Genomic DNA, 72,089 nt, shown 5'->3' with positions numbered 1-72,089 from the left:
TACCATAGAGGTCCTCCTAAAAGTGATCGCACATCGGTCACTTCTCCAGTGAAGAAGACAGTACAATATTCGTATTGGATACCTTAATAGCACATCCTATGAAGTGCAATTAAAATCAGTGATGCAACTTCTTAATTTAGCAATTGCAATGGAGACTCATCTCACTGATAAAATGATGAGGAAGGCTGAATACCAAAAGCTCTGAAAATGTGTGGTAAAGAAATGGAAACAGTCTATTTTGTGTTATGATTCTTATTAAAGTATCTTTCTGGCTTGAAGTCAATATATTGTTTGGATTACTATATAGGATAAGAAATACTGATTTGCAAGGAACAGTCAGTCAACGAGCAAGTGCATGTATGTTCAATCAGGTGTGAAACTGTACAGAATTACAGAAGTATCCAGGGTTCAAAAGTGAGTTTCAGCTTTTGAACACCACTGTGCCAGCTGTATTTGGATCCAGGTTTTGGCATGTATTCATTACAAAAGTGGGAACTATTTCCAAAATGCATAACCTGATCTAGTGCAAGACCACAAACTTCCCCCCTTCCCCCCCCACACCCTAGGCCAGACATAGGGGGAGTTTTTTGAATCCAACATTTGGTCTGAAACGCTCTCTCTCTAGCACATTGCCTCTGTAAAGTAGACAAAGAAAGAGCAATATTCTAATGGATAAGAAGCTGCGGGTTTAGCGCTGGAGGAAGTCTCTTCCTCATAGCTCAATGGCAGGTGGAGAGTTTACCATCTTCAGGTATTTAGCCCAAATAATGGGAAGAGTGATGTTTAATAAAATTAGGTTTGAGAAAGAACTGGTTGTTTACCATGGCTTGACCAGAGTTAAAATCTGAGTTGCCACATTGTGGTCTATGCAGACATCAGGAATCAGTTTCTCTAAGTACCAGAGGCTGTACAGTCAATAGTAACATGGCATTTCAATTGTATTAAGTACCTTTTTTGATAGACAGTATAACAAAATACATTCTATGATTGCTTTCTGTATGATCAAATCATAGTAGTTTCTTCGCTACTTTAACAAATAAGGGAGCTGGAATGTGAGAGTTGTCATTGGTCATGCCTGTGGAGTTTAGCATGTCTGGAAAAAAATGAAAGATGTCTGAAAAATATTCGTATCATTATAGCCACAATGCCATATCCCTCAACAGACAAAGCTTGCATTTCTGTTCTCAGCAATGAAGTCCCTGTTAGGAATATAAATACTGAGACACTAGAGTGAGAAAGGATAGAAGTTTTTCAGCGCGGTTAAGTTATGCTTTAAACTGATTGATGTACAAAGACATGATTCATGTGGCTTATCTGATCCCTGGAGAAACCATTTGCAAATTAACTAATGAAATATTGTATTGCTTGCAGCCTATTAAGGAGAGGTAGTGAAAAGTAGGAGGACATAAATACAAAGCCTGGCATGTAGATTTCAAAATTTAAAAAAAAAAAAAAAAAAAAAAAAAATTACTGGCATAGGTCCATAATCTTTAGTGCACTGATGTCAGGGAGTGGCAGAAAAGGGACTCACCTTCATATTAAAAAAGTAAAAAGATTCTACAGCTATGTAATTGTGGGATTAATGGGCAGAATAAGGCAGCTTTGCTCTACTACGTATTTACTTTTCCAGAGCAATTTATGAAAATCCTCACATGGAAAAGCTCAGTAATTGAGAGTGAAATTCAGAAACAACATGCTTCCAAGTTGAGGGACTTAGATGTAACTACTTGAGAGTAAACAGAAGGAACTGGTTAAACTTTTCAACAGTGTTAAAAGATTATTCCCAGTCAAAGCAAAAGGAATAGAGGTTTTTCAGTAAGATGTGGCAGCTCTTTAAACTATAATTTGCGATCACAATCGTTCTTCCTGAAAAAAGGCTCCCTGTTACTGGATATCCAGGAAATAGTTTACAGGTCTCAAGTCTTCTACATCACATGTTGTTGGTTTGTTTCTTTGACATCAGCATAGTCTGCACTTCTGTGGAAATGTACATTGAAGGGGAAGGACATCATGCAAGGAAATTGGGTTGTGGTTGGAGTGTCATATTGCAGGAGAAATACTGGAGACTAGGAAAAGCTATTGGAAGAAGACAGGTCATATCAAATGGTTTCTCAGATTGCAATAGTTTGAAGATGTTAGGATCACTGGAAGTTTTTCTCATCTGAAGAAAGGCATTGACTTGCTGGTGGTGTAAATAAGTCTGAGTATAGTGAGAGAAGTGTCATAAAAACATCTGGAAGGCAACTGAATAAAAAAGAGAAGACAATGGGAATGCAGTATTGATAGACCACACAAATACCGGAGCTTTGTCCTTATGTGTTGTATGGAACAGACTATGAAGGCAGCTAAAGAAAAGGAAACCAGCAAATTCAGAAAGACTCACACTTAGAGGGAAGAAAAAAAATCTTCATATGGCACAAGAACTAGCTAGGTCAGCTTAAAAATTCCCAGAAGATCTACCCTTTCATCTCCAGAAACATCACTAACTGGTACAGTGGGCGATCTATTTGGATATGTTTCCAGGAAGGGGAAATTCAGAATAAAATAGAAAGCTATTACAGGGCATCAAAGTGGAAGTGCTTTTGCTTGGAACACACTGCTCCTGTGCTAAAGGCCAACTACAAATGACCTTCTTTGGGGCAACAGTTGTATGTTTTGGACATACAATATGTAGCAGACCTTGGTCTGCTTTTCTAATCCACTCAACCAAATTCTAAAGGATGGTAATGCAATAGAAATTTTACTATCATGCATCTGGCAGGTCTGAACACTTACAAGCAGTTCTCCTGGAAATACTTCCATTTTATGTGCAAAGGGATGGCTGTTAAAAGTTGTTTGAAAGCTAGGAAAAGGATCATTGGTTTTGACATCTCTCATCTTAATGGAGCTGACTGTACCCTCTGCCTACGTACTCACATCTACTCACCCTTGCACAACTTCCTTCCTGCCCTAAGGACACGCAAAGTGACACCCTTAACATAGCCTTTCGGAATGTACCTGCCAAAATGCATTGAGATTGCAAGAGAGCAAACACCTTTTCATTAGGTTTCTCACTATACTGTAAACCAATTTTTTTTTTTTAGTTTTGTCACCATATTGATTAAAATTTAGGCGGATGCCCATTTTCAGCCCATTACTGACCCTGTTCACCCTCTGGGAAATATGGGGAGTGGAAAATATAATTCAAAATGAGAACAACGCCAGATGTTCTCAAGATTTATGATTCAGGGGAGATGCTAAAGATCACGTGACATCCACAGGGACTCATTTAGCAACTAGGTCTCCTAACCCTTCAGTTTAGAAATAGACATTAAGTTACTACATTCTCTTTTTCGTAATAACAGTATTCTCATCTCAATAACATGAATACAAAAAGTCAAAGCCTTTTCTTCATGAAGCACCTGCATGTGTATTCCTGCCATATTAATGTTTTAGAGGCAGCTCTCCCTAAGTTTAACAAAGGGTGAACAAAGCTATACACCTTGTGCAGTGAGTTTTGTAGTAGCTCATGTATCCTCCACATTGTATTTGGTTTTAGCTGGTACACTTTGTTTGATAGAGATGTGCAGATGAGGCATGCAGTATGTTGTTTGTTCTAGAGATTAGCCAAAGGCCACTGCACCAGCTCAGCACTCACATTTTCAATAAACTGGGCTTCTAACCAAAACCTAAACACATTGCACTGAAGCGGCGTCTCAGTGCTCTCAGAACTAGTACATCTGTCACATAAAGGACCACTGAAGTGCTGAACACATTCTTGCTTTAAGCAATTCAAAGAACAAATTATTTTAATTTTTTTTTAATCACACAGGAGCTGCCCCTGTAAATACCATGAGTAGGCACATGTGAAATACTGTGAACACAAATGACACATTCTGAAAACGTCAGCCCCTGTCCTTCCACCTCTGCCTCCCACATGGAACTCCTGTACATTTGATATCACAAGCACTCAGTGTTAGGGTTTAGGAGGGGGCAGAGTGGGGAGGTAGCTTCTGTTCAAAGATGACTGCTGAGCAGTTAGTAATAAACCGTTATGTTTGGGTTAAGCCATACTGTCCCACTCAGTAACATGGCCCATGATGAGATAGGATGCTATGCAGCAGACTGGGAACTACAACATCCAGTAATGTGCCAATCCTTTACAGAAGCAACATGAAACAGAGCAATTTTGGGTGTTCCTTTTTAGTTTTGCAAAACTGAACATTATACACAGTCCTTGTTCTCCTGCTCCCTAGAATTCAGTGCAGAAAACCAGGAGCATCACCTTTTAAAAGAAAAAATAATGGAATTCAATTTTTATCTGGAAATGTATTACTCCCCGCTTCCTCCCAAAAAAGCAATCCCCTATACTTTTGCTAGGCCACTTTAACCTTTCAGCTTATTTTCTAGCAACTATTTCACCCACTATAGAAGCAGCTTGGAGGATCTCTTTCCTTCACTTACTTCTTATGAGGGTCACTTGCCTTATAACACTCAGGAGAAATCTCAGTTCTATATTCAATCCTATCTTTAATAAGTTGATTTTGCTAATGAGAGAGAGATAGACTATAACTGTACTTACGCTTATAGGAAAAAGGCTTTAAAGGGTGAATATAATAATTGATTGCTGGATTCATTTGAATTAAACTTGCCTTAATTTTTTCTGTTTGGCAAAGATTCTCCTGTAGCTTTAGAGATCATCATAGGATCTGATAAACCCAAATACTGTATCTTCCTTCTCAGTATAAATCCTGTGATATAGATATACATTCTTGCCTCACCACGTTATTACCTTGCAGACAATTTCAATTCAGTTCCAATAAGAGGAGCATCTTTCCTACCCGAAAACTAAAGGTCACACCTTGAGAAAATTAACCTTTTGAGAATGCCTGGAAATAAGTGGGAGTGTGGGGGTATGCTATTATGCTTTGTTTACCGGCTGTGGAAAATAGCTTTCCTTGTCAGCCAAAATATTAGGTTTTTCATTGATATCAAAGGCTCCAGGTGAGCTCTCCAGCTCAAGGCACTCAGCAGACCCTCTCTCCTGGATTTTGTACACTGTTCTCTCCTATTGTGAAAATTATGTTCGATTTTGGTTACTTTCCCGCTCCCCCATTAATTTCCCACTAAATAATACTGCAGCTGTATCTCTTGCAGCTCTTTTATAAACCATCCAGCATCAAAGCAACCCTAGCCAGAAGCCAACAGTTGCAGAACAACCCTTTCTTCAGAGCTTCATGCACATAATTTGTAATGTATTAATTTATACATACTTAAAACTGCACAGGACAGAGGATTTTAAACACTTACATTTATGGAGAGCTTTCCACAGGGAAACCTCCTCACTCATCCCTTCCCAAGCATGGAAACTCTTTCCCCTCCCTTTGAGATGACAGAACTTCCTTGTGGCAAACATACAGGGAGAAGGGTTGGGTCTATTTCAAGTTTATTGATGCAGTGCATAGTTGACAGCTGCTTCATGAATAGGCTAGCCTTGCCTTTATTTCACTCTTTGGTCCAAAAAGCTGCTCCTGGAATACACCAACTAAGTGTGGAGGGGTGAAGGGATCTCAAAATGAGTAGCAGGGCTCACTCACACCTTGAGGGACTAAGACACCACACACTGCCTAAGAACAGGCTGGAAAGTGGGAGTCAAAAGAATCAGCTCTCAAATTCATACCTGAAGGTTTTGGGGGTGACAAAGGTAAGTGGAGGCACATTAGGCCTCCCCTTATACATCTTCTCTACTGATTCTAAAAAGAAAAAATATATGAGATGCTCATCAAAACACTCTGTACAGAGGTAGTTATGATATGTCCTGGCTTGTAAGCAGAATGTTTATTATGTTAATTGTCATTGCTTTAAATTACAAAAGGGCAGGCAATCTAGTTATAACCTCTTCTTTATAAGGACAGGTGGCAGATATTGCAACCCCACTGAATCATGAAGGTAGTAAACCCCACCAGAGAGGTACCACATCTTGTGGATGGCTGCATATACTGGGATTTCCAGATGCCAACTGACCAAAGGTGCAAAAAGGCTACATTTAAACTGATTTAGGACCTTGAGTTTGGAGCCAATGAGTAGACAGGACATTCTATTCAAGAGCCTTGCAAAAAGCATGGAAAGCATTATGTTTGCTAAGGGCCCATAAGACCAATGGGTTACTTTGGCAACCTTTCAGCAAATGTATAGGAATGATTATGGGTGCTTTGTAGGATTTCTCTGAGCTGCTTTTAGCCTAAGAATAAATGCGTTTGCTTAGAAAGAGCTGTGTGGTAACTTGTAATTACTGGCAATGCACTCTTCACAGCCCTCAGAAAGAAAGCAACACAAAGAGTCTGAATGAGCCAGATTGGCTTGTAAGGATTTCACAGCTGAAGGCAGGGAGTTATGCTGCCTTAAACCCACTGTCAGGAGGCAGAGTGAGACAGGTCACCATCCAAAAATAGTAACAGCAGGAACCATAATGGGTGCTTTCAAAGGGCCATGAGGTTGAAATTGGCGCAGTCGCCCTAAAGCCATGAGTTTATTACACTTTCCGCTTTCGCCCTGGTTTCATTGTCTCTCTGCCATCTCTCCTGTTCCACAATCACATGCTCTTCTGTCAGCTGGTCAACTTCTTCTCTCCCCCTACACATACTTTCCCTTCCACTGTGCTTCCCTTCTCTCCTGCTAACCTGGGACTTGCTCCCCAGCCAGCTTCAGTGCATAGTAGAACTAGATAGACTAACAAGGGCCAAACTCAGGAAGTCTGCAGGCTTTGTGTCAACGGATCTTGTAAGCAGGGTCAAGCTCCATCTCCTGCAGGTCACATGAGTCTCTTTGGAATCCAATGACTACATTTTGGGGACCACTGTTTTAGAAGAAAACATCCTAATGATGATATTCTAATGACTATTTTTGCTTGATGAGTTTGAGGTTTTCTGCAGCAAGGATTAAGGAGACAAATTCTCTTAACACATTGAATTCCTTCTTACAAAGATCAGAACAAGATATGAGAGAGAGACAGAGAGAGACTGACTGTGTGCATGAGTTGTAGACATCATAAGACTCTGGTGTAAGAGTGGATTCCTTGTTTCCAATCATGTCTTTGGCTCAGTCTCAACCAGAGAGGCCAAGGTCTAAATGAACTTGAAGGCTCAATTAATTCCTCACTTGCAGAGAAGATGTCTCCTGGTTAGCCTTGAGGAACACTGGAAGGGCAAGTGAGAAGACTGTCGGTGTCTTGCAGTACTGGTATTTCTGTGGATGAAAGAGGTTTTAAGTCTCTAGGGCTCTCAATCTGGCACCTTTCATAGCTTTAAAAAGTTCCTTGTAAAAAACAAAACACATACGGGTGGTGGAGGTGGCAGAGAGTGCATATCAATCAAAGTCCAGATAACTGAGTCTCTGGAGCAAGAAAGTAGGTTAGGAAATTTGTTTGATGAAAAACATAAGGCTTGTAGAATACATCTAGTATCTTGTGCTTTAACATCCCTTTAATAACACACAGTATATTTCCTACAAAATCAAAATGTGTGGGATGATGGCTAGCAACCAAAAGTTACACTGTCATGATGCACATACAGAAAGGCATACCATTAGCAAAAAATTCACACACAATTTGTCATTATTTATATTCCCAGATAACTGCAATAGTCTTTTGTAAAAAGTTTGATTACAACAAAAATTAGCTAAATGTGTCAGAAATGGACCAAATTTTCTGCGGATATACATAACATTTTAAGATATTCTAAAAAGAAAAATAAATACAATGGAATTAGCTATCCAGGCAAGAAAGGGAGGAATATTCAGGCTACAGTTATTCTATATAAAACCTAATTCGTTTTATGTGATTGTATTCCTTTGTCATCAGGATGGGTATCCCATTTTAGCCCTCCCCCACTAACCAATATAGGAAATGAGGGTTACTCATCCTTTAAGGTGACTAATGGACTGTCTCCAAATTGCACAATGCATTGTTTTACTACACAGCAGAGTAGTTTAACCCTAAAATTACCAGTATTAAGTTCTCAATGACACATTTTTAAGTACTACATAGCTTGATCCAGTTCAACCAGAATTTTTAGGACTTCTTTTTAAAAAATTATTCTATAGTCAAATGTTTGGCAACCCACTGGCCTGTAAATTGGGCATAATTTATCACAAGATGGCTGATCCAGATACAGAACAGGTAGATGCCGGTCTTGATAATCATGCCAAAAGAGTATGGATTTTCCACTGCTGGCCCTACAATGGTGGGGGCTGAGGAGGATCAAGGAGGCTAACTAGAATGACTGACCCAATCTTCGTCCCTGAAGAATACACTTTTATCCTTGTCAGCACACATTCAGACACAATCAGGTTGTGGCATGAGCACTCTGTGATCCTAGCTAGGTCCCTCCCCCCCCTCCCTCCCTTATGGAAGAGAACTGAATTCTTATATAATTTAATAGGGATTAAACCATTAAGTCTCTGTATTCTAAGAAATTAGAGAATTTAATGAACAGTTATACTCTCTCTATAGGTTTCTTGATGTATCGAAGAGAATTTTGCAACCAATAACATTTTCAGTTCTATAGAATAGTGAAAATATAAAGGGATGGAAGGCACAAAGAAACCCATCTTAGAGGACAAATGCTGTCCTTGTTGAACAACTGTGCCATGCCAGCTCTGGAAAACTCTGTAACAGACTCATCCAGCCACATAAAGAAGGATTCTCCCCACCACAGGGAATTATCAGGTGATGCAGACACACTATAGGAGCGCCTCCTGAGGTGGGAGTAACATGGGTGGCAGTAGGCCCGGTCAGAGCATCCCTGCAACAATGGTTTTTGAAGCTATAGATATCCTGCACAAATTTAGAGCAGCCTTCAGCCTTCTCTCTCTTAGGCCATGTCTACACTAGCCCAAAACTTCAAAATTGCCATGCAAATGGCCATTTCGAAGTTTACTAATGAAGCACTAAAATACATATTCAGAGCTTCATTAGCATGTGGGTGGCCGCGGCACTTTGAAATTGACTCAGCTTGCCGCTGCGCAGCTCATCCAGACGGGGCTCCTTTTCAAAAGGACCCCGCCTACTTTGAAGTCCCCTTATTCCTATGAGCAGATGGAAATAAAGGGACTTCAAAGTAGGCAGGGTCCTTTCGAAAAGGAGCCCCGTCTGGATGAGCCGCGCAGTGGTAAGCTGCGTCAATTTCAAAGTGCCACGGCCGCCTGCATGCTAATGAAGCGCTGAATATGTATTTCAGTGCTTCATTAGTAAACTTCGAAATGGCCATTTGCATGGCCATTTCGAAGTTTTGGGCCAGTTTAGACACAGCCTTACTGTAAGGAGCTAGGCCACACAGAGCAGCTCCAGGACTGGCAAAATGGACAGCATGCCCACCTTCATACCACCCTAGCTTCAGATGCATAGAATGGCTTTGGGTTGTAGAAGAAGATCCAGCCCCGAAGAGTTATTTTATTTTATATTCTGTAGGCCTCTCCCCTTGGACACAGGAGTTCTGACACCAGCATGCATTCATAGTCACCAAGAAAAGAAAATGCCACTCTTTTCCATTTCTCATACTTTACAGCAAAGAGGATGAGTGAAGAAGCACAGAAATAAATTGCTTGAGTTTAAAGGTTATTTATAAGCACAGAAAGCCTTGCCTCTTACAAACAATAGTTAATGTAACTGATAGTGCAGAAAGCACACTCAATAAGTACAATAGCTTTTCCCTGTGGACTAAGGAAAGCTGTTAGCTTGAAGGGGAGAATCTGTTCTTTGAATGAGACAAATGAAACTCCTCCTGTATTTTGAAGATCTCCAGTGAATTTAGTGAATTTCTAATTTTAACAGTAAAACAGCAAAAAAGGAATAATCCTCTTTCAGTAAAGTGATAAGTGTCAGGCTGTATTCTCCAGCACATAGGATGGCACCTTTAAAACCTTTGCTTTTCATTCTGTTCCTCTGACACTTTTCTTCTCACCTCAGGTTTCGCATTACTTTTCCGCCCTGTGGTCACTGATCAGTGGCCTGGCCCTTGACCTATTCACTCCTGCAATCACAAACCAGAATGCTGAACAGAGCACCTTGATGACTAACCATTTTATTTATTAGGTAATGAGCTTTCATGGGAAAGACCCACTTCTTCAGATGAAGAACGTGGGTTGAAAAGCTTGGATCTTCCTGTCTTATCATTCTCACAAGGATGATAAAACTGGGAGGGGAAGGGAGAAAATGGAATGAGCTCCTACTGATAAAACAGCCAGACTACCTGGGATCTAAACGCAGCTCAGTCACTGATGTCATGTGACCCAGAACATTCCCTTCCCCTCTCCATGTCCAATGGGAAGATTATGAACACTTTAGGGCAGGGGCTAGTTTGTGTGATACCCTTGTACAGTGTCTAGCACAAAGGTTAGCAGCCTCTGGCACAGGTGCCAAGAGTGTCACGCAAGTCAATATTCTTCAGCAAACAAGGCTGCAGCTTATCCCCACCCCTTCTTCCCCATGCAGGCGGGAGCTTTCTCAAAGCCATACTGCCTGCAGGTTAACAAAGACCAGCTAATGCTCCCAACCACCACCGAAACAGTAAAGCTCTGCATCTTTACTTATTAATGAAGCTGTTGTAAGCAGGACTACTAGTGACTTTAAAAAGTATCACCAGCACTCAGACTGTACATAAAGGTCAAAAGGTCAAATTTTAGCACTCTGCCTCAAAGTTTGCTGACCCCTGGCGAGTACAACAGGGCCATTAGACACCATGGCAGGACAAACAACAGTGTAACCACCCAGCCTTAGGGCAAGGTGAGTTGCCTTGGGCCACACACCTTCAGGACCCAGCCCTCCAACTGACTATAGCATCCACTGTGTACCAGCTGGAGCCCACTGTCAGCATGCCACCTGGGGCCCTGCATGACCTCACAGCACACACAAATGCTATCAACATTTCCTCTGCTGAACATGTACATCATTACTACAAATGCAGAAATGGCTCTAAGCGGAGACTGAGCCATGACGCCCACTTCATCACAGCTAAGCCATTGGGAAGCGGTGTGACTATTGCAGTAGGTCAACCTGAGAAACCAGAGTAATGCTAGTGAACCCCAGTAAAAACCCAATTTCCCATCCATCCTCCTCCAGACACCAACTCTTTTCAAGACCATGTCAAGTTGCTGGAGACAAGAAAGTAACTAAAGAATCTGGAGCCGAGAGAAGAAGGGGAACTTGCGCTTCTACCCATAACTTCAGTGACAGTTCTATCCCACACCTTCTGCTTGCTAGTCAGAGAATTAAACTGTTTCAGGACTGGATACTGAGAAGTTGAACAATGCTTAGCATCAAGGGCCTTAGATGATCAGAAGCTTAATGAACTGAAGCATTCGTGACTGACAGAGTGATACTTTTATGAAGAAGGGGTTGTTCTGCCAAACTGCAACCACTTTTATTAAGGAATTTGGGGTAACTCCCAAGTTTGGTTCTTTATTTCATTTCAGTTAAGCACAGTGCCCCGTTGGACTTATTTGGTTTGCAGAAGAGAAGACTGAGGGGTGATTTAATAGCAGCCTTCAACTTTCTGAATGGGGGCTCTAAAGGGGTTGGAGAGAGACTGTTCTCCGTGGTGACAGATGGCAGAACATGGAGCAATGGTCTGAAGTTACAGACAGAGAGGTGTAGGTTGCATACTAGGAAATACTATTTCACCAGGAGGGTGGTGAAGCACTGGAATGCATTATCAAGAGAGGTCATGGAATCTCCATCCCTAGAGGTTTTTAAGTCCTGGCTTGACATAGTCATGGCTGGGATGATTTAGTTGGGTTGATCCTGCTTTGGGTGTGGGGGAGGGCTGGACTAGATTACCTCCTGAGGCCCCTTCCAGCCCTAGAATTCTATGACATAATAACAAATAGAACCCAGAAGCCAAAGGGGAAGAGTTCCACACAGTTCCACCCTGCTCCCCACAGTATTTCTTCTGCCCCCAGACACTTGCTGAATATTCACCACCACCAAACATTCTTCATTGGAAGAAGAGCGAGTCCATACATGGGGACCCAAAGACCAACAAATCTGGACTCCAGAAAACCAATGCAAAAAGCTAATTCCACTGGTTGAGACACCCTCACAAAAAACACCCTGCCTTTAAGTCTCTATCAAAATTAACCCAATGGACAGCTAGCTTGAGAAGCAGAAGCCAAGTCCAAGCCACACTCATGTCACAGCAGCACCCTCACAAGTTTTGTTTTGTTTTGAAATAAAAAACTCACATCCCTAAAAAAACAGCCACTCTCAGTTTCTCTCTGTATTTTGCCCAAGCAGAGATGTGTGTTTGCCTGAGTATGTGGCTGTGGGAGGAAAACCTTGTGTTTTGTTCTGAGGATTGTGAAATCTGCTGGAAGCACTGCTACTCCTAATCCACCCACAGAGCTGTCACCAGCCACTTGTGTTCCTTGGGTAGACACCTCATTAAAAGTTAAAGAGAAGATACTCTGTTGCTGTCCTGTAGCCATTTTTCACTCACTCATTTACTCTGACCCCTTTCAATAGCCTGCAACATACAGTGCCCCATATATTTTTGATCACTCGCTGTGCCTGTGCCACATTCTGCATGCAAGTAGCAACTTCTTTACAAACATATATGGCCTGAAGGGATACCTATCCCTGGTGTTGGAAGTGCGCTGCTTGAATCTGGCATGTAATTAGAGCTCTGTGTTGAAGTGAAATTAGAATCTGGCAGGCAGACATCATGTTCTCTTACAAACCTGAAACTTGTGCCAGATTCATAAGGTTCCCCTCCTACGGGGGCTAATTTCCAGGTTCCAGGGAAGATTTTACTGTTGGAAGTGGGAAGTGTGTAAAACACAGTCATTTGGGTCGAGTCAGGTGAGCTCAGTTGTTTTGGTGGAGTTCCGTATACAGTTTTGGGGATTCATTCCAACCCCTGGAAACTCAAACCAAAAGTATAAGAATAGAAGCTGTTGAGTGGTCTGAGACCCAAAGCCAAAATCTGGGCCCACAGTACACAGGCCTGACAAACACAATGCAAATTTTCTGCTTTTTAATAATCTACAACCCACCTAATTTGCCAGAGGGCCCCCCCCCCTCCATTTCCACACAACCTACCCAGCTAACACAACCTCCCACTAACAAGTGACATTTTCTAATGAGAAAAAAAAAAGATGAGAAACTCCTGGATTTACATCCTGCATTGCAGGGAAATTCCTTGGTTTTACATATGATTTTTGAAGCGATGAAAGGAAGAAAGAGAGAAGGCAATAGGATGGTGGCCACAGGGGGAAAACTTGAGAGCTCTGCAAGTTGTGTGGCTCAGGCAAGCTTGGGGAAGTGCTGGAAGATCTCAGAAGGTGGACAGATTCCATTCTCATTAACGAAAAGGCCCCCTGGCTCCAGAGCCACTGAACATGCACCAAGAGCAAAGGCATTCAGCTCTCTGGCTTGATTGAAAGCATGAGCCTGTTATTTACAAGCTGTTGGTAGCTTTCCTTTAACAAGAAGTTACTGCAGGGAAGGGGGGAGCAAAGGATGCATAGCAAAAACCACAGCTCTTGTACTTGGGGGTTTCTTTCAAAGGATTTGCAGGATGTATCCTGAGGATGCATTAAACAACCTGGAAGGTAAGTGATGATTTTTTTTAAATGATTGTTCCTCAGACACATTACTTAGGAGCAAATCTTGTTGTGTGTCCCCCATCTCCCCTCTTCTTCCTTGTTTTCAAGCAGGGAGCAGATGGTACCAGAATAAATGCATTGAATGCTGGATTGCAAACTGGCCACTACTGGGTGCCATCTATGTTTAGGAAATGGAAGAGGAAAATACTTAAATAAAACCAGATTGTCGGGGCTGCACTATGCAGACTGCTGCTACATGCTGCCTGGATGTTCTGACTATATACAGCTCTGAGTGCTGCCCAGGCTGTGTGTGGGCTGCAAATGTTATTCCCTTAGCCATTTGCAACTGGAAAATAATCGAGCAGGTTTGATTGTTAAAGGTATATAAAGCAAGCAAGCAAGCAAAAGGGCATTTGCCACAAGAAATCAGGGGCTCTTTGACAAGTGATTAGGAACTGGAATACTTGATTATGTCTCTCAGCTTTGAGCAGGGCAAGCCTTTCTAGGTCTGTAGGTTTAGAAGCTTTTTATTGTTTGTTTGCTTAAGCTTTCACTACGAGTGTGGGCAAGGCAGTATTATATATTCTGTGGATTAAGATTACCCACACCATTTGCGGCTACTCCATTGTAGAGCTGCTGAAACATAGCAACAGCCCCTTGGTGTGTGCATGATGCATTAAAGGGACAAGAGCTCTGACAGAACTCGAGTTCATCTGTGCTCCTTCCCCTCTTGCAGCCCCCTGTGGGAAGACTTCACAGTATTAATATCAGTACATGGATCCTTATTTTATGAATTTTTAAGCTTCAGATAAAAGTAGCAGCAATGCAGATTCAGTCCCGTTAGAATGTGATCCTAGCTGGTTTGAACCAGGTGGGCTGCTGATCTTTTTAAAGCCCTGCCTATCTAGGAGCAGAGCAACAATGCAATGAAAGCTAATATCCTCATCACATTTGCAACCAGCTCCCTCACTCCTTGGACCACTACCATCCCAACACCCTTCCACAGCTGGTTGTCCAATTATGGCTTTCTACTAGGGCAACAAGCAGAGCAGCTCAGACCACATTTGAGAAGCAGGAGGAAGCCACTAGCTCATATCTTCTTTCATTACTATCAGCCAGGTTGTTTTGAGAATGGTAATGGCATCGGAGTCATAAACTATACAATTTGCTTCACCTGTAATGTGGACATATAATTGGTCAGAGGTTACCATTCCTCACATCCTGTACGTGCAGACCTCAGCCTAAAGGATTTTCGGATGTTCAGGTGAAGGAATGTGGTAATGTATGCTCAAAACAGTTCCTCCACTACTCTTTGGAGCGTCCTATAGGCACCAGTGTGCATCCTGTTGCAGCCACATATCAGCTCTACCCCTGAAAAAAGCCCATTTTACACGTGGGCAGCTGCTGCCACAGATCAGGCTGAAATAACATTTTCAAGAGGAGCCATTAATTTTGAGGGAGCAACAGGAGACACAAGGAGCCGGAGGTTTCAGAGACACTGAGCACCGACATATCCCGTTGTCTTCAGAGCTTCTGAAAATTAAACCAAGTTGGGGATCAAAAAACTGAAGTACACAAAAAAATAATAAATTACCTCTTTTGAAAAGGTGTCTAGTGGCAGATCCTAGTATAAAACCTAGCGGTCCAGTATCTCAGTGGCTACTCCATCCAGACAGCATTTCATCTCCCAAGTATTACATTTCAATCCTAAAAGCAAGGCCAGAATCTGACATGACTCCCCTTTCTGACAGCCCATTATGGCAATTTCACTTTTCTTTCCCGTGTTTTTGTTTGTCTAGTGCCAGGCACTATTTAATTCCAAGACCAATGGGGTTTGCTCTACCTTACTTGGATTTATTTTCTGGGACTTTGGAGAGGTGATAACCCCTTCTGCTTACCTAAGGCCAGGTCTGCACTAAACATTAAAGTCAATAGTAGATGCTAGATTCTAGCTATGGCAACTGTGTAGCTGGAATCAACTTACCTAAACTCAACTTACCTGGCCATCCTCACAGAGGGAGGTTGACAGCCTCCCTTACTCCTTGTGATATTGAGGAGTAGAGGGGTCAGTAGAGAGTAGATTTCACATATCTCTGCTAGGTGCACAAAACTGAATCCTGGAAGCTTGATCCTGACCAGGTTGATCTTCCACATAGCTAAGACATACCCGAAGACAGAAAAGTTGAGAGCGTGGCACACAGGCAAGCCGCCTGGCTATCCAAAAATGGGTTAAATCATTCTTGACATGGTGGGGGAACTCAAAATTTTTATCTCAAAATGGACAAAGGAAAGAAGGGGGGAAGGGAGCAGTAATGTTATGGTGCACTCTTTCAAGCAAGTGAATAGATTTACAGCTGTCTAGCTGTTAGCACGTGGACCTTATTGAAGGCACTCAGTTAGTGATTCTGGTTGCACCTGTATTTTCCTAGTTCATCTGTGCAGAGAGAGAGATATTAACAGCCTACATGTCTAACAACTTCATCTATTATGTCATAAGTTAAGCAGAGATAGCCGGCATCACCTGAACAGGAGACCGCCAAGATGAAACTAAATTCTTCATGTGCTGGTGATTTAAGGCTCAAATGACATGTCAGAGCCCAGTGATCCCAACCCAGTGATGTACATAAGTGCACATTTAAATTTGGCAAGTGGAGAGGCCATGAACAGGGTTTATGGGCCCTAGATCAATATCAAATTGCCATCTCCATTGGTAAGCACTTCAGTAGTTCTGGTCATCTGTCCTAAAAGTTAAGCATATACCAGATCATAAGGGTCAAATGTTATCTCACTACCCAGGGATTGAACTGAAATGAAGGTGAAGCTTTTGCATTGGAGCTGCATAAGAAGTGAAAATAGTCCATTTTTAACGTGAAAAAATGGTTGTTATGTCTTATTAAAATATCCACCGGATCATTTTAGGTCTTAATGGCTACATCTACACTAGCCCCAAACTTCGAAATGGGCCGATGGGAATAAGGAGACTTCAAAATAGGCGGGGGTCCTTTCAAAAAGGAGCCCCGTCAGGACGAGCCGCGCGGCAGCGAGGCACGTCAATTTCAAAGTGCCGCGGCCGCCCGCATGCTAATGAAGCGCTGAATATGCATTTCAGCGCTTCATTAGTAAACTTCAAAATGGCCATTTGCGTGGCCATTTCGAAGTTTGGGGCTAGTGTAGACACAGCCAATATGTGATAGAGCATAAATTACACTTATTACATTTATTTTTTTTCCCCTCTCATTTTTATATACTGGCTTATTATTGTAAGTTTGCTCAATAAGTTGTTTCCTTTGATTTTCTTTTCAGAAGAGGAATGAACCATTTGTTGGGCTGGTTTCAATCACCTAGAATTGCAGTCTTTGCTCTAAATTCCACTTATTTCACAGATAGGTACTTGCATTTTAAAAAACAAAATGACCCCCCCCCACACACACACACAGAGGAACTCAGGATCTTTCAATGGAAATTAGCTTGAAGAACAGGAGAAGCATTATGCGTAGGCCTGCCATGACCTTTGCAAATATCTACAGACACTCAATGAGATTGTCAAAACCCCAAATAGCAGGTAGGCACCTAACTGCCATTGAAAGTCGGTTTATCCATTTTACCGGGAGTTAGGCTCTAAGGCTTAGTCTAGTCTAGGCAGGTAAGTTAATTGCAGATATGCAATTCTAGCTATGGTAATTACGCAGCTAAAATCAACTTTTCTACAATCAACTAACCTGGCTGTCCTCACCAATGAAGGTAAATGGGAGAGTTTTGACTGCCAACCCCTAATTTTGTGCATCTCTACTAGTCACGTGAAATCAAACCCCAGAAGCATGACTCTGGATGGGTTGATCTACCGGATAATGTAAACATGGCCTTAGCTGCTATTTTGATCTACTAATCTGGTTAAGTGAACCTTATAACTTAAGACATTAATTTTTAAAGTTTAGATCAAAACAGCTTCCCTCCTATCAACTCCGGATACTTTTTCATAGCACTATGCTGAGTCTCATCTTCAATGTGGTGTCAAGTTGAGGCCAAGAGAGAAAGGAAAACAAGGAAACACAGAGCTGATGACCGTAAGCATTGAAAACATCTGAAACGCCATTCCGTGACCACCCCCCGATCCCCATCTCAAGATTCAGAATCCAGGCAGCAACTTCAAAGCATGGTCTACACAGCTACTTTTATAGCATGAGCACAAGTTTTGCTGGCACAAGCCTATTGACCTGGGCTGGAAAGTTCACTCCAGAATGCTGTGTACACCCACCCCAAGAGGAAAAAAGTATCCAGAAAGTGAGCAGAAAATGTTTTAAGATTATCCTCCACTGGAGGCCTGATTCAAAGCCCATTCAAGCTAATGGCATGAGTTCTGTTGTCTTAACTGGGCTCTGGATCAGGCTGTGGTTGCACACATTTTAATTTCACAACTTTGAACAGGGATGGGCAACCCCAAATAGTGGGTGGGCCACATGAGTGGTCCCTGCACCTCAGGGGGTTGCAGCAGCAGCCTATAAACCCACCCCCAGTGTGTTCCCCTCCTCCACATGCCTCTTGTACACCAGAGTCCCAATTTACCTGCACCTCTGCCTTCCTTGCAGCACTTTTGGAGTGCATGATTCTCCTGATTCATGCTCTTTTCCTGCTCCTTCCCTTCCCTCCCACAGCTGGAATACTGCAAACAGTTGATCTGAAGCTGTACCAGCTCTGGGAGGGTGGGGGTCCAGTAACCCAGTGTGTGAGAAGTGCTTGGAGAAGGGAAGCACCCCAGAGGTGGAGCCCCACTGGGCCACTTGTGGCCCTCGGACTTCAGGTTGGCTACCATTGACCTAGAAGATCCCTTCTAGTTCTAAACTGCTATTATGCTATTCTGAAAACCAATCATGATCTTTAATTCAATTTTCGGGAGACTGCATGGGAGATGTGTCCACACCACTAAATAAAATAATGGTCAGATACTTTAAAACGCATGCACACATGCCATCACCGCAACACTGATTGCTGACAAGATGCTCTTTGATTTGTGAACTTATACAACAATCAAAGGCATTCCAATTATCTCCAGTTCAAAGTTAGGCCAAAATTAGAAGTGCTCCTGAATAATGCATTAGTTTTGAACAGAAGCAGCAATGCTGAGTGGAATAAAGATGAAAGACAGTTTTGTGGAGTTGTGAATGTGTGAAATATTTAAGCCATGTTGCTTGCTCAGACAGACATATTTTAGGTCTCACAGGTCTTGATATAATCTTTACAGTTCAATTAGCTAAACACATGTCAAATTCAGTTTTGAGACAGATTATAAATGGCTTCCAAATGCATTTTTGATGCTTTCAGGGGTGCGTCTGATACAGCGTTTGTCTGGAAAGCTTCCTCCGACTTCACTTTGTGGCACATTAGAAGAAACAAACATGTCTGTCTTGAGTGAAAGCTCCAATAATTTGTTACATTAGCTCAACGCAGTTTCTTCATCTGCAAAAGATATATGTTGAGAGGTCCACCAGGCAGTAACTAAGATGATGGGTCAAATCCTCTGCTGGCATTCAACCATGCAGCTCCACTGACTTCAGAGGAGCTTTGCTGATTTGTAGCAGCTGAAAAATCTAACCCATTCACTTTAGCATAAGAAAAGGAGCAGAATTGTTTCACTGGCATATAGGCATGCTTCTGATAGAAATGAGTAGGTGATTAGGCTTATAATTTTTCCAGCATGAGACACAACATAAATAAATGCTAACTACATCTTTCCTTATTTTTCTGCATTGCATGGTGTATGTTGGATATTTTGCGACACAGACTGGACCATGGAACAGGAAGATGCTTGGATAGACTGGCTGCAAGAGGGTGCATCTGGTTCCAATATCCTTAAACTATTTATTGTGCCCTTTTCTGAGACCTGCATTCAATTATCCTTCTTGTAGCTCTACAGCTCATTATCACTGTGGGCAAGTAAGGTTTCCTGGGGTGAGGCCAAGACTGACTATTAGGGAGACATCATCATTACCTTATTGAAGAGGGCCATAGATATTCACTCCCCTCTCTTGGGTTGACATCTGCACTGTTATCTACCATCTTGTTGAATTCCTACACTGGCTGTCCATCATTTTGACATCAGTTTAATTTGCTCGCATTTGCAAACCAGGAAGATAAAGGGATTAAATAAAGGAGTCCCATATGCTCCATATTTTCAGAAGATCCCCATAGCATTCAGCAAGTAACAGAAGTTAATCAAGGAACAAATTCACTAGAAGTGATAAAGCAATTATACAGTTCAGACAAGTTCATGGAACAATGTTTATTAGGAACTGATACTAATACGGGATATTTCTGAGTGCTAGTACAAAACCTGTGGGCTTTCATTGGTCTCAGTAATTGGCTTCCAATGCAAATACAAATTCAGTCCATTGCGCTGTGCAAGCCTATGCACATTTGGTTTAAAAATTACTCTTTTTGTGGGGGGACAGGGAGGGGAGGAAGAAGGTACCTTAAGCCAGTCACTCCATTGAACAGAGCATTATCTAAATCCACATGAAAACCCAAGAGAAGAGCTGAACTTATTTAGGGCTCCTATGTCACTCCTTCCCAGCATTTATAGAAAACCCGAAACATAATTAGCGATGTGCTTTCGCATATGATGTCTGAAAAGCATATTGAGTTCTTATTGCTCCAATCTTCCAGTCACTAACCAACGTTAACAGAAAATATTAATAATAGATTAATAGTCTCTTATAGCATTTTTAATCTCCAAAGCTCTTCACAGTATAAACCCTGACCCAGTAATGGACTCTGTATATGCTGACCCCCTATGCAAACCAGCAAAGCCCTATTGGTTTCTCTGTGCCAATCTGTTTTTTGCAGAACTGGGGCCTTAAAGCGACACACAGTTTGGTCAAACTTCTTGAGGCAAGAACCATGTCTGCCCTCATTCTTCTGCTACCCAACTGCACTGATAGAGCCACAGAAATAAAGCTGCATAAAAAGATTATTCAATCAATCCTTATTGTGCAGCTACTTCTGGGGTGAAACACAGCTGCTTCAATACTCAGTAACAATACTATACAGCATGGCTTCAATCTTCCAATCTGCATTGCAGAGGCCGTGCCCTGCACAGACCTTAACTGATTTCCATACTAAAGGAAGAAATAGGGGTTCCACCTAGGCACAGGAGTCCATTATTGATCATTATCATCATCATTAACCATCATGGGCTCAGTGCCCATTGGTGTGTGATGCCTCCCTCACTAATTCCTTCCATCTTTCCCTGTCCATTGCTGAGTGGCTTAGTTTCTGTAGACTAGCTCTGCACCAATCTACTCATTCTCTGTGGGGTCTGGCTCTCCTATTCAAACCACCCATTATGCCGAACACCAGGGCCTTGATTTTTCATTTGTCATTCATTCTGCAAATATGCTTGAATAGCTGCAAACTTGCATTGTATAACCTTCTGCAGTAGGTTCTCTTTCGGCTATATCTTCCTATGTACATCGTCATTGGTGACTGTCCATTTGCATAATTGTGTAATTTACAGGACAGTGCCCTAGGTTAGGGCAGCAATAGCTGCGTTTGCAGGGAAAAATTTGGAGCAGATTATGATCCTGATTCCCTACTGTCTGACTCCAGTTTAATGCCAGTGCCACTCCACTGAAATCAGGCACTACAAATATAAACAGAACTACAGGTTGAACCCCTCTAGTCCATTACTTTCTCATCTGACAACATCCATAATCGGACATCATTTTAGTAACCCGGAGGTCCACTCATGGGTGCAAGTTTCCTGTGGTTCCATAAAGTTTGTTTACAGCCACTAGTCCTGGCTCTCTGCTTTCTGTGCTGTTATTTAGCTGTAATTTATCCCAAAATGTCTTCTAAGAGCTCAGTAAGCAGTGGCAGTGTTGGTAATATGCTAGACAATATTGACCTGTTGTGGTTTCTGAAAATTCTTTCATTCAGCACTGGTCAGGTCCTGAGGGCTTCCATAACCCATAATCCATAACTGGATTAGAAAGGTTCAGCCTGTATAATGAACGTTCATTTTTTTCCCCCTCAGCAAAGATGTCTTTGTCATGGATAGCATGGAATCTTATAGAATGCTTTAAAATTCCACAGATAGCATTGGTTGCCTTATTGATGGATTACTGGTTATTCAAGGTGATGCTAATAAGAACTTGTTATAGACTGAGTTCTCCCTTTATGAAGGTATTAGTGTCGACTTGCTACAGGAATATACCTATAAGATATAGCCTCTCCTATTAGCCATGCAGGCTGAAAAGTCATTTAATGTATGTCTACTGAGCGCTTTTTCTTGAATTTGGCCAGTTATGCCCTTACACTCTCTCATGGCTGAAGAAGGAGAGGCTTCAAGGACAAATTTGAAAAGATGGCTGTATCATGAATTGAAACTATTTAAGAAATTACCTGTGAATATAGCTACATATTTTTGCTTCTTTCTCAGGTCAGGGTTCTAGTTGCTCAGCTCCCATTAATTTTTAATTGGCTCATGCAGCTACAACCCTGTATGTTTTGAAAGTGTAGGAGATCATGACTCATCTTTGTTGCACCAAACCTGCTTCAGAACTAGTGATGGAAAGAGGTTTGGGGTGAATCCCGGGATCATCCTTTCAAGAAGGCTTCATCTTCCATAGCCCAAATTTAGATTTTCAACAAGAGTTCTCAAGTGGTCAATTAACACTGCATAGTGCTCGTACTATTACCATTAAGAGAGGTTGATGGCATTGTTATAATATAGAAGGGTTTCAGAAGTGTCTCTTGTTGAAACAGTGGGCAAAGAAATTCATTTCTAAATGACAACTCTGCAGAGAGGTCTTAAGAACAGTAACTATGAGGCATAGCCACACCTCTACCATAAATGTAACTCCAAGGGGTACTGAATGGAATGCTGGAGGGCTTTGTAATGCGCCATGGAGCCTCTTATCTCTGAACCAGTGCCTCAGACCTAGCCCAGAATGATAGTAACTAAAAGCCACTCCCATTAAGTGTTGGTCTGTCCAGCTCTATTTTTTTTATCCACCTATGACTGCAGCATTCAAAAGATTTCCTTGAGAATTAAAAAGACAGAAATTTCTTGCTGTTGGACAGAAAGAACAAGCTTAGAGTTGTTGATCTGGTTTTAACAACAGATGTATGGGGTGAGCAGGAAGGAAGGAAGCTAGTGTATTCTTAGGGACTAATTTAGGGGGAAATTAAGTCAAACAGATGGGTTCTGAATAATAGAGGTTTGAGTTTGAGTGAGTTGAGGCTGGCAGTCATTTTCCCAAGGGCTTTTTAGTGCTTAAAGTGAAACATGTTTAAAGCTGTCAGTTCATAATGGGCAAATATCCACAATGCAACCACCGCTGCTATATAGTTTCCTACTGGCAGTCTCAGAGAGATTAGGGAACTGGTAAAGTGTTAAATATGAACTGCCTCCACACACATAGGTCACTTGCTGCAGGGCAGGGATGAGGTAAGGTAGGAACCCATTCAGCAGCCAGAGAACAACAGCTTCCAGAACAGCCATCTAGCATCTATTCACCAGCATGAAATCTGCCTTGCAGTTAGTTTGTAGATAAAACTAAGTTACAAACCCTAAACAGAAAAAAAAATCATTGTTACACTGTCCCAGTCTTGATGCTAGCTATGAACCAGTGTAAAGTAGAACAGCTCTAAGACTGTCATAACCTGTGTCCAGCAACCTACTGCCCCAACGGGCTATTCTAGTGTAGCTCATGAGGGACATAAGGAACCTCAGCTACACACACCACTTACTCCCAGCAAAGCCACCTACTCTGGTGACTGTGGTAGGAGGACAAAGCATAGACTACCACATCAGCTCTACACCATGCAGTGTCCACCTGTGCTGGGAAAATCCCCTCCTTGATGCTCAAGGTGTAACTTCACAAAGCAGCTGCAGCATATTGAGAATCTGCCACCGTCCTATTTATCAGCCTGGTGGTGCACTCTTGAACTTAACCCTATTTCTTTTCCCTAGCCCATTTTAAGTCCTTTTTAACTCCCCAGCAGCTGAGCAAACATCCTGTAGTTCTAAAGTTTAAGAAAGAAAATGGGGAATGCATCTTTAATATTATACCAAATCACCTTGACTTGCAGAGTAAAATGCTTAGTTCAACAACAACATACTAAGGACACACTGATTGTTCCACCTCACTGAATAATAATCTAGAGGCACTGCTACAGCTAAGTATCCCAGGAGACAATACTAGTGATCAGAGATGGGTCCTGTCCTCAGGTTTTCAAATGTGGCATCAGCAAGGACAAGAATGTTCCAAACTCAAACTGCTTTTCATCAGTTATCTAAGATGTGACTTAATTCCTGAAGAAAACAAGACATGAAAATACAAAAATAGCTGCAGGGTAATATTAAACTTCACTTGTTTCAAGTATTGACCCAACAATGAGCTCTCTCTGTGTGGTCTTCTGTTCAGAGGTCCTTTGAAATCAGATCATGGCAAAAATCTGGATTTTTCTGGAACATTCTAATTTTCTTCAGCCAAAAACAAAAGTTTGGTTTTCAAAAACTTTGGGTTTTCTGATGGTAAAAGGCAAAATTTTCTAACCTGCTCTACTGCTTACCCTTGGGGTCTCGTATATCCAAGGTGTTGGTTTAAATCCGTCCTAGATCAAAGACAACAGAGCCATCCAACACCTGTTGACTGGACCATAAGTGAGGCTATTTCAGTCACTTCCAAAACTACCATCACACAACTGGCATCAGCCTTATTGATGGCATGAAGGGAGTCCAAATATTCAGAGTGGATTGGGATTAAGTTGTTTCTTCATCCTTTTAGGTATCCCTCTTAGTCAAGGGTGAGGTAGATTCGTGGGATGATGACTGGAAAATCACATTAATACTGCTTGGGTGCATTTACACTAGGAAATAATTTTGACGTTAACTTCAAAGTTAGGTACTACATTAAAGAAGCCAACAGAGTCTACACACACACATTTTCCCTTACTTCGAAGTTAACTTCAAAAGTAGGGATGCCAACTTCAAAGTCCTTACTCTGTTCCTGGGAATGGAGTAGTGCCCTACTTCAAAGTAGGGTGCGTGTAGATGCTCAACTTCAAAGTTGCATGCTTCGAAGTTCTTTTTGTAGTGTAGACACAGCCCTTGTGCTACATTTGTTCTGTGGGGTAAGGAAGGCACTACGGTCTCTGGGTCCAGCATCTCTCAATCACCCTCAGAAAAGAAATGGCTAAATCCAACGTAAATCAGCAAACAAAACTAAAGAATTGACCACTTGAGTGCATATAATGAATGGATCTCATGGAGCTATAGTAATGTTTCATTTTCTACTAAAACAAACAGTTTGACTCGCAAGATTTGTTAATTGAGATGCCCTGCAGTTCATGAAACTAAAACTAAACTTTTATTTTGATTGAGTAGGTTAAAAAAATAGCCACCCACATATGTTTACAGAACACCCTTCTCAAGATGAATGGCTTCTTGCCCCACCTCAGCACTAAGTTGCTGAGGCATGTGTGTGTTCACTTCTTGGCATAATTTATTGGCATTCTGTAGAGTGGTTTATTTTTGGGAAGCATCCATATTGGTATTATTGTATATGATTTGCCTTAGCAGCTCCCCTCAGTAAAACAAGATTAAGCCATAAAATTATCATGGATAATTTTCCCTTTTATCTACCTGCTTTCTCACTAAATGTCTGCTCTTGCATGCAGTTCATTAATCCTTCTGAGGGCACCAGTCCTGGAAACCTCATTTGTGTCAGTGTTTTACTACTTCATAATTTCTTTGAGAGAGAAATTTTACAGTTTTTGTTTGTCCTTTGCTGAACTTGTGCTATTTCTTTTGGTTCCTTCAGGATACTCAGGGCCTACTCTAGGGGAGAAGATCAGAGCAGTGCCCCAGACCCAACTGCTGTGCCATCTTGGCTTCTCTTTCTCTCTGCTCTCAATTAGCCAACTTCCCTCCCCACTCAGCCACTTTGAGACAGAAGACTTTTCCCATCCTGGCCAGCAAAATGGAAAGAGCTGCTCCTAACACTACCAGCCTCTCTGGTAGAATGAGAGTTAATTGTAAGCCGGGGAATTAGCATGGGTGAAGAATAAACTGACTCAACCCTTTGCCCAAACTCAAATTGAAGAGAATCCAGATGATTTAAAAAGTAGAGGAAAAACAAACCCTGGGTCATAGGTGGCTTGTAGGCCCTATGCAGAGGGGAATCTAAGGAGAGACAGGAGATTGAAGAACAGCTGGAACAAACCTTCGTGATGCTGTGACCCCAGGAGCCAGGTTACAATGCCCAGAGAGGGTCTCATGCAGGAGGATGCAATGCCCAGCTCCACAGAATAAGAGCTACTGGATGGGCTTATTCTCTAACCCCTCCTTGTCCTGCACACCTTGCCCTGGCAGGGCCTCCTTCCACACTGTTCCAGGATTCGAGAAACAGTGCTGCAGTGGAAAACACTGCTGGAGGCAGTGCCCCTTTGGCAGGACAAGGCAGGAAAAGGCAGCAAGGGGAGGTTGCTGACCTAAGATTTGCAGCCCTCCTCCCATGAATCTGTACTCCTGAGTCAGTGGGTCACAAAAAGAAAAAAATTTCAGTTGGTAGGTAGCCTTAGCAAATGCTCGGAAACCACTGCTCTATGCAAAATGCCCGGTAACAAGCAGCTGATTGCAACATACGCTTAGCATAGAACTTGCATGCACACCTAACAGCCATCTCAGGCATGTTGCAAGTGTTGATTGTTGTGGTTAATTTCATCTCTTGTGCATTGGCTCATCTGGTGTAGTCCACAACCCTTGTTCCACCATGTGGATGGAAAGCCATAAACAATACAGACCCTGACATCCAACAACGCAATGCTCCTGGAAATCTAGAACTGACAGGTACAACAGTTGTCAGAGATGGCATGGGTGCACCAAAATGGGTCTTTCAAAAATAACTTTGCAAAGTGGACATTCTCTAGCATTGCCCAGGCATGCAAGAGAGCAAATAGCTCTGTACATTGCCCCAGGTCAGATTCCACTCAGACCTGTCCAGCAATAAGTCTGGCTGAACACAAAAAAAATCAGAGCATAGAAGCAAGCTGACTGCTAAACTCTTTCCCCGGCTTGGAAAAGGGAGCATACTGCACACATTTCACTGCATGCTACAGAATAGCAGGAGAACAACAAAAGGATTGGTTTGGGTAAGCATTCCAGGGAGTGAGTAGACCATGGGTCTGATGGCGATTTCAGAAGTGAGCCTTTTGTGGTTGGTCCCAATGCAAGTTAATGAGCAGAACTGTGCACACTCAAGCTTACTTTCCATGCTGTCTCTTCCATCAAGACAAACGATGTAGCCCTCTAGCATGTGTTTGCATGCTGTTTTATGGACTCAGACATTGACAGAATAGGTCTGTGTGGGGAATGTGACCAACAAGTGATTTGAGCAGTTTAACTGAAAAAGGCTCTAAATGTCATATTTCAGAGACTTTCCTTGTAATTAAGGTTGCAGCCTAAAGTCATTGTTAATCCATCTCTTGGTAATTACTTGCTTTTCTGGAGTAGGAACAATGTGTGTACTTTTGCTCCAGTGCATTTAAGTAGATTGTTTCAATATACTGTAATTCAGCTTTTACTTTTTTATGAGACTATTAAAAACCACAAGCTTTTTCCTTCATTAACTCTCCTAATTATATTAGGGAGAAGTTATTTTTCCCTTCTAAAAGGGGACAAAGGGAAACTTTCAAACTGGCATAAGAAAAACTTTGCTTTGGAATCTCCTTGTAACTCCCTCTTTTACAAAAGTTCTCTGACTGAGGTTATTCTTATTTATTTCCATGACAGTTGATGCCTAGAAACCGCACTGGAGATTGAGATTCTGTTGTGTTAGGTTCTGTATATGTAACCCACACACCTATGTGTGGGTTAACTGTCCCATGTAGTGGTACCTAGCCCACTTCACGGAGAAAGAATGTGCCATCTACAGCCTAAGCTGAGAGCCAGGTGGCCGTTAGCTCAAGATGTAGAGGCACCTGTACTAAGCTACAGGGGTACCAGGTTTGAGTCTGCAACATTCTCAGGACAGAAGCTGCAACACTCTCTGTGCAGTCTCAACAGATAATGCAGACAAAAAGCAGGAGAAGGAAAGCATTATCACAGTTCCCATTTTACAAGGGGGAATTAAGTACTTTCACAGGAAGTCTGTTGCAGTGTCAGGAAATGAGCTCTGTCTCTATGTCCAGTACCTCCACAAGTAGTATCATTCTTACCACCTGTGGTCTTGTACACTTTGAAACTAGCCATAATAGTCTGAAAGGATCTTCTGGCTGAGAGAGAGACAGACACTCCTATTGACTCACCCATAGACAAGCAGCTCCTCTTTCACTTGCTTGCTCCTAAATGAAAGGTGCTACTTCAAGTTGCCTTTATGGTAACGTGCAGGACACTTGGTTGTTTGACCTTGCTCTCGTGTCTGGCCACCAGTACCAAGATGCAATGTGAGCAGAAACATGTTTAAAATAATTGACAGTTGTTCAGGAACAGGATGGCTGGAAGACAACAATTATTCTTAGGCATCAGCTAGCTTTCTGCATCTGCAAATCGCAAACACCGCAGCCAGGCAGGGAAGTGTCTTCAGCCACATTTTTACAAAGGGGGCGAAGCAAGTCACTGGCTGAGCTGCTAATACTAATCCAGGTCATTTAATTCCCAATTCATTTACTGACTGGAGACAGAGATTCCTCACAAGGCCACACCAAGACTGTCAAATAACCTCTTAATGGTTTTAAGAACCAACACGGAACCTCTCCAGTTTCTAAAGGCTGAATCTCTGTAATCCGGAACACTTATCTGTCAAAGTCTGAAATCCAGCATGATTTTAGTTAGATGCAAGTCCTATTATCATGGGCGTGGCCAAGCTTCCCATGGTCCTGTGTAGTTTGGTTAGACACACCAGTCTGGGCTGTCAGTGTTCTGAGCTATTGTTTAGCTGTAATTTACGCCCTAAATGTCTTCTAAAAGCCCAGTAAGCAGTGGAAATGTTGGTAATGTATTAGATGATATTACCGCCCGTCATCCAACAAATTCTCTCATCTGGCACTAGTCAGGTCCCCAGGGAGCTGGAGGAGAGAGGTTCAACCAGTACTTGAATTGCAAGGTGCATTTCTTTTGCCTTGCCTTCACTAACATGCATAATCTACATGTGCGCCAGCACATTGCTATAACAAAATTCCCAGTCAAAACATTCCACAGCACACACCTCCCCCAGGGGAGAGGCGGCGAGCACAAACACATGACACATGTTAGTCACTCACACAAGCATCGGAATGGAAGGGATTTCAAACGCAGGTTGTTGGGCTTTTGTTTGTGTCTCCAGTCTTTCCTTAGAGGTCCTGTTTTCTACAGCTTCAATCATTTTTGTTGGCCTTCTGCCAGTTTTTCCACATCATTCCTGAAATGTGGTGTCCAGAACTGGATACAGTATTTCAGCTGAGCCCTTGTCAGCATAGAGTAGAACTGAAATTTCTTGTTGTGTCTTGCTTACAATATTCCAGATGATATATCGCAGAATCATGGTGGTTTGGTGGGGATGGGGGTTTGAAAGAATGTTTCTCAGCTGAAATATATTTAGCTTGTGATCAGCTGTACGTCCCCTCAGATACTATGGGGATGAACACAGAATGAGAACCAATATAGTACAGACCACCATGTCTCAGCTATTCTGTCCCCTTGAAGAATACCCGCTCTTCTAGAGAAGATGTCACCTCCCTCCTGCATGGGTGTGCTTGGTGGTGGGATGCCAGGAAAGGTGGAGAAAAGGAGGAGAGGCCAGAAATAGCTGCCTCCCTTAACATACCCATGCAGAGGCCAAGCACAGAGACCTCGTACTCAGCAAGGTGAAGCAAATACAATTAGGCAACCCAAAGGAGGGGAGATAATGACCCTTCCCTCCCCTCTCAATGCTCATGCCATGGCAGGGCAGGGACTGTGCTCCCCTCTTCACAATGGAAAGCTCCGAAAACTGCAATGCCTGGGGCAGATGCCTGTCTAGCTGTGCACTGCCCTTCATGAGGCTCTATTCCCCTTCTGGGTCAGAGACCCGCCCACCATGCAACCCAGATCACATCTCTTGTGGTATTAGCAAGCCTAAGTCATTCTCCACATCCATTAAAGCTGCATCTTTTGCTGGAGCTTAACAAACAATTAATGTTGCTAATTTTAGCTGGCAAGCACTGCTCTGGGTCTCAGCATCCTTTTGATGAAGGATGTTCACAGAGAGAAGCTGTGACTACTGAATTGAATCTTCACTGGGGGTTTGTATCAACACGGTTTTTCAAGGGAAATAATTTGACTGCTCCTTGTTGGTCCGTGCACTTCCTACATCCTGCTTTTAGCAGCAATTTATACCTGATGCTCCATAGAGAACAAATGCACACAACAAAAATATGTTTGAATGGAAGCATGCCTTCAACACCCAACGAAAGCAGGGGTATTGCAGGCAAGCCAGCAGTGCCAAACCAATGTGGAAGACGATGAAGAATAGTTACAGTTGCCCATTTTACTTTTGTAGCCTGGAGCAGACTGCCATCCAGCGCAGAGTCGTCAGGCCTGACTGAAAGAAGTTGCCACCTCCCTCCACACCACCCTATTTTGACCTTGTAGCAGACCTGACCACAAATTCCACAGATTAACTGCATGTTGCTTGAAGAACTACTTACGTCTGTTTTAAACTTCTTGCCTATTAATTTAATTGGGTGACCCCTGGTTCTTCTCGTGTGAAGGGGTAAACAACCCTTTCTTCTGCGTACACCCTTTCTTCCCACCGCATCATTCATGATTTTAGAGACTTCTATCATGTCTCTTTAGTTTTGCCCCGCCCCCGCCATGATTCTTAACATTCTATTTGCGTTTTCGATGGCCCTGCACACTGAGTGGATGTTTTAGAGAACTATCCACAATGGCTCCAAGATCTCTTCCTTGAGTCATAACAGCAATTTATTCCCCACCAGTTTTGCATTTATCAACATCAAATTTCATCTGTTACCTACCTCCTGCTCCCCTGTACACTCACCATCCCCCCTCCTTGTGTGCATCCCCTGGCCACATATGCCATCCCCAGATGACTTACAATGCTCCAGGAGGCTGTGCTGCTAACACTGTCAGTGTAGCGGAGTTAGAGAAGCTTCCCCCTGTTCAGTCCCTGTGGTTAGCACATGTGCATCCCTGTAGGCCCAGGGATAAGGGGAAAGGCAGTGTCTCCATGCCATGCACTGTGTGCCAGGAATCATGGGCCTAGAACTCAACACCGAGGCAGGGCAGGTACCACCACTTATCTCACTCCATTCTGAAAAATGACCATATATGTCTACCTTCTGTTAACTATCTTTTAAATCAATTTAACAGTCACTCAGTATATTTTAAAAAGACAGTGATCAATTGCTCTCTATGACCACTGATGGTAGGACAAGAGATAATGGGCTTAAATTTCAGGAGATTCAAGCTAGATACAGTAAAGCTCTTTACCTGGCATCCCTAGGGAACTGAGAATGCCGGATAATAAAATGCACTGGTTAGTAGAGATGGGGCCAGTAGCTGGCTCCACTCTAACCCCTACCCCCAGCTGAGCAGTGTGCAGCTAGCTCCGGCTGGGGCACTGGCCCCATCGCATCCAGACACAGCTGGGCATGACAGTTAAATAAAAGCATGGGGTACCCAAATGCCAGATAAAAGGGCATTTGAATTAGGAAAAAGAAAAAAAACTACCCATTAAGGGGGGGAAAGCTGTGGACTAGGCTTCCAAGGCAGGTTGTGCAGCCCTCATCACTGGAGACTTTGAAGAACATGTTGAAGAAATGCCTGTTGGGGATGTTCTATAACTTGGTTCTGCCTCTGCACAGCAGGCTGACCTGGATGACTGCCTGAGGTCCCTTCCAGCCTGGCTTTGTGACGAAGTTTGGGCCAGCAGTGCCAATATTCCAAACAGTATCGCAAAGAGACCATCACAGAGTGTTTTTCAGAAACAGATACTGCAGGGGACACGCAGCTTGCTGGCCACCTGTAAATACCACCCATTGGACGTAACAAATTTCAGATAGATATTGAAACTGTTGGCAGGGGGAGGACAACAATTATCTGAGCCTTGCTCTCTCCAAGCATGGGTGTTTTAAACAGTTCTCAGGACTGGCCTGTTTCCATTGAAATTGATAGTAAATCCCCCCACCCACCCACACATACACTGATGGCTCTGGGAACAGGATTAAGCCAATGTCGGGTGCTCCTGAACATCACACCATGCCCACTGCTGAGGCTCACTTTTGAAAGCCATCCAGATATTGACTGTGGGCACTGCTTCCTGCCTCAAAAAAGCCACATCTTTTCATACCAAGAGGGAAAAAGTAAAGAATCAGCAATTCTGTTTGACTAGCACAAGTCAGACACGTCCTAAATCTATTTGCCACACTTGGGCTTTGCTCGGTTATTCGGTCTTCCTCATGGCAGCCCCAAAATAGAAAGCACCACCACACAGAGTGCATGGCTTTTCTTTTCGGTCAGTGTAAACAAGGCTGAAGTGTTGTTGTACTTCCTGGCCTCTTATGTTTTTAAGGGAAGAAGGAGGTGGGAGGGAAAGGTACAAAGCAGCCTAACCTGTCGGACACGCTAAAGCTTCTACAAAGCAAAGCAGAGGGAGGGCTTCTCTTTTAAGTCTTGTGCAGTGCGCACACAAAAGCCAGCCCCAGTAAACTCAGCTTCTTTTGAATTAGACAAGCTCCCTCTCAACCAACAGAAAGCCAAACTACAGGCTGACGTCAGAGCCAGCCTGGAAAGCTGCAAGCTTTCTGGTTTTGCTCAGAGGAACCTGAGGCTGTTTAGATCTAAGCTGGCGGGAAGGCAAGCTGCAGCCAGAGTGTTTATTTTTCCTGGAGCAGCCATGGCTGGCTGAGACTTTTACACTCTGGAACAGCCACCGGGATCTTACAGACCACCAAGGCGTATGTACATATTACAGGAAAAAAATGAGGGTAAGAGTTCAAGATTTTCAGTTATGGATTCACTATTTTTTATTAATGTATATATAGTGGTAGGTGTATTAATACACATTCATATGTTAATGGTAAAGCTTAATTTTCATCTTGTTTATACTAAAAAGACAATTGTAATCGCTCCTCTGGTTTTAAGTGAATGATTCCTGCTGGACATCAACAACACTGAGCTCAGAATCTGCCCCCTCCCCTTTTTAATTGTTTTGCTGGCAAAATTATTATTGTGAGTTAACCGGGATTCATTTGCTCAGTTTGGAATGGCTATGTTTGATTAGTTCAGAAATATCAAATGGTTTGGTTTACTGTCCCCTGTCAAACAGAAATCTGTACTCCAGCTGCAGTGAGCGTGTTCTGCTTATGAACACATTTCCATGGATTGATATCAGTGGAGGAGAACAGTTATATTCCTTTGGCTGTATTAATCACAGACAAGCCCACCAGGAAGTTTTATTTGTTAGGAGCGTGGCGATGCAGGTGGGTTTTAGACAGGGCATGAAAAAAGAACACTGTCACTTCAGGATTTCAATGACCACTTTCTTAGCAAACTAGAACGGCACTCAGGCTGCATTTGAGGCATTGCCTTCTACATCCAGGGCAGATACCCTGAAAGCACTAAAATACTGATACATTTTAAAAAGCTACATACAAATAGCTTCAGTGGACCTTTCAAGCTGATGGACCTCTGTTAAACCCTGCTGCCTCTGGATTAGAATCAAGCCATCCTATTTTCCTACCAGCAGGTAGCTCTTATACAAAATATTTAGCTTCCATCTCGAGTTGGGCAGGGCAGGGGGTGCTACTTTGCTTATGGTGAACTTTTACAGACCTTTGGTTCATTCCAAGCGCAGAATACACATATTATTTACCTGTGGCTTGAAAGTAAATTTAAAACTACCATGTAATACTGAGTACCATGCAGCAACCGCATCCCACACAGAGATGTGTGCTTCCAGAGTGCGGTCAGGGGAGCAATGTCAGAGAGGTGATAATGAAGCTTGAGTCACTTGATTTAAGTCATTTATTTTTCTGGGAAGTTTGAACAAGCTCCTGAGGCAACAAGAATCAGAGCCATTAACTACAAGCTAATCTTTTTCCTACTAGGAAGGAGGAGTTTAAAATTTATCCACATTTGCATTCCAGAAAAGCAAAAAACTATTATTCCTCCAAGAAGATTTTCATAACACAATTTTAAACAGTTTATAGAAATGATTCATCAGGTATACAGAAATGATTCACCAGGATAGTGTTTTTCACCCCCCTTAATTAGCGATTCCTTCCTTAGCAGTTAGCACGTCCAGTGTGGCAAAGGGACACACCTCCAAGCCCTTATTAGCCTAGCAGAACATACCGTACATTTTTAGTGCACTCTGACCGACTCACTCAAAGCTATTTCTGTGGGCCTTAAGAGGACAACACAAATTACTGACAACTTGCATAACACACATAGCTAAGCTGGCTTCTTCGTCACACGTGTCCAAGATACAGTAATTTGTCAAGCTCTCCCGTGCTCCAGAATGCATGGCTTGTGACTCAGTCACTGAAACTCTTGGTGACATGAGTGGGGAAGCACTTGGTATAACATAACCCTGTTTGGTGCCTTTATTGTATAACACAAGCCCTGCACATTTTTTTAACAATCTGATTATTTCTTTAAAGCAACCCAATTCTGTTCTGAGCTGCAGCCTCTGCCATTCATTGTTGAATAGCTGTCCCCTTTTAATCCACAGGTCAGTTCAGATGAGTTGACATTTATTCCGTGTTGGCCCAGATGACAAGGTATCCTGGTTAAAGCACAGCTTTGTTAGGATGAGTAGGTTTTTGTATTCATGGATAAGTACAGAAGCACTGGGATTTCACCCCTTCTTTTCCTTACCCCGCAATCTCCTGACCCAAAAATCACCATCTTAGTAAAATTAAGGATAAATGTTTTCTGGCGGGGCTAGTAAATATTGAGAATTTTGCAAGGCCTGTTAAAAGGAAACTTATTTATAGGGTTTAAAGACTGACAATCTGCTTGAGCAGTCATGACATGTTGCAAGAGCTATTAAAAACCGTTAAGGTAAACAGGGCTTTCACTTTTGGAACCAGCCCTTGAAGTATGGGTAAAGAAAGGAGAGAGGGAAAACATTTGACTGGTATCTAAGACAAAAAGTGCTTCACAAAGGTGGAACAGTCTCTCCAATTTACAGATAGGGAAACTGAGGCATGACAGGACTAGCCCAAGGTCGCACAAGTTATTGACAGACTGGGAACGGAACCCATAGTCTGGAGTTCTTCCAGCTCTTCCTCCCTTAAGGCTTTATCAATCGTGACAGTGATGCTTTAAGACTCAGTGTAGTAAACAATCACTATTGAGAAAGATCCTGACAGAAAAAGTATTACTATTCCATAAACATTTGCATTGGCACTAATCTTTACAGGTAACAGTGAACTTTTTCCATACTTCAACAACATGCTTGATTTTGCCTTCAGTGTAAATTGAAGTTGTGGTCAGGTTTTCTCTTTTTTTGGTTCAAGACTTACACGGTAACCACAGCATACGCTAGTTTGTGGTCAAGAGAAAAGAGTTTATTTGCTTTGTATGCCACTACAGCAGTTTTGCATTATGTTTCTAAGATAAGACAAGATCCCAAGAGGTCAGACACAAAATATTCTTAATATTGTTTCAGTCACCCAAATACCTCTTGTCAAATGCTAGACAATGGAACATTCTTGTTCAGGCAGTACATCCCTAACACATAGCCTCACACTGTGTGTTCAAGAATGTGCAAGACAAAATCCATTGCTCTTACAATCTAGATTAGACCTAAAAGGAGAGAAGTATTGGAGGGTTTATCACCCCAGACCCAACAGGGTCTAGTGTTTTTTCCTCCCAAAGGACCTCCCACCAGAACACTGAACATGGGTCACTATTTATATAAACCATGATTTATGTATATGTGAGATCGCTCTTCAATTTACATGGTATTCTTTGCTGCTCTCTCTAGTCTTAAGTGTAATGGGGAGAAAAAGCTTCCTGACAGCAACTGTATAGTGGGGGTTAAAAAAAAGACAAAAGTTGCTTTGAATTTCAAAACCAAAAGCCATCTTGCACATTTGTGGGAGTTTGGGCTCCCTTCCCCCAGTGCCATGCTGTGTTCACTGAAATATATAATCTGTGTCTAATTTATGCCTTTGCAAAAAAGCCATGAATACAATCACAGAGATCTGCAAAGAAACCTTAACCCTTCCTTTTTCTTCCTTCAATACTGCAGGAAACTATGCCCCAGACACCAATTTTTTCTAGTATGCTCGGTTCCAGTTGCAGTGGGCAGGTGCAGCCAGACATGGGTGAGAGGTGTGGAGATCCTGTTTACCAGGATGGGAATCTCATCTCTGGATCACTGGAGGCCCTGATCGAGCGCCTGGTGCCCACCATGGACTATTATCCAGATGTAAGTAGACATTTGAAGGCTTGCGTAGCATTTAAACAAAGTCAAGATCCCAACGCACATGGTGTCATCTTAAAATAATCTTAAGAGGAAGCAAGAATTTTTAACAGGCCAAATGGTCTAATTGCTTTGTCACAAGTAATTGGCCTTCCCTTCACAACAGCTGATGCCCAACTAGGAAGGTCTCTGTACCTTTTTTTGAAAGGCACTATTTGCTAGTGAAATCAAACCCTGCAGAGACCCCCCATCAGGGACTTTAAGACCCAATTAACAGCAGCATTAGCTGAAGAAACTTCAATCCCACTAAGCTGCCTTTAGTCTAAGATTAACTACTAACTGGATTCTGCCCTAGGGAAATACATCAGCTGTGTGCTGAGGGCGGCTTTTTTCCCTTATGTTGTGTGTTTTAGTTAGGTAGCATGAAAAGCAAAACCAGACTTCAACTAAATGCCTTTTTTTCCCCTCAGCATATATTAACTGGCCAGGTTGGCTAAAATGTAAGTTTCTGAGCCTAGAAATGGTTTTGCAGCTGTTTTGACATCACCACCACAATCCAATGAAATAACCACCACATGTAACTGCCAGTTATGCAATAGGCATCCCAACCTAGGATATCATTAACAAATTATACCACTACTTAAAATGACCCCCTCAGTCCATAAGTGGAAGGTTTTAGTTAAAGAAGTTGCAGAAAAGCAAACATTGTAAAGCACGAGTTGTGTTTAAGCCCTAGGAAAAATGCATAGTCATGGGATAGAGATCTGAACCCTTTCAGAAGCTAGTAGTTGTATTACAATCACACACACATGACTGTGACTCATGCCAGGAATATCTTGTAGCAGTAGTCTTTCTGATTCAGATCTGTACAGGACCTGTCTTCTGAGGTCGCAATCTAAAAATATGCCATCACTCAATGCAAAAAGACTTCCATCCCTATACGTAGTTTACATAAACGCAGCACCAACAGCCTTGTCCAAAAGGTTCGGTTCATTTGTACAATAAGGGGATGAAGCAACTTCCCAATTCAAAGCCAGTCCTAAAGCTTCTATTTTACTACACCTTGCTAGAATTGCATTGTATTCCACAGACACATGCAGTGCTTGTCTCTTCATAGAGGCTAGAGGGGTTAACCCTCATTTGGTCTTAATGTCTCCATTTGTTCTATTATTTTATGAGCTTTTAATACATAGAGTATAACACACACAGGTTTGTTCCTTCCTTCGAGGCATCGAATGCAATCATGGAGGGCAGAGGGTAAGGCTAGAGGCCAACATGAAGTTTTGTACATCAGGGAAGCAACATTACAATGCTGCAATTAAATCTTGTGAGAACCCATTTTTCACCTTTTATTTCGGCCCAGAATGCTAAGTGTGTTACAAACAAGTAAATCCAGATGCCCATCCCAAGGATGTTATGATCCAAACAAACAGGAGATAGAGGATGGGAGTAAGCTCCTAAGAGAGAGACTGGGTGGCGGGGGGTAATCCTGCCACAGCAGGTGGTACATTCCTTTGGAGAGGCCAGAAAACTGATAGCTAATTGATCTTGGCCTAAAGAGTTACATAACAAAAGAGCTGGAACAGTACAAAGAATGAGTTGGATACAAGTCACCCCAAATCCAAGCCTCCCCAGCAAGTCGGGTTTATATTTCAATCCCAAATTATGTTTCCTCTTAAAAGAGATGGTCAGAAAGAAACAGAGTGGCAGCCCATTTACCCTGTCATCCCGGCTGGGATGACTGAAAGAAAAGAAGGAAGCCCAGAAGTCCTATTTCACTCACAGCATCTGCCAGGAGAGGTAGCAGCAGGTTTTGGATTGCCAGCTTGGCCTTGCTTAAAGCAGCAGCTCTCAACATTTCCAGACTATTAGACCACTTTCAGGCATCTGACTTGTCTTGAGTACCCACAACTTACACCTCTCTTCAAAATGATTTGCTTACAAAGCCACCCATAATGGTACACAAGTGTCCCAGCGCACTGTTCCTGACAAATGGAGTGCTCTTGCATTTTTACAAGGATTAGAAAACAAATCAGTTGGAACATAAATATTGTACTTCCATTTCAATATAAAGTACATAGAGCAGTATAAAAACACATCATGGTCTGCATGAGGATTTAGTTTGTAATGACTTTGCTAATGCTTTTTAGGTAGCTTGCTGTAAAACTGGGCAAATGTCTAAATGCATTGTGATACCCCCTGGAAGATCTCTGCATACTCAGGTGTACACATAACCCTGGTTGAGAGCCACTGGCTTAGAGCAAGGAATTCAGTCATGCTGATAGAGCTTTCATTTAATTCAGAGGTGGGGCATTTGTAAATCACTGGCCAGGAGTTGGTTCTCACCTCTGAGCTAACCTCCTCAAGTCTTGGAAAATACCCTACTTTGTGACTACATGGTGCTAAAGAGCCTGGTATCCTTCTCTATGGGCTTAACAAGCTCACCACACTGCCTTTCCCTTCTGGTTTCAAGCCACACAAGACTTCTCTGTCATATTGGCAGCACTGTAGATGGAGGTCAGCAGGAGGGAGTGGAGAGGCAAGATAAGGGCTTATGTCTGTGTGTTCCTCTTGGGAGGTTTGTTTGTGTTCAGAGGTTTCTTTGGTGTACAGAAAAATGTGTACTCATGAGACGGACTCGGAATGGAATGTACTGGTCTGCTGTACTTATTTCCAAGCAGGACGACACTTCAAAATAGTTCACAAATAAGTTCCAGGTCAAGCAAGAGGCATGCAGAGAAAATATCTCCCCCCGCAAGAAGACATCAGTACATTTCTGGGCCATAAAGTAACAGTTGTCTCTTTAGTCTCTCTCTCTCTTTTTTTGTCCTTTTTATAGTTTAAGATGTCTCTTAGCAACGACTTAGGAACTAAAGAAATCTGCCTCCTTTTTCTCCCCCCCCCCCACCCTTGTGAAGCACAAACTCCTTTTGTGTCAGCATAAGTTGCTCTAAAATGCTGAGAGGAATTTTCCTCTTCTTCCAAATACCTGCCAGCTTGTGGAGCATAACTTTCAACCTCCAAGGAAGCAATCTTTCTAAATCATTCTTTGTCAAGCCAGCTAGTTTCATAGCTGAATTTCCTGGCCCAACCCATCTTAATCCAAAAGAAAGGGCATGCATATGAGATCGGGCAAGTGTGGGTGTTACTGAAGTAAACAAAGCCAGTTGAAAGCACCAGCTTTTCCCTCCAGAGGCCACCAATATAAATCCTGGCTTATGGAAGACACACAAACTAAAAAGGATTGGGTGATCTCATTGAAGTCCCCAGTATGCTGATTTTCACCTGTTAGGGTAATCCTGGCTGTTCACTAGACGGAGGGGTATGATCCAACTCCTGAGCAGGTCAATGGGAGTAGGACCCCATAGAAACAGCAGGTGTGCTTCACTGGTGTGGACTGTCTCTACTGAATGTGTAGCCCAGCACAGCTATATCACCAAAACCCCCAGGCTGACAAGGCCTGAGACATTTGTATCAGATAGCAAGTATGTACTGAAGGCAAGGGGAGAGGCTTATTTCATTAGTTCAACCTAGATTCAAAAAACACAATGTAATCGGAGGAGATGGGCAGTGACCAGACCTTCACCTAGAGGTTCATTATTCAAAAGAGAGAGTGTATAAATTCTGTTCCCATATATGCCACTTTTGCACTCTCATGACTCAACTGGATTTCCTCCTGATTTAACACGAGTGTAAATTGAAGCAGAATCAGATCAAGAAGCCTGGACAAACAGCACCACATGTCTAGCAGGTGTAAACAGGCATCTATTGCCATCAGTGCAACTTTTCCATTTTATACCATGTGGAATTTTGTTCCTATTGCAAAACAGGCAGCCAAATGCTAGAGAAGGTCGGGACTGGCATGATATTGCTGTTGCTCTTTAGAAATGAAATATCTGCCCTGTATCTGATGGAGTAATAGAATCAGTTCTGCACTTGTGTGAGCACTGTATTAATACTATCCACAGAGAAACAAATCAAAGCCCTGATCATTTTGATTCAGTCACATCCTACAGCAGTACTTTAAATAACTGGTTTTCTGAACAGGGTTATCTTGACGTCAGTCTGGGTAAGCAGAGCACACAAACTTTCAGGAAGAGGGCTAGACTAGAATTAACGTGCAAGGCTAAAATATATCTTGCCACAAAGAATGTGGCCCAGCTTATCAGAGTGAAGGTCATTGACAGGACAGTGTGGTTTATATTTCAGAGGCCTAGTACTAACCTAGTAAAGGCAGCTTTCCTGACAGTGTCATCATATGTCAATAGTATTCCCTCCTCTCCCAGAAAAGCATGGAGTATACAGAAAACCCAGGGGAGCTGAGACAGAAATCTTTTACACCCCTTCTCCAATCATCCTTGGAATGGGAGGTGAGGTAGAGTCAAACTCAGGACTTGATACACTTCCAGAACAAGCATTTATACACAGTCCAGTTACAAGTATAAGAACTGCACCATGTGCTAAATTCTTGCTTCAGTTACATCAATGAGCATGCCTGGGTGTAATTCAGAGGGATCCCACGTGAGTGCAGAACCTAGCTGTACGAGGGAAAGACTAGAGGAATACAAGTGAACAACATACCCTAACTGTACTTGTACATGGTACTCCTCTGAGTTGTCACTCAAATTTACTTCTCACATTCAGCTTTGGTGCCTGCTGCATTTGCTAGGCCTATCCTGTGTGGAATATCTGAAGATGGATCTGAGACACTGGCCTGTAACCTTATTGGATTTCTTTTCTTTTGTGGAACTAAGTTGACCCTCATTCCAAACTTCAAATTATCTCTAAAATATACAGCACCCTGCCCAAGAATGATTCTTATAACCTTTCACCACAGATTGGCAGCAGAACATGAGCCAGCTCCAGGCGCACATGAAGGAATCATGTGCAACTTTCATAACATTGCAAATAAAATATTCTTGAGCAAAATGCCAAAGCAGGAATGGCCTCTAAGCTATCCTGGACTGCAATGTGTCAGGAATGTTATAACTACTCCAGGAAGAGTATCCCATCAACTGAACTATCTTCTGTCTGAGCAAGGGGTAAATTGGCATAGCTTCCCATGGGTATCAAGAGAGCTTTTCTTTATTACAGCAGTTGAGCATCTGACCCCTCCCAATTTAGCCAGCTGTCTCCCCCTTGTTTCCTTGGTCCATCCATTGTGGATACAGACCTTTAAAAGCTCATTCTGGTTCTAGAGATATTACCGATGACAATAAAACTCTCCATTCTAAATATAGGAGCATCACCAAAACCAGTAAGATCTCCAAAACCATAAATGAACCTCTAAAGTGCACCCTTTGTAATTTAGCTCTGCTCCTCCCTTTCCACAACAAGGGATAGGAGAAGTCCTTCAACTGAAGCTATTCAGTCTACAATTCTCCCATCACCAAGAAAAAGTCATTTCTGTTTTTTTGTTTTTTCTTTCATAAATGCTTCTTTGGCTGTTCTGCTGCAGAGGGATTTGCCCTGCCAAAAAAGTCATGACACTGTGTACAGTGGACATCATAAAAATAAATGTGTGTCTGAACAGCTTATTTGCCTGTAATTAGAGAGGAAAAAAACCAGGCCTTTTCGTTGCATTGATAGAGTCCCCATCATGATTTAAATGTGCATGTTTCTGAAGAAACTAGACAAGGTAGTCCAATTGGCTTATGTGCAGTTAGTCAAAAATATGGCTTCTGGTTGTGTTATCTGCCTAAATTTGCTGGGGTCTCAGCTGACTTGTGCCATCCCGTGGACATAAATTGAGCAGTTGCGCATGTGCCTGGTTTCAACATGGAAGTTCAAGTTTCTGTAAGGCTGGTGCCAAATTAAAAAGAAACATTGCAAATTTGACCTTTTAAATGCTCACATTTAAGCAGTTGACAACCAATTTTCCAATTCCAAATTGCACAAAAAAATCAAAAATTCTAAAAAGAGTAACTAAAGTCTGCACAGGCTGCATCATTTAATAGAGATGTTATCAGTCAGTCCTCCTGAGGCTATGTTTGAATCTGTCTGTAAAGAAGCCAAATCACTCATGAAGTTTTTGCATTAGTTCAGAAATTCAGTTTGATTTTGATGTGTCTGTGAAGACGTGGCAAAATTGATTATTCTGGGTTCAGCCATCGACCCCACTACTGCATGGGGGCCTGAAGAGCCCAGATCTACACCGGGGAACAAAAATCGATCCTGATACATTGGTTCTAGCTATGCTAATGGTATAGCTAGAATTGCATATCTGGGATCAACTTTGTTCCCTTGCTGTAGGCCAGACCTCTGAACAGATCCTGCCCTAGATAGTTTTAAGAACACATTGAGGGCCTAACCCTGATGATGATGATAATGATAATGATAATTATTACAGGTTGAACTGCTCTAATCCAGAACTCGCATGTCCAGCAAACGCTATAATTTACCATGATTTTAGTTAGCCAGACGGCCACACATCCTGGGTGTGGCCAAGTTTCCCTTGGTCCCATAAAGTTTGTTTACAGTCACAAGTCTTGGTTCTCAGAGTTCTGTGCTGTTATTTAGCTGTAATATACCCCTAAATGTTTTGTATGAGCCCAGTAAGCGGTAGAAGTATTAGTAAGGCTACCGGGTGAGAGAAGTTCAACCTGTAGTGCTATAAAAGTTCACAGACATTGAATTGAGCCCCAGGAAGCGAAGTGTTTTACTGGCTTAAAACTGAAAGTCATATGAATGACAATTGAACTCAACCCTGTAACACTGATTGTGGGAAAAACGCATATAAAAGAAAAACACTGCTGTGGTTTGGAACCCATTTGCAGTAGGTTTGGCGCAGCCAAACAAACGCAATTTCACTTAAAGAAACACAGCAGCATAAATAACAGGGTTAAAGATGGGGTGGCAGCATTCCTGGACAGATGTCTTGTCTTTTTGGCGAATGACAGCTACTTTGGCATACTTAGTTTGGCATTGCGACATGACAAATAGTTTGGGAAGCTGAAAAAAAATAGCTCCATTGACAGCTTCTGAAACAGAGTGTTTCTGCCTACTGTGGTCCCTGGGGAAAGTGATATGCAGAAAGCTTGCCAAGGGAAAGGTCCATCTCTAGTACTGGGAGGTCATTATCATTAACAGTCCCCTGAGTGGATGGGTGATGTCTGCTCAAGGTTTCTCAACTGTTTTCTCCTCTTCCCCCTTCTTGCAGAGGACTTACATCTTCACTTTCCTGCTGAGCTCCCGAGTTTTCATCCATCCTCACGAGCTCCTAGCAAAAGTGGGGCAGATTTGTCTTAAGCAGAAGCAGCAGCTTGAGACTGGGTCTGATGCAGAAAAGGTAAATGAAATGTCCTTCTGTGTTGAATTAAGCTATTGTGCAATTTATCTTCCTTTCTTTTTTAAGCTAAACGTGTATAGAACATAACTGATACACTGATTGGTGCAATACATCTAAGACTTTCATATTTAAGCCTCTTTCCCTGCAGCAATGCTATACGTGGCTGATCACAGAACACAGATCTCCTTTAGCTCATTGGCCTGAGGCCCATCTGTTACTTAGGGGTATATTTTGGCTTCTTTGTCCAATGGGAGACATTGAATATTAACACAAACATTTAAAAACCTTTGAAACACTGTACACAGCATAGGAATATCACTGTTCTGGGTCACTGACTTTAGTTTACCAAAAGGCAGTCCTGAACTCCTTTTGACTTCAGCATCAGTGAGCAGGTAATACCAATGGATACTAGGCAGGCAGCAAGTGTTGGCATTTCAATATGGATCCAGAAGTTAGAAATCTTTCAACTGATGCCAACACTCACTCTCTCTCTCTCTGCTGGCTGGCCCACCATCCCTGTACCACAAATCACAAGAACAAGATGTTCGGGGCTTCCATTACATTTATTCTGAAAAATCCTAATTTCCCCACCATTGTCAAGCCAGTTCTGTTCCATTAGCGTTTCTTTCTTGAATTGCTGTTCTGGAGACCAGGCATTCCCTGAGCCCTGTTTGGTTATCAAGTTGGTGAAAATCTTTGTGAATTCTCACTTAGAGTAGGCCCCATGAAGGCTGCCATCTTTTGCTCCAGATCTAATGCAAAGTGTTCCTGGGTTTGACCTTCCACAGTCATCTTAGTCATTCGGCACCAGGTTAAAGCCACCCTTTTAATTCATGCTTTTATTGGTGTTTGTGTGTGCGCGCCTTCTTTTGAGATGTTTTGGTAGGTTGTGTCCTTTTGGAGTTTTGTATTTTTAAATTTTTCTATATAGGTTTATGTTTTTAAAAGTTTTATAATCAGCCTCGAATATTTTAAATAGAGAGGTGGGGTGAAAATATTTAAAATAAATTCTGAACCAAATCTGAACCAACAATGGTTGCAGACCTCTAATGCTTAAATGGCAAATCAAGGACTCCCCATTGTGCAAGTGTAGTTTCCCATGACAGATCACTGAACATATCGCTGCGTACTGCCCAAGTTATAAGTGATGAGAGTGAAGCGGCAGAGAGGAATGAGTGAGCAGCAAGGGTGCGCAGTGGCCATAGTCCAGACACCAGTGGCTCCCCCATTGTTAGGGAGCATCCATCTCTCCTTTGTAGAAATACAAAGGAGACATTACTGCTATTCCTGATGCAACCATTTGGCTCAATCAACTGCAGGTGAAATTGTAGTATCTCAGCAGCCTTGGCTACGATGACTTCACTGGACCCTAGGCAGAGCCAGCTCCAGGGCCCCAGAAGGTATGGAATGAAGGCTAGCCTCCCTTAGCTAGCCCTTCGGCAATGCCAGCATGTGTTGTGAGCAGCTCGGCCAACCTATGACTGGCAGTAGCCAATATTCACAATGGCCGATGATGGGACATTGAATGGGGAGGCCTTGGAGATACTTCAGAGAATTCTTTCCTGAGTATCCAGCTGTTGGGTCTTGCTGAAATGTTCTGGGTCTACCTGATCACACTACACAGGATTAGCAAGAAATTTCCAGACAGGCTGGGGGGTCTTTGTCTCCCTCTGCAGCATGCGCACACTTGTGGATTTAAACAAGAGTAAATGGTGAAGTCTCTGCAACTTTAGGTCTTTAAATCCAAGGCTCTGGAAAGGGGACACAGGGGGGCCTTGGCTCCATTACTTGTTACTAGCCGTAAAGGGGGGTGATGGGAGTGAGGGGGCAGACAGGAATGAGTGGTGGTCGAGTCTTGGGGGAAGGGGCAACAAGGGTGCGGGGCCATAGTTCAGGAACTAGTGGCTGACCCATTTTTAGGGAGTTTCCATCACTCCTGCTTTCTATCTTGATCTGAGGACTTCAGTAACTCACCCAGAGGTTAGGAGTGTATTGCTGGAGTAGATGGGTGAGGTTCTGTGGCCTGCAATGTGCAGGGGTCAGAACAGATGATCCCTTCTGGCCTTAAAACCTAGGAGAAAAGCTGCCAGATGGTGCTGGTGTTCTAAGCTCTAAGGTAATTGTCCACTCTGAGCAAGGTTAGGATGTTTAAAAGGGTGGTCATCTGTAGTGGAGCTTCCAATTTTCCTGTTGCTAGTAGAATATCCTCTCTCAGTGTTTCAGATTGAAACTTGGATGTACTGCGGGCACAGAAATGAGGCCATAGTGATAGATATTCTTCAAACCTCCAAATGACTAAGTTCAGTTCAGTTTCTGGCCAGGGATCTGAGACCGTTGTTTTATAACTGGACCTAGTTCAGCATGGAACTTGGACATCTAGAAAACTACTTAAATAGTCCCATTGCTTAGGCACTTTGCAGAATCACACCCTCAACAATTTAAACCCTCCCTATATATAAAAGCATGAAATTCCCTGCTGCCAGCAATTAAGCTTTCCATATTCCCATCCAGACTATTTAAGTTGTATGAATAATTGGAGCACAAGAAATGCTTTTTCAGACAGCAGTATAGTTCAAAAGACACCAGCATATAAACATTCAACTAAATGTATTGGTAATGGCTGTGTTGTCAGATAATACAATGAATGCATCTTATGCATTCCATGGGTAAGCAAAACAAGTGTAACTTACACACCAAGATGATGTAGCAAGAAAATTAACTAACAAGAAGGTGTAAAATGGAGCTGTTCACCTTCTGAACACCCACACTGGCAGGCCTTCTGTTGACAAGTTGGAAACAGACATCAAGTAAAATTAGTTAAACAGCAGGGTGTGAAAATAAAAGCGTGTGTGTTTGGAAAGCTACTTTGCATACTCCTGTAAGCTACTTTTCTGCTACCCACCCCCCAACCCTTTCTTCCCCCTTGGTGTAAATGACACTTGTTTTACCTGCCAAGTGAATACCAAACGAATGCAAGTATTACAATAGACATTTTTTCAGAGTGATTTGCTCTATTTGGCTGAAAAGTCTGAAAGTAAAAACTCATTCCGTGGGCTTCATAGAACTTCATAGATGAAATCACTTTTTACACACCCAGTCTTAAGCCATTAGGGTATCACAGGTTAAAATCCACTACACCAGCATCTTCTAATTAAGCACTATCACAGCAGGAAATAGCTGGCACAAAAAGTTACAACCGATCTGATCACTTTCTGATTAGAGATTTGCATAAACAAATTAGAAAATAAAGGGCTAGCTGAATCACTGGCAAGGGGCCAGGCTTTGAGGTTATGTACTACTGCACTTATCTTTCCTACATTTTTGATGTGTCTGCCTAGTAGCACAGGAAAAAGTAGACAGTACGACAAGGTGCAAGTGGCAGATTGAAATGCAAACACTCTGCCCTCTCCGCGAGCCTGATGGCTAATTTTAAAGAGTCTGGTAGGCTTAAGACATTAGGCGTAATATGTCAGCCACAGTCAATTATTAACAATGTCAATAAACAACAACCAACTTTCCAGAGACACACAGACAAGGCCAAAAGTGATTGATCCAGAGAAAGAGTAGCAGTAGTTACATTACTACCAATCAGCAAAGTGAACTGGCAAAACATTCCCCACAGCTTGGTAAAAACAAACAAACAAAAAAACAACAGTACCTCAAAAAATAGCTGTGGTTTTTAACCACTAGATAATTTAGAAAGACACCAATTTCCATTATTTCCTGGGATTTTTTTTTTTATTATTGAATTAAATGCATTAAGCTTACATATCCAGAGTAGCTAAAAGCAGGGGCTAGAATGCCCATTGTAATGGGTGCCATACAAGCATAGTAACAATCTCCAGCCCTAAGTAGCTTAACCAGATTGAGTTCATTTCAAAAATCCAAGGAGATATTAAAATTTGCATGGAAATGTTCAACTGTAGCTTGATTCTGAAATGGATTTGATCCTTCTAGCCACATTTTATTTTGAATTCCACTTTTAAAAAAATAAATTCAGTGCTCAAGAAAGAAAGGGACTGATAACAATGCCATACTGGACAGTCATTTCAAATGTCCCTGTTCAGGGGGAAAGAATACTATTTGCAGTAATCTTAGTACCAGTGGTGGCAGTAGTAGTATTATGGTAATATGCAGTCACCTGAACTGAGATTGAGACACTATTGTGCTAAGCATTCTCAGCCAGATTTTTAAAAGATATTTTGATGCCTAACTCCAACTGTAAACACTGAGAGGTTTGACACCTAAATACCTTAGAAAATCTGGCCCTGTACATACATGCATCATTGCTCCTTGCAGTCTCCAAAAACTTCTCTTATTCCTTCATATTCTGTTGGAGCACATAGTGGTAGAAACTTTTTTTTTCCCTCTCCAGACACCCTCCTCTCTCGGTGTTGAGTGTTAAATAAGGTTTGGGTTCAGGCCTGCTATTCAGCCCATAGGCTAGCAGGGGAGCCATATGCACTAACATTACTGTCGAGTTGTTTCCCTACAGCAAACCACCACCTCTAGATCCCAGCCCCTACTTGGAGTTGACAGGTGGCCCATATGTGCCTCAGAGCTAGAAGGGACCTCAACAGGTCATCAAGTCCAGTCAGTTTCTAGGTTCTGTCTACCCACTGACTTTTGTCTTTGTAATGGGTCTCATACAAAAGTCCTTAAAAATCAATGGGGTATTTATGTTAATGATGGGCTTTGTTTTCCCCTTCTTGTTCCCATAGCAGGACAGTGTTTGAAATCTGAAGTAAATCTATCCAAAAAATTGTAGGCAAGTAAATTTCTTGCATGCATAACAAAACACACATCCAGTTGTTGCCTTCTGAAGAATTACTACCCCAGAACGTTTGGTATTTCTCTGTTATCACAGATGTGTGCATCAACACAAACCCACCATGCAACAGTGAATTGTGTCAGCATGCACATGATGGAGGAATCTAGCATTTTGCTGGGTTGATTTTTTTTGTTTGTCTTGCATTCAGGAAAAAAAAATCTTGTTTTCATCAGACGGTGAAAGCAAGTGATAAGCTTAGTCACATTTGTATTCTTGATGGGTAATGGTGCTTGCCTTGCAATAGATTCCTAAGCTTTACAGTGAGGAAAAACAAACGCTGATGGTCTGTGTGCATGTGCACACTCTCATGCATGCCTAGTGGGCAAACATGCATCCGCAAAACAAATCCTTTATTCTAAATCTGTGCTACTACGTGGATCATTGTAGCTGAGGGAAGGAATTTAAACTTCCCCCAAATTTAAAGTCAAGAAGATGAAGTCAAGATAATCAGCATTAAAATAAGCCTGGTGGGGAAAAAAAAACAGATAGTGGAACTGTGCCTATTTATACCAGTTGAGAATCTGCCCCACTAACGCACCACACTGGTTTACACTACCTTACAATCTGTCTCTACACTTGACCTAAAAATGCTATGCAGGAAGATATAAAATGTCTTACCTCAGAAGCAAAAGCAGGCCCATAGGTGGTGGCTGAGAAAGGTGCAGATGCTACCCACCACCCCCATGTTCAGTTTCTCTCCCTTCCTCTTTGCTGCACTGTGCAGGGGAGGCCTTCAGGTGATGATGAGGGAAACCAATGCACTCTGGGAGCTGTAGTTCCTTGGCCAGCTCTCTACCGAAAGAGCTGGCCATGGAGAAAGGAAGGGACTACACTTCCTGGCATGTTGTTGGCTGCTAGCAAAAAGGATACATATTTTGGAACATTGGTTTTCACTTATGATATTACAGCAAGATCCCAAATGAAAATTTCTAGAAAACCTTTATTACAATATCATTTTACCAATCACTGTTTCCATTCAATTTTTTCATTAACCTTTCTTATACACACTCATTGCATGACCGCTTTGATTTCTTTTATATTTAATAAAGCACTGTTCACATTTACAAAAAACCACACGCCCCCAAATTCCTGTGTATGAGCCTGGAAAGGGGTCCAGAATTGAAGGTCAGACAGTATTACTGTTGCTGCTGCCCTGCCTCACTATTCTGCTCTGAGTGGGCATGGGAGAGGCTTGACCTAAAAGGGGGAATCCACAGGAGCCGTGCTGGTGGAGGTAGCCGTGAGAATGAGCTGAATCAGCATCACTCCAAGCATTCAATGACACCCACCCCCAACAAAGGGCACAATTACCATTTCGCTAACTACAGCTCCTCTCCCAATAGGCTTTCAAATGCCAGGACCAGTTTGTACCAAAAAAACTTGGGCTGGATTTAATCCAGTCATTTATAAAGCACCTCCTCCTTACTGTGCACCTAAACTTTTGGAACAAAAAGCAGCCAAGTAGCACTTTAAAGACTAGCAAAATAGTTTATTAGGTGAGCTTTCGTGGGACAGACCCACTTCTACAGACCATAGCCAGACCAGAACAGAAGTGGGTCTGTCCCACGAAAGCTCACCTAATAAACTATTTTGCTAGTCTTTAAAGTGCTACTTGGCTGCTTTTTGTTTTGATAGCGTATATACTAGCACGGCTTACTCTTTGTTACTAAACTTTTGGGTTTATGTAGGGACCAAAGATGGGTCATGCAGTGATAGAGCTTGGAAGTGTGGATTGTCATATGTTCTGGGAGCTGAAGTTTTCAGGGAGACAAAGCAAAGGTTCCGTTAAGGCCCAAAAACCAAATTGTTGGGGAATGAAGGAAAACTGGAATTTCTCAAAACAAGCTGGCGTTCAGAGAACATTCTCCAGATGCCATTCAGAGTCCATGGGTGACTCTTAGATGAGATTCCATTCATCTTTGCCCAGAAAGACCAACAGGATTCCAACGGGATTAAAATACAACTAGAAACACTACACACAGTTCACATTTCTGTAGAAGCCAATAGCCCTGCCCCACTCTGTACAATTCTTTTTGTGGCTCATATCCAGAGCATCCAAATCCTGCAAAGTTTTATTTTGAACTAGAGCAGCCATTGTTAATTCTTCTACTGATTGCATGGCAGCAAAGCAGTTAGAGGTTAATAAAAACAACTGGTTTATTCAACTAAAAATGTCTCAGACCGGGGATTTTGCTCATTTCTCTGAGCCTGATGTTGGGGACAGAATTCCCCAGGTTCTCACAAAACATCCCCTTTTCCCTTTGCAAGGAAACCCACTTGGTTCCTCTGCTGACCCTTGAACATGCTAGTGGACTTTTTGTGACTTTCAGGATGCGGGAGGGGAAATCACAGAGGGGAGTACCCTAACCAGTGCTGAGGAAGAACTGCTCTTTGCATAGTGGAACTTCTTCAGTGACGCAGCCAGGCTGGTAAACAGAAGAAAAAACTTCCTCTTGATTCTCTCAGACCTAAGCTTCTTTTACAAGCTAACAAGTCTTGTAACCAAAGTTAAATATAAACCAGACTAAAATTAGAAACTATTCCTTCTTACAGTCAAAAGTCAAATTCCTGTTTTAGAGCATATGCCCACAATGATTTATGCTGCTTGGCAGGAGCAGGTTACACAGACTGGCAGAATTTAAGCCTACAAGGAAATACTGAATTAAATCATTCCCCTGCCTTATGACCACCCAGTAGATCATTTGTGATTCACCGCATATTGGCTCCTCCACACAATTCAGCATGTCTTCCTTGTGCGTACCTTTACCACAGCCCACTGTAAAATGTAATTTGCCATGTCCTGTGCAGATTCAGCTCAAACATATGTTGAGCTGAATCAGGACCCTCAGTGCTGGTCTTTTTTGGACAATATACAACTGGACATATAAAGGGCCCTCTTCCCAATTAGCTCAGCATGGCCAGTTTGGAGAGTAATTATTGAGTGGGGCAGGTTTTCCATTAAAACTCACTCCAAATCTTATAGCCTCTGAGGGATGTGGTTATGTCTAGCTGCCAAGCTTCCGTTGGGAGCCCAGAGGTCTCCCAACAGAAGTCTGCCCTCTGCCAACATCCAAGTCATCTTCGTTCCATGAGGAAGAAGGGAAGTATTGCAGAAGGGCTCTTCCTGACATGTAGATGGGCCAAGTGTTGGGAAAGCCTCTCCCCACATAGCTTCAATTTACTAATACAGCCTACTTTCACTACCAAACCAGGATTAATTAGCATCCAAATCAGATCCACTCGATAGCACATCAGCAGCATAGGACACTAGAGAACTCTCTTGTCAGATAACAGAGCTGATGAGCTTACTTTCCATGATGGCTTTTGGAGCAAGAGCCAACATTTTATTTCCAAAGTTACTTTTGATTTAGATGTAATGCTAAGTTCATACAATCTCTTTTGCAAGATTTATTTCTTTGACCAGCTGTTTCAAACAGAGCACAATTGGAGAGTCCTGATTAAACAAGTTCTATGTAAGGAAAAAATTCTTTATGAGCACTTCAAGAGAAAGATACATGGTTAGGACACTGCGGTTGTGTGTACATTTAAATTAAGACCCTAAGGTATTTCCTCAAGTCCTCCGTTGGTATAAAATCAGCCAGGTACTGATTAACTTCAACTGAACTAAGTACTTGTACAATATTGTTATCTCCCTAGCTACTAATGACTGACTAGCTTTAAAATATCTGAAAAGTTTTTTGTTTACAGCCAGTTTCAATGGAGTTGGGCCAACTTACGTCAGCTGAGAAGTGCTCTCTGTGTGAGTTAATCAATAGTTTAACAGACGCCTATTTCAGTAAATGCACACACCTGCTACAGATACAATTATGGTTGATTGTGGCTATGTGGTACACTTTCTTTGAGCAAGCATTCACTCACCTTCAAAGCAATGAGTCATCAGATCAGTAATCAGCCCATCTCTACTCCTCTCTAGGCAAAGCTAAAATCCTTTGCTGCCAAGATCATTCAGCTGCTGAAAGAATGGACAGAAACATTCCCCTATGACTTCCAGGATGAGAAATCTATGAAGGAGCTGAAGGAGATTGCTCACAGGATCACACAATGCGACGAGGTATGGTGGAACACAACCATATGTGCAAGAGCAGCTTCACAGTGCAATTCATTTTCATATTTTCTCCTCAACCTTTGTGCACATCTCCTAACTAGGTTAGAGTACAGATTGAACCTCTCTAGCCTGGCACACTTGGGGCCTGACCAGTGCTGAACTAAAGAATTTGCCAAACCATGGGGAAGGCCAGTATTATCTACCAGCATTGCCAACACTTCCACCGCTTACTGGGCTCTTAGAAGACATTCAGGGTAAATTACAGCTAAATAGCAGCACAGAACACGGAAAGCCAGAACTGATGTCTGGAAATAAACTTCATGGGACCATGGGAAACTTGGACAAACTCATGATAACTGGTCATCTAGCTAACTAAAATAATGTCGGATTATGGATATTGCTGAAAGAGAGTGAGCCAGATTAGAAATGTTCATCCTTTAGCAGTTGCTGAGCTGTCAGTGCAACTGCTGTATATGTGCTGGAAGGGGGAACTTAGCAAAGACTGCTCGTATCTTGCTTAGTCTTGGGGTGATGAAAGCACCTGCTGATGGTATGGGAGGTAAAAGGAGGAAGAAAGAAAAATGTTTTAAGGAATAATACAATTCCAACACAAAGCACATATTATGCCTCACCCACAGTGTCCAATTCATATATAATATAACTTTTAAAAAAAATCTAACTCTACTGTACAATAGCTTGCTTTAGTCCTAAATGCCTCTGGACCAGTCTACTTGATAACTATGATGACCACCATAACAAGAGTACCACGTAGCTCAGTATTACTAATGCAAAGAAAAGTCTTTAAGATGGCCTCTACCCATTCAACCCTGGTCCAGTTAAAAATCTGAACAGTTATGAGTTTTCAGATCAAGACAGGAGGATAAAAACTATCCTCCACAGCAACCTGCCAAGTTAGGTAGATCACAATTGGCTAAGATTAGCCTTGGACAATCGTATTAGGGAACCGTTAGGAAGCTGGCTTGGCAAAAGAAGTCACCACAAAAATGGAATAAGAAAGAGGGATGGGGTGAGGGGAGTACGCTGACAAAATGGAATGTACAAGAAACAGGTCAAGAGAGCCGAATGTAAAAATATTATTTAATGTTTTTGATCCAGATGCTCTGAAGATCTTTTTAAAGATTAGTTTCTCCAGCTTTTTGTGACCACACGATTATCTATGTGCTTTGTTTGATTTAAGAGAAGGATGAAGAGTAACAGGTTTGACAGCATTGTAGGCGGCGACAATAAGATATTATACAGTTAGCTGTTACAGCTATTGCAAAGAAGTTACCCCGGTATCACTGAGTCAAGGGTAATGTTTACCTGTGTGCTATTAAGAAAATAGGTTAAAGAGAGAGAGGATTACGATAGCCCTTCTGTGGTCTTTATAAAGGAGGCCGGAAGGAAACAATTGACAGGGATTCTGCCAAAATATGGGACTTTTTTTTTTTTTTTTTTTTTTTGAACATTTTCCATTTTGATGCAGTAAATTCAGGCTTTTACCATTGTGATGGGAACATTTCAAATCTCTGTTATTGGGCACAAGAGGAAATACTCTGACTCTATACGGCTGAATTAACTGTCAGTTGAGAGAAATATCAGACTTTATGGAATGACAGAGAGCACTGGCTGCCGAGGTTCCTTGTGACCTCCGTTTATTATGGCATTGTAGCATTTATCCTTTTAACAAAGCTACATGCCAAGTTCTCCGGCTGTGAAGAGTTAGGCTGTGTCTGACCTTTAGAAATGTAATTTGACACTAACAAATAGCAAACGGCTCCCAGCTTCATTGTTTGTTCCCTGTTCTTTTATGTTGTAGTAAATTACTTAGCCAGTCTAAAGCAAAGTTGTCAGGGTTTTGGTCTGGTTTTTCTTTTTACTTTTCACCTTTTTTGGCTTCCCTGCTTTACTTGACCAGGAAGATACAACAGTAAGCATTAATAGAAAAAGATGTAAAGCAGTCATGCCAATGTTGACAGTGTAAGTAGCTTGGAGACACATGGACAGCATAACAGGTATTTGAAGCTGAATGAGCAAATATTTAGGGCAGATTTGATCCCAGCACCTAGCTGGGCAAAACGCATGTATAAGCAATACTCGAGTGCCAACAAGCCTGACACGCAAAGAGCACTAAAGAGTATCAGGGGAGATCAAGCTAGCGGACACGCCTCCACAAAAGCAGCTGCCAGTTCTTCCAAGGTTCAAGACCAAGTGTTTCAGTTCAGGCTTGAGCAACAGCCCCGCACACAGAGCCAAACGTTACTGTTTATCCAGCCAGAACAAGTCGGGTGTATTCACTGACTCATGAGAGCCAACTTCTGTAGAGGTACAAGTACTTTTAGCAGGCAAGATATTTTTGGTTCTCATTTTCAGTGCTGGGAGAAATATAGCATGCAAGACAATGAAAAAACAGTGAAGCTCAGAGAGACACTCAAAAACTGAAGTGTTCTTAGACTCTCATGACAGTAATAAATTCACGGAGTCATGCATACAGTAGCCAACTCACAAGTTTGATCCATTTCAATTATTTTGGCCACAATCACATAAACATCCAAGCACCCCACCATGCTCGCTTTCTTCTACATATAATTTTTCCTCCCTTATCTTGCAAAATACAGAATCCATTGCTGGGAGGGGTATTCTTCCCTCATCTACATAGAGACAACTTAGCCATCACTATTGAAATCAACAGATTTGCAGTCTAAAACCCAGTGTAACTCAAAGTAGAAATAGAAATCTTAAAGACACTCCCACAAACGTGTAGGCACTTGTAGCATAATAGCAGTAATAGCTCCAGACAGCTGCTGCTGAACAATAATCCAGTTGCCTCATCAAGATAAACTATGCTGCCTTCAGCTTCTTATTTGACTCCGCTTGGGAACCAGATTATTGCCTTGTAAAGCAACATTACGACACCATTAATACTTAATTATAGCAAGCTACAGACAAGTTTCTTTGATAGCCACCATCTTTCACATCTGCTACATAGTTTTCAGTCATCACTGCACATTGGTGGCGTCCTTAAATATTCCCAGACTCAGTGCTCCTCGCTGGAGTGCATCCAGTTGACTCTGAATGCAGAAACCATAACAGCAACAACATTTACCCTTAAAACATCACCTTAGTTCAAAGGGTTTGATGCATGGAAACCCAGGAGAGAGAGAAATCACAAAGGGAGAGGAAAAGACACAAGAAAGGTGGGTAATTAATTTGGCAGCTGAAAGAGAGGGCATCAAAGCACTTGATAGGAACATGGGGGTTTAGCAGTTGGGTATTCAGAGGGGCAGAGGAGGATACAGCAGTTGGGAAGGGATTGGATTAAGCCTCTTGAGGAAATGTTGTGCAGAAGTCTACATGACACCAAGACTTAAAATGCTTGTTGGAAAACAGCTGGAAGATGAATGTCATTGCTGGCAAAACAAACTTACTCTTGTCAAGGAAGATATTAAATCAATTGTGCTAAGGATTAACACCAAAAGTCTATTTTTTCCCAACAGAAACGAGGGGATTATATGCAGAGGTGGAAGGAACATTTCATGGAGATCACTGTGCTCCTTAGTAGGGAAGGATAGGAAAAACACACACACACACACACACACACACGAGTAATTTGAACTATCCCAAATGCTAGCTCCATGATAATTTAGAACAAAAATCCCAACATGTACATCTCTTCCTTCTCCAACTGGACTCATGAAGGACCATCGTGGTTATTCATCCCCATGCTCGAATGTTCATCAGAAGCTGGAGATGAACAAATGAGCCACAGCAGAAGGCTCAGCTTGCACAACTTGCCAGTTAGTTATAAAATGCAATATAAGTGCATGTATATTTATGGAGTAAGTAGTAGAAATATAGTCAGTGAAACCGTTTGAATCCACATTCTCCCCTCAGGTCATTTCTTATACATCTGTTCTGGAGAATTCAAGACGCAGGCATCCTTGTTGGCTAAGTGCACTGTGGAGATTTAGGGCCTTGTCTTCAGGATGCGCAACCAACCACTATAAAAGGCAGATTGCTGAGCTAGAACATGTCACCAGTGAGATTTAGCATGGGAATTCCCAGGACCCTGTTCAAGCCAGCAGACCATGTAGCATGACTAAGGAGCAAGCTCCTACACAGAAAGAGACCAGAAGCCTTGCAAAGGCAAAAGACTCCCAGCTCTCAATACACCTGCTTCTGAATGACTGACCCAGTCACTCATAACGTGAGCTCTGAGCCAGGAAAAAGAAAAAAGGCTGCAATGGCTCCTAGCCTATTGAAAGCAAAATGGGAAGGAGGGAATGTTACTGTGCAAATCTACACAGCTATTTAGAGCATGCTACGGTGGGCTTATTTGCCACATGAACAACAGCACTGATAACAGGTTAGAAGACGCAAGATGCTAAGCGGCATGATTATCCAATCAGAAATCCTTTTTGATACAAATCCCATATTTCCACTCACACTACAAAGTAAAGGGTCTACTAATCAACCTCTGTCATTTTTACGCTCAGGAAAATGGAACTGTGAAGAAGATAATTAGTCAGATGACGCAGACTCTACTGATGACCCTCTCAGCAAGGAGTCAGTACCAGGAGATAAAAGAGAAATTCAGGCAACCTGTTACTGATAAAGGAACCATCCTTAAAAACAAGCCCCAGTCCACCCAGAAGGACATACTGAGCATATGTTGTGACCCTCTGATCCTGGCACAGCAGCTAACTCATATTGAGCTGGTGAGATTTGGACTTCAATGTTTTAGTCCTTTTGGTTTTCCATTTACTGCATGTTAACGTGAGACTTCAAGAGGAACAAGATCAGGCCTTTTATGTAAGTAAAGTGCTTCAATCGAACAGAGGGGAGGTGAGGAACATGTGAGAATAAGCAGTAAATCTGTGAAGAAGGAAAGAAAGATTAGATAATTAATTCAGGGGTTAAGAGGCAGACACCACAAACCTTGGGTCTAGTCTTTAAAAGCCAGGGTCAGCTCTATAGCCAAGGCGCTGTGAAGGTAACCTTACAATATTTGACCCCTCCTTCCAGGTCCACTGACAAAGAATGGAGGGAGAAAAGAGCTGGCAGCTATGGCAGAGGTTCTGGGAAAAGTGAGAGGGCTAATGCTCTGAACATCAGGATCTCAGAAGAGCAGAAGTAGAGCAAGTTAACTCATTGTTAGTGCCTAAGTTCAATCAGGATAATTAAAGAGAAGTTTTTAGGTGATGGTGCTATGAGGGCCTCTCTGATTATGCCTTAGGTCCCTTTGTCATGCTTTCCTGTTTATATTGGACATTGTACCTTGACAATTTCTACTCTCCCCCTCAACGCAGGAGAGGGTGAGCAACATTTATGCAGAAGATTTGATGCAGATTGTGAGCCACATGGATTCTCTGGATAATCACAAGGTGAGCATGGGCAAGGAAAGGGGAACAGCAAGGGTAAAGAGCTCAAGCAATTCCAGTGTCTGTATAACAGATTAATGAAAGGCTGTGGAGGTAGCAGCACTCAGCAGCAGCTCTGTTACTACAGTATTAGTCTGTTTGACTCAGCGGTATTGAAACTGACTGGGTTTCCATATACAAATCTCTCTCTCAGACCCAAGGTCACACATTATGATGGTTGTTCTTTGGTCTTACCAAACAAGTACTGAGTTACTCCCGTCACTATAAGAGCTCAGAAAACCATTCCAACTTTAGCCTGATTGCTCCCTCATGCTTCTTCAAGCTCTAGGCCAGTTAAATGTGATGCTGTTGATTAAGAGTTCCCAGATGCTAGACTTAATTCACACTACTTCCCACTGTTGATCTAAAACATGCAACTTTCAGCTACGTGGATAGCGCAACTGAAGTACATATACTTACTACAGTGTCTTCCATGTAGTAAGGGTGGCGGGGGCTGCTCTCCTATTGATGTCGCTTACTCTTCTCATTCCATGGAGTACTGGAGTTGATGGGAGAGCACACAGAATCTGATTTAGCACATCTAAGCAGACACGATAAATTGGCCGCTGGTGGATTGATCACTGCAGCATTGCTCAACTATGTAATTAAGATAAGCCTGTGCAATCTTAGCATGTGTCTGAAGGGTTAACACAAGTTAATACAGAAGCAGGCTTGTAGAGGAAGAAGGAATAACTACATACATTTTGAACAGGAAATACATAGTTATTCACTCTTTTAAGAAAGGCTATCAGCTTTCCTGGATCAGCACCAAGCAGGTTTTTTCCATTACACCTCAATTAGTCCATGTCTACACTAGCCCCAAACTTCAAAATGGCCATGTAAATTCCTGTGAGCAGATGGGAATAAGGGGACTTCAAAGTAGGAGGGGTCCTTTCAAAAAGGAGCCCTGTTGGGACGAGCTGCGCGGCGGTGAGCCGCGTCAATTTCGAAGTGCCGCAGCCACTCGCATGCTAATGAGGCGCTGAATATGTATTTCAGTTCTTCATTAGTAAACTTTGAAATGGCCATTTACATGGCCATATCGAAGTTTGGGGCTAGTGTAGACATAGCCTTAGAGTTGGTGTTGGAGGGAAAAAAAAACAAACAATACATCTTCTCTTAACTCATAAAAGCACTGTTCAAAAGGACACCACAACCTAAGTCAACAGCATTGGGTTTGCAGATTCTAACTGTGGGTTCATGTTACCTTTTGCCCTTGGGGAAGCGGGGAACCTTACAGCTAAAGAGTGAAAACATTTGAACCAGCTCCTCTCATATTTTATGCTGCTTGAACATGAGGCTGTTCAGAAACTTGGAAAGCACAATGTTGGAGATGGCAATTGCACCTTCCTTTTCCCCTGGTCCATCAATAGCAGATGTGATATAAGAACAAGAACCAAGGAAATGTGCTGATACATTAACATGATAGATACCCTCTACAGAATAAGTAGAAATAATCACAGAAGTAAATAGCAATTGAAGCATCATTTCTCATTACCTAACCAAGGAGCACTAGAAAAGTTGACAGTATACTTTCCCAGGCAATATTTTTTCTTAACTTTCTACAGCTCAATCTATCAAATGTACTGTGTTAAATGAAAGAGAGAAAATGAATGCACGTCTTTGGGGGTAAAGTTTAGGAAAATGGGAGTAATCTATAAACCTTGATTTCTTTCCTCACACAACCCACATGTGGGTGGGAAGGAACTTTGAGAATATCTGCATCCCAATTTGCTCTCAATCTGGAGCTGATCAGTTGGGTTGCCTCACTACCTGATACAAGTTTGTAGCTAATATGGCAGGATACATCTACAGTAACCTTAATCTGGATTTTGTGTGGGATTAACATACAGCCTCTTCTCTTTCAGTGCCGGGGCGATGTTACCAAAACATACACCTTGGAGGCTTATGACAACTGGTTCAATTGCCTCAGCATGCTGGTGGCTACAGAGATTTGTAGGGTAGGTACCGATGGAAAGGAGGTTCTTGCCTTTAAGGGACAAACCGCACTTCTGTGATTTTGTGCATATGGGCCACGATCCTGCAGAGATGAAAGCAAATTCACATTTGTGTGCACTTGAGTAGTTCCATCGATGCATAAAGTTGTGTCTATGCCTAAGTATTTTACAATTTCAGAGCCACTTGGGTTATATTTTGGCATAGCTTCCATATTTATGCTAATTACACCCCCTGACAGGGAGAGTCCATAAAGTTGGAAACAGGGCAGTTTGGTCTCCATGCCCATTCAGTCTACAGCCCTCTGCAGAGACTGGCTACTGAGCTGCCAGTCATGGACTCTTGAAATCTCATTTGTTATCACAGGCCCCTTGAGCAACTGTTCTCCTGGATACTCCATTACAAAAACCCCTCCCAGATTACCGGGCAAAGCCAACACATTCTTTTAAAGCAACCAAAACAAAGTTCTTTGTCTCCAGGCTGAAGATCATGCCAAGCCAGTGACTACTGAACTCTTTTCTTTTGGCATGAGATATCGACAGGAGAACAGCTCCATAACCAAGCATATCCTATTTCAAAGTAGTTCCCTGCTGAAGACGAACGCTGCAAACAATACAGGACCACATGTGTACTGACCAGGCCAGCAGTACTGGTCATTTTGAAGGAGAGAGGGTTTAATAAATGAATTCAAGCCAATGTGAACAAAGCATTATTTATTACGACTAATAGGCCAGCCATTGGTAAAGCATAACCAACATGCATCACTGCATCTGATGGGAAGAAAATGAAGAGGCAATACAAATAACTAGCTTCCTCCATTAGCATCTTTGGAGTAAAGGGAAGTTATTTACATTCTCTCCTTTAGTGTCATCAAGAAATTCAGGTTAAATCTCCTCAGTAAAAGACATAAAACTACACACTCCACACTTAAGGCTTGAAAAACACTCTTTCCCCTGCCCTTTTTCATTTTACCCCAGAATTGAGACCAACAGCTCCTCTAGGAAACAAGCTTGGCTTTCTTTTCTTTGACATTAGAATTGTTTGTTTTTCCTTAGCATTCTGATGGCAGCCTCTCTCTCTTCCCTCCTCCCCCAACCCCCCACGTACAAGGAAATTACTTAAAACAAGCCTGGCTTGTGTCTATGCTATTCCCTAAGCCATTATCTTACATTAGGGATGTTAAAGAGCAAGTCATTTGGTAACCAAGTAAGTGCCAAAATTTCTGACAGTTAGTTAGTTAACCGCCTCCTGCCCAGCTGCTCAGCATTTGAAAGACTGAGTCATCATGCAGGCTAGCTCAGCATCTGGCCCTGCCAGGCTCTTCCCTGTCAGAGAGATGGCAGGAGAGGAAGAACCCAATCCCCATGCTGGGACAGAAGCTGAGCCAGTTTGTGTGATGGCTCAGCCTTTTAAATGCAGAGTGGCAGCAGGAAGGAAAACTGCCTGACCCCAGCAAAATCAAAGACAGAGGCTGAGCCAGTCACTCCCTATTTTCTCGGGGGTGGGAGGCTGAGAGTAACTGGAACACTAACTCATAAGCAGACACATATTGGTTAGTTGTATAACCGGATACTCTATTCCATCCCTACCTGAAATATGAACAAGTAATTCCACTTCCCTTCAAGTGAGCAAGGGTTTGGTAAGACCCCCAAATCCAGTGCCTTTAAAAAAAAAAAAAAAAAAAAAAAAAGAGGATGTGGGCCATACCCTTAAGGCTGCCTCATAAGAGGTCTCGTGAGGAGACAGCCCACAGAGACACCAATTTCAATAGCCCACTGTGATTGCCACTGAGCAATGACACATACTGTACATCTTCCCTTTCCTCTCAAAGGCATGTTCTTGGTTTCAGGTTGTGAAGAAAAAACAGCGGACGAGAATAGTGGAATTTTTTATTGACGTAGCAAGAGAGTGCTTCAACATCGGAAACTTCAACTCAATGATGGCCATTATCTGTGAGTATCCCCAGCACAGCTAGTGGCCTGTAGTGATCACTGCCACAGTCAATAGCCTAAGCAATATAAGCATGGTCACACATTCTCCAGCTTCACTGACTCTTTCTGCAGGTGTGGTATCATGCCCCCATGGCAAATTAATGCAGTGGGTGTTCACTGGAAGTCTCAGCTGTGAAGATGAAGTATGCCTTCCAGAGAATAAAATGCACACGCAAATGCAAATGTAACAGTGTAAAAATAGCACACTCCTTGAACTTAGTTTTATTTGTGTGTCTCTTCCTTTTCTTTCAGCTGGCATGAACCTGAGTCCTGTAGCACGGCTAAAGAAAACCTGGTCCAAGGTCAAAACGGCCAAATTTGATGTTTTAGAGGTATGTATAAGTGACATGCTGTTTAATAGAACTCAGTTACAGGTGCCTCAGGCATAGCCATGCATTCTAATAATTTGGGGTTGGTTGAAACCATTTCTCTTGACTTCAAGTGCTCTCTCTGCCATGGATAAAACATTGGTATAGATTTTCTTCTTTTTAAATTCCTTTAGACCACACTTTTCTAACCATGAAATTAATTCTCAACCCAAAGACATTACTAGGCATTTCCTTTTAACAAAACAAAAAGCAGTCCAGTAGCATTTAAAGACTACCAAAATAATTTATTAGGTGATGAGCTTTCGTTTGACAGACCCACTTCTTCAGATCATAGCCATACCAGAAGAGACTCAATATTCTGTTCTCAATTCTCAGAATATTCAAGTGGGTCTGTCCCACGAAAGTTCATCACCTAATAAATTATTTTGGTAGTCTTTAAAGTGCTACTGGACTGCTTTTTGGTTTGATAATATATAGACTACCATGGCTTTCTCGCTGTTCCTTTTAACTGCGAGCATTTCACTAGATCTAAAGAGTTTTGTTTTCTCCTGATTGCTAATTAAAGTACTCCATCTAGTGGAAATCTGGAATCAAAATATTTTCCCTAAGTAACTCCTCAAACCACGAAATCAACAGGCGTATAGAAATGTAATACAAAGACTACAGCTATACCAGTGTTACTATGTTCAATGGAACACTGGCATTCCATGGACAACTCACAGGTGTGCCATGAGCATCTGACGCTTTTTGATATCATACATTAGTTGTATATATTTTATTATTAAACCAGATACAATGGTACTTTTTCATTGCTATGATAACTGATAAAATTACTTCATTTTGTTCTTGCTGTATATATTGCTGTTTGTCAGACAAAAAAAATCAAAATCCAATTTTTGAAGAAAATTTGCATAGGTGTTCTACATAAAATTATTGTTTAATGTTTCGTGGTCTCAGAAAGTTTAAGAAACACTGACCTACACTATCGCAGAAAGTCACCCTAAGCTACATGACTCCAGCTAAGTGAATAACATAGCTGGAGTTGACATATCTTAGGTCACAGCTCCCCTTACTCTTTTTTTGTCTAGGGTACATGGGTCTACTGCAGATAGTTCTGCAGTTGATTTGGTGGGTTTTAACAGACCTATTAAACTGACAACTAATCATCTGTCCAGATTGTAATGTACACATAGGCTTTTAGAAAATCAAATTTGCTTTGAATATTCCCTAAACCACCAAAAGATGTTTACTACATGTAATAGCAGTTGAGTACCCTGCAGCCAAAACACCCACTAGGGAAACCTTAGATCCAAACCACATGCATTGACTAGGCCTGTCTTGTCCTGAAAGAAGTAAAGAAAGGCAGAAGTTACTTTGTTTTCTCAGAAGATGATCTTATTATACAATCATTGGATTATGTATCTGAGAAACATAATAATAGTGCATTATTTAAAACAGCATCACATGGACCCATCTAGCAACTTTTGTAATTACCGGACAGCCCTGCAAGGAGCAGCACAAAGATCTCAGACTGCCAACAGCAATCGAGAAAAAATTGTCATCCCCGTTTTCAACCTCTTCATTAAAGATATCTATTTTCTGCATAAGATACACCCAAACCGCCTGCCCAATGGACAGATAAATTTCAAGGTAAGTCTGTAATTATAGAAGCAGCACAATCAAATGTATATTCCCAAATATTTGTAAATAAGAGAATTCTTAGAGCCCAATACAAGTGTGTCTCATAAATGGTTCAGCCTGCTGTAACGTATACAAAGAGGCAAGTGGTTTTTTGGAAGGACAGTGAACTTTAGATATTTAACTCCTACAGGTTGAACCTCTCTAGTCTGCCACCCTTGGAATCTGTCCAGTGCTGAATAAGAGAATTTGGTGAACCAAACATGTCCAGCAGCATGTTTAGTACTTCCACTGCTTACTGAGCTCTTAGAAGATATTTAAGAGTAAATCAGAGCAAAATAGCAGCACAGAACACAGAGCCAGGACTCGTGGCTGTAAACAAACTTTATGGGACCACAGGAAACTTAGTGCCATCCATGATGAGTGGACATTTGGCTAACTAAAATCATGCTGGACAACACGCTGCTGGACTAAAGAGGTTCAGTTTGTATAAGTATAAATGCACTGGAAAGCATTCACTGTACTCAGTACCTCTAGATGACATACACACAGAGAAAATTACCTATAATGCAAAAATTTAATTCATCTAGGTTAACTGATCATTCCAATACAATTGAAAACTCTAGTAATACCATATTTGAAAGCTGTGTATAAGAGGGTAAGCAAAAACGCAAGAAAATGTAGAAAGTAGATGAACAGGTTGACTGTAATCAACTGGCTTTGTTAACAAAACTGAAACATGATGCAAATAAAACTGAAAGACAATATTTCAGCCAAGAAAAAGAGGGAAAAGTTGGGTAGAATTCAATAATAATTAATAATTAAGACAGCAGAAGTTGTGAAAACATAAAGAATACCTTCAAGGTTAAAGAAGCCATGCTGAATTGTAAAGAGTAGATGTGACAGAAAAAGTTACTTTTTATTTCATTCTTCTGGAAGGAAAAACACGGAAGTTCATGGCAAAAAGGAGGGATTTTTCCAGAATAGGACAAGAAAAGTACTTGGCTGATAACAGAAGACTAGTTGGCACTCGGTTAAATCTAGAGATCCTGCTTGCAGCAAGTTCACACCAAGGGCTTGTCTTCATGGTGCAGCACTGAGCAGTCGAGTGGTTTCCTTTCTAACCGGATCTACACAGGCTAGTTTAGTGCACTTTAGAAATCCAACCTGTCTAATGTGCACAGCTTCCCATGTAGGCAAGAATTATGTTACTGAATGAAGTTTATTTTCCACTGAATAAGATAACGTTGAAAATGAGAGATTCATCTAGAATGACATGGTTCCTCCTCAGATGCCAAGAGAAGTACCCACACTCTAACAGATCTATCTTTTGAGGGTATCAGAAATAGGAGAAGTACCCAATATATAAAGGTTATAAGAGTGAATGTTATACCTAAAGGTATGACTAAATCTAAGTGAGGCTGGTGCAACATAGGTCTACCTAGCTTATCTTCAGCAATGGAGCAAATGGAAAAAAAAACACCACTAAACTACACTATGAAAGAGGGTCAGCGTGGAGAACTGAAGATGGACTGCAGAGATTTAAGGAAACAAAATTGTAGGTCTCAAAAGCAGAGCACAAAACACTCAGTTGTACAAATTCAGTAGCCAACAATTGGAGCTGCTGTCCTGAGTAGCCACATGCTGCTACTGCCTAATGATATTTAGCAGGACTTTAAGGACACATCTATACTTACCGGAATGCACTGGATGGAGGCTTTATTTAGCATACCTAGTGTACCCACACTAAATTGAATGATCAAGGTGCTGCCATTGACACTAGTACCCGTTGCAAAACCTGAGGAGGAAAGGAGGTCCATGGTAGAGTTTTTCCCCATCAACCTCCCACTATGGTGACAGCAGGAAAAATCAGTTTAAGTTAAGTTGACTCCAGCTACACAGTTCTCATAGCAGGAGATCCAGATCATAAAATCTTTCCCCCCACCCCCCCCACACACACTCTAGCTGTATGTGGAGGATGTGTGAGGGCACATTTGGAATTTCTAAGCATGTTTTGGAAGACTGTTCAGGAAACAGGTTGCTACCAAGGAAGAATTGCGAGAGACAGCCTGAACCATTTAAAGAACTTTAAAAAAAAAAAAAAAAAAAGCTACCACCACTCAGGCTATCTTGCAACAGCAGTAGGTGATATTAAGGCATTCAGAACCCTGAGAGGATTGTGTGGGGGTGGTGAAGGATAGTAGTTACAACACTGTTTTAATGTCTGTCAAATGTCAGGTCCAGATTCTAACGAACAGAAGCTCAGTAAATGTCAGTGCCTCTAGGAATTTGCTTTTTTAAAGAGAACAGCTAGGTGTGTGGGAAAGACGACAGCAGCCCAAAGTAGCAGCTGTGGTAAATAGCTGTAAATGGACTCTGGCAATTTCAGAGCAGTGTCCTAAAGCAAACAAGGGCTTGAACTGGGAGCTCCCATGTTGTCCTGCACCAATGAAGGATTAAACAGGGAAGTATGGATTGAGAGAAAGGACAGAGCAGGGCACAGAGCTGTCTCTAGAACTCCTGCCTTTAGAAACCCCACACTAATGTCTACAATTCCTACTTTGGACTGTTATAAAAAGCCATAAAACATGTTCTCTAACCACAGTTGTTCCAGAGCTATAGCCCAATACACTCCTTTTGAGAATTATTTGATGCCTAAGTCCTCATTTCATCTGCACAGCAAACATGAAGAATAAATCTTAATACAGGTATCTAGGAATAGCAATTATTTTCTCTCCTTGACATTCAAGTATTTAATGTAGCCAAGATGGAAATACAGAATTTATTTTGACTATAGACCTGGGGCCTTTTAATCGAAGTCAATTAGAAAGCTACAATTGAGCTCAACAACCTCAGACTCCTCAAATCCTACTTAGTACTTCAATCTGTTGCTATGAGATATTTTTAATCTACATTTGATTTAATTTGGGACAGACTTGGATTCTCTCCCTGTTTGACTGAATAATAACTGCAAATATATTGTGATATTCTGTAACTATTCCTAGGAACACAACTTTAAGAAAAACCCACACCACCATATTCATACCAACAAATATGAGAAATGGTGATGCTGAAATATTGGAGTGAAAATGACTGTACGTTACATAAATTACATATTGCTCATGCAGCTCCTTAAACTTAAGGCGGGGGGGCGCTTTCAAATTAACTAAAACACGTCCCTTTCCCTGAAGAGTGTACATTTAGGGCTTTGAAACATTTAGGCACAGTTTTTACTAAATTAACATCTTTATGGAAGTGTCTGCTTGCCTCAAATTTTCTATTGGAAAATTAACCTCATGCCAACTTTTTGGCAAACAGTCAACATTTTCCACTGAATTATGACAAAAACAATCCTAGTCCCTACCCTCCCCCCCACACACACACTTTCTGCAAATAAAATAAAGCAAAAACATTTTGTGACTAGCTCCAGGTATGGCACAATGGAGAGAACACACAACCCCAAACAAGAAATGGGTCACTGATTCTAAGGGAAGGTGAGGAAACAAAAAATGAAGGCTGAGAGTGGACAATGGGACACAGAAGAGGAGGGAAATCTCTGTTGCTTGTCAAATGGAGACAGACTGTACCTAGAGGACCTCATGGGAGCTGGTTTGAAGGTAGATGTGAGAGACGGTTGAAAGGAACAGTAAGAAGAAACATTAGGGAATGAGAAGGTGGAATAGAGGCACGTGAGCATGCATCAGTCAGGGCAAGAATGAGAGGTCTTGAACCTGAGCCCAGGTTAGAGAGAGTGATTAAATTTGATAAAGAAACCAAAGACATTTATTTAATGGTATGTTCTTTATTGCCTTATGCAGAAATTTTGGGAAATTTCAAGACAAATTCATGATTTCATACAATGGAAACAAGTAGAATGTCCTTTTGAGAAAGACAAGAAGATCCAGAGTTATCTGCTCACAGCACCTATTTATAGTGAAGAAGGTAAAAAGCTCTCAATCTTTTATTTCAGTTTTGGAAGACCTTTCCTTCTGCTGTTGCACAGTCATGGGATAAGCACAGCAAAAGGACAAATAAAAGAATTTGTAAACATGAATAAATAAATAAATAAATAAATAAATAAATAAAATGTAATAACGCCATTCTATCTTCCTGGCATGGCTCTCCAAGGCACATTAGAAAAAGGATTATGGCAGTCTAAACAATTTTGTATTGCCACTCCCCACATTTTAAAGTCTCCAGGAGAGGAGTCTTGAACTGACATGGAGAGTACAGTAATCTGGTATCTACCAGTATCATTTCTTTGATCAATGATACTTGAAGAAAAGGGAAACTGAACAGATCCATTTTTGACCACTCATTTGTTTTATTATCCAGCTCTGTTTATAGCTTCCTTTGAAAGCGAAGGTCCAGAAAATCACATGGAAAAAGACAGCTGGAAGACACTCAGGTATAAAAACATTTTCAGAATTCTAGTCCCTTTCTGTGTCTATGCATAATCTCTTTGAGCCATACTCACTTTGTGTACTTGGCATGTACACAGCCAGATCTGAATGCTTTACGTATGGTGCGGATTGATGCATAGCTTTGATGTTCCCCCCTTCGTGTCCATACAAAGAGAAGTAACCGATTTAATCAGCTGTGCACACCACACACTGAAATTAAAATTTAGGCCCCAAGATGATTTGCAAGTTATTTCCAGCCTCCAATTATCTAATTTTGACACCACACTTATAGTCGAAGAGACCTAGAAGAAGGTGGGTGATGGTATAACGGGGTGTTATTTCTGAGAGTTACATTATGGTTGCAATGATGGCTTGAGACATTATGCTAGGGAAATGCAGAGGAAGGCCTAACGTTACCAGGAACGCCGAAAGAAGCCTGCTCAAGAGCAGGGATTGGTATACATGTCCAGGAGGTTTAGGCTGCACTAAACCCAGCACTACCTTCCAAGCACTAGCCAGTGTGTTGGGGAGGACGTAGTAGTGTCTAAACCCAACCATCCTTTAGGGCATCCGGAACTGTTGACAGTGCAAGAGCCAAACCCTTTCTGTACAGCTACCCAGGGCTGGTCCGGACAGGAAGTGGACTCAAGCTCAGGCATTAGGAGAGAGTGCTAGAAGCAACCATTATATTTCTAGATCTGTTCTACTGTCCACTGAAGCTCCACAATTCCATTAACATTAGACTGCATATTCACCATTTTGATCAGAGAGGGGGAAAGTTTTAAAGCCAGATCATCAACTGGTGTAAATCAACATCTCTCCTGACTGCAGCTGAATTATGCCAGTTTAGACCAGCTGAGGGTCTGGCTCTTGAAGAAAGAGCTATGACACTAAAAACAAGGAATCTCCATTGTCTGGAAAAAAGAATGCCTCTTTCATTGTAGTGGAAAGAAGAACTGCTATAATACCTGTGATTTTTTTCTCTCTCATTTCTAGGACAACTCTGCTTAATAGGGCCTGAGATTTTTGGATCTGACCTGCAGAATTTAAAGCACACAGGAAGAACTTTGTTTTTCAATAGTGAATGTCTTAGGTTGAGATAAACAAGACCTCACTGGCTGAGGTCTGTTTTGTATATACAGCACCTTTTATGAAATTAAAATGTGGTAACTATTTCACATCAACCTTAAGGCACTTAAAAGTGAAGGATTTGGGGGTTTATTTTAAAAACAGAAGGGCAGGGCCCTATTCTCAGAGATGAAATTTATCACAGGAGATGGTGAGGGGTCTTAGTCTAATGACATCCTAATCTTTTTTATTTTGATTACTTCCACCTTAAAAAAAACAAAAAAAACAAACAGCCAACACACAAACACCAAATACTACCAACAACACTGCACAGGTTCAATACCATTAGCTCCCCATCCTATGAAAACTGACACATCTCCTTAACTTTAAGCAGGTGAGGAGTGGAAGGGAAGGAAGGAAGGAAGAAAGAGTCCCATTCAAATCCCTGGCACAACTCGCGTGCTCAAGTCAAGGAGGTGCATCAGTACCTGCAGGACCAGGGCCTTAGACATCCGCAGTAAGCTTGTTCCTCTCTCACATCGGAGAGTAGTGCCTTACAAGGTACTGAAATTGTCCAGTGTACCTTCTACGACTCTGGGCTGGAAGCAGGCCAAAATAAAAATAGGGATGCCTAAAAACCAGCTACAATGTACTTTGTAAATAAACTGGAAGATACAGCACATGAACTAGAGTATGCCTGCCTACAACAATGAAGGTGCAGCAAAACCTATTTTTGTTACATGCTTTGAAGAGAAGAAATGGGATGACTTGTTTTTTTCCCCCCTCCCTAAATATTAACACTTCTGGAAACTATTGGTTGAGCTCTGGCTGCAGAATATTTGTCTTTATCAGGGACTTTTTTTTAAAAATAAATAAAGGATGTAGAATCTAGATAATCACTACAAGATGGATCTAATGTGTCTTTTGGAAAAACAAATCAAAAACAAAATACCAATTTAAAAATGAGCAGAGGAGGGCCACTTGAATGGGAAGGTTTTGAGACTGAAGCTTATGGGAATGAGTCATACCACTCTCACTAAAATTTGGCCCTGGATTCCTTTGAAAATGCTAGCCTGAACTGGCACACACTCAGTTAAAACTAAGACAGGATCTATGGCATCAGCTTATTCTGGCATATATTCAAACTGCTATAACAAACCTTCACCAAAGCTCATTGCAGTTAACGGAAAAACATCCACTGGCCCTGAATGAGGACTTTAAACCACAAGTCAGTGTCTAAAGTCGGGATGACTTCTAAACCAATTATACTTCCAGTTTCTCATTGCTCCTTTTAACTGTTCTTGATTTCAGGGTAATTTGGCTATGATAACCAGCATCTCTAAGCAGCTATTACGCTTCAGGCTATCCATTTTCAGAAAAAAATTATATGCTATTTATATGTTTCCTTCTTCCCTGGTCCTACAATTTCTGAACTGGTGGGGAGACCAAACAAAAAAATGGCCTCAGGTGGGTCGTATTTCAGATTCGTTTTGTTTACTGAACGTACAATTACCTTGGCTCTCCTTCCAAACACTTGCTCTCTTAGGGCTGGATATTTATCTAGGTGATGAGAACTTCCAGAGAGTTGCATTAGAAAGGATTGTTTCACTGTCATCAGGAGTTTCAATGCCTTCATCTGTCAGGACATTAACCAGTGTCTAGCTGATGGGGTTGAAAAGAAGTATGATTTATGAACAAGTTGGTGCTGTAATTGCCCATGCAGGGGGCAGGTATCTTCCTCTCACGTATCTTGTGCCAACCTATGTTGGAGACCGATTGCTGGACTAACTGGAACAAGAGCTGGCCTGCGAAAGCAATTTCTCCATTCCAATCCTGAAAACACTTCCTACTGAATGCTTACAACCTTAAGTAGTCCTATTGTTTTCATACAGTATTTGCATTTACCCACAGTAAGCGTTTGCATTGTTGAGCCCTTGATCAGTTTCCAGCAAGAGACATTTCTTTTAGTAACGGAGAGATAGCCATGCTAATCTATATACTATCAAAACAAAAAAGTCCAGTAAACTTTAAAGACTAACAAAATAATTTATTAGGTGATGAGCTTTTGTGGGACAGACCCGCCTCTTCAGAACATAGGCATACCAGAACAGACTCTATGTTCTGGTATGGCTATGGTCTGAAAAAGTGGGTCTGTCCCACAAAAGCTCATCACCTAATAAATTATTTTGTTAGTCTTTAAAGTGCTACTGGACTGCTTTTTTGTTTTGATCATTTCTCTTAGGTATTTTTTCTTGTGAAAAGTAAACCACCATATGGGGACAGGGGATGCAGAGAGAAGGAATCGACTTTTTGCTGTTTCTATAGAACTGAGATCAAAGAGCAACAAACGAGTTAATCAGATTGTTTGTTGAATGGCATCTATTTAAAGCGGATGGAGGAATTACAAAGGCTAGCTATGAACACCAACAGCCCAGGACAGAGAGAGAGAGAGAGAGGATAGCTCTGTTTCTTGTGACCTGCTGCTATTTTTCCTGTGCTGAAGAACTGATGATTTTCAGCCCTGGGGTAGAGTAAGAATATTTATACTGTATTATTACAGTGTTTTTGCACTTTCAGAGATGTTCTAGTTAGTGATATAGTCAGACACTATAAAAGGGATTGTATATCAGCTTTCTTTATGTAATGGAAATTTAAAAAGGGATGCTCAAAATTTAAGAAAATATATATTTGAAATGCAATTTTAGAACACTTTGTGTATGTGCATTAAAAAGCTTTTACATAAATATGCACTTCACTGGTCATCAGTCCTAGTATATACTTGAAATCAGTGTAGTGTCTACATGGTTTATTTTTATTTTATTCTTTTTCAATTTGATACATTCCTTAAATATTGTGTTCTGCTATTCAGAGCTGTGTTGCTACATATAAAGCTGTACCATAAAGCAGGATATTCTGTGTTTGATTGGATGTGCTTGCATTAATAAAAACCAAGTTGCTGCAACCATGTTAAATGTTATCAGTGGTTATTTTTTGCTTGCAAGATGATAAAATAAAGTTGCAGATTGAGGGCTCCAGGAGGTGATTCAATGTTGGAAGGTAGTGTAGGAGTTTGGGGGAGGGTTTGTTTTTTTTTTCCCCAGGGAAG

At 41.8% G+C, this 72,089-nt stretch overlaps 1 protein-coding gene across 2 annotated transcripts; it reads left to right on the top strand.

Moving 5' to 3' along the window:
* Positions 1 to 32,357: 32,357 nt before the first annotated feature.
* On the top strand, positions 32,358 to 71,029 carry RASGEF1A (RasGEF domain family member 1A). 2 transcript variants are annotated; one of them, XM_075000078.1, is made up of 13 exons: positions 32,358 to 32,544; positions 35,820 to 35,999; positions 43,153 to 43,281; positions 52,047 to 52,184; positions 56,675 to 56,896; positions 57,488 to 57,562; positions 59,467 to 59,559; positions 61,404 to 61,506; positions 61,798 to 61,877; positions 63,333 to 63,524; positions 67,331 to 67,454; positions 67,848 to 67,920; positions 69,378 to 71,029. In XM_075000078.1, exons 1-13 carry the CDS (start codon positions 32,539 to 32,541, stop codon positions 69,379 to 69,381), a joined length of 1,419 nt encoding a protein of 472 aa, XP_074856179.1. In that variant the 5' UTR covers positions 32,358 to 32,538; the 3' UTR covers positions 69,382 to 71,029. The 2 variants fall into 2 exon arrangements, with proteins under 2 accessions (XP_074856179.1, XP_074856178.1); XM_075000077.1 differs by having other exon boundaries at positions 68,912 to 71,029.
* The last annotated feature ends 1,060 nt before the right edge of the window (positions 71,030 to 72,089 follow it).

The sequence above is a fragment of the Carettochelys insculpta genome, chromosome 7 (assembly GCF_033958435.1).
Source record: "Carettochelys insculpta isolate YL-2023 chromosome 7, ASM3395843v1, whole genome shotgun sequence".
NCBI classification, from domain to species: Eukaryota; Metazoa; Chordata; order Testudines; family Carettochelyidae; genus Carettochelys; species Carettochelys insculpta.
The sequence above is the reverse complement of the archived record's forward strand: the minus strand, read 5'-3'. Positions and strand labels throughout refer to the sequence as shown.

Bases quoted from the DNA above. Each gene is read 5' to 3' on its own strand.
- RASGEF1A (XM_075000077.1), top strand. The intron at 57,563-59,466 runs GTGAGCATGGGC...CTTCTCTTTCAG, and splicing joins ATTCTCTGGATAATCACAAG to TGCCGGGGCGATGTTACCAA. The intron at 59,560-61,403 runs GTAGGTACCGAT...TCTTGGTTTCAG, and splicing joins TGGCTACAGAGATTTGTAGG to GTTGTGAAGAAAAAACAGCG.